This window comes from Anopheles funestus, unplaced genomic scaffold, assembly GCF_943734845.2.
Source record: "Anopheles funestus unplaced genomic scaffold, idAnoFuneDA-416_04 scaffold_26_ctg1, whole genome shotgun sequence".
Lineage (NCBI taxonomy): Eukaryota > Metazoa > Arthropoda > Insecta > Diptera > Culicidae > Anopheles > Anopheles funestus.
Window position 1 is genome coordinate 7,001 of NW_026045357.1, and position 60,948 is coordinate 67,948.

Genomic DNA, 60,948 nt, shown 5'->3' on the forward strand with positions numbered 1-60,948 from the left:
AAGACACATTAGCCAAGACACATTAGCCAAGACACATTAGCCAAGACACATTAGCCGAGACACCTTAGCCAAGACACCTTAGCCAAGACACATTAGCCAAGACACATAAGCCAAGACACATTAGCCAAGACACCTTAGCCAAGACACATTAGCCAAGACACATTAGCCAAGACACCTTAGCCAAGACACCTTAGCCAAGACACATTAGCCAAGACACATTAGCCAAGACACCTTAGCCAAGACACTTTAGCCAAGACACATTAGCCAAGACACATTAGCCAAGACACCTTAGCCAAGACACATTAGCCAAGACACATTAGCCAAGACACATTAGCCAAGACACCTTAGCCAAGACACCTTAGCCAAGACACCTTAGCCAAGACACCTTAGCCAAGACACATTAGCCGAGACACCTTAGCCAAGACACATTAGCCAAGACACCTTAGCCAAGACACCTTAGCCAAGACACATTAGCCAAGACACCTTAGCCAAGACACCTTAGCCAAGACACATTAGCCAAGACACCTTAGCCAAGACACCTTAGCCAAGACACTTTAGCCAAGACACATTAGCCAAGACACATTAGCCAAGACACCTTAGCCAAGACACATTAGCCAAGACACATTAGCCAAGACACATTAGCCAAGACACCTTAGCCAAGATACATTAGCCAAGACACCTTAGCCAAGACACATTAGCCAAGACACATTAGCCAAGACACCTTAGCCAAGACACATTAGCCAAGACACCTTAGCCAAGACACCTTAGCCAAGACACCTTAGCCAAGACACATTAGCCAAGACACCTTAGCCAAGACACCTTAGCCAAGACACATTAGCCAAGACACCTTAGCCGAGACACATTAGCCAAGACACATTAGCCAAGACACATTAGCCAAGACACATTAGCCAAGACACCTTAGCCAAGACACCTTAGCCAAGACACCTTAGCCAAGACACCTTAGCCAAGACACCATAGCCAAGACACATTAGCCAAGACACATTAGCCAAGACACATTAGCCAAGACACCTTAGCCAAGACACCTTAGCCAAGACACCTTAGCCAAGACACATTCGCCAAGACACATTAGCCAAGACACCTTAGCCAAGACACCTTAGCCAAGACACATTAGCCAAGACACCTTAGCCGAGACACATTAGCCAAGACACATTAGCCAAGACACATTAGCCAAGACACATTAGCCAAGACACATTAGCCAAGACACCTTAGCCAAGACACCTTAGCCAAGACACATTAGCCAAGACACCTTAGCCAAGACACCTTAGCCAAGACACATTAGCCAAGACACCTTAGCCAAGACACCTTAGCCAAGACACATTAGCCGAGACACATTAGCCAAGACACATTAGCCAAGACACATTAGCCAAGACACATTAGCCAAGACACCTTAGCCAAGACACATTAGCCAAGACACATTAGCCAAGACACCTTAGCCAAGACACCTTAGCAAAACACATTAGCCAAGACACCTTAGCCAAGACACCTTAGCCAAGACACATTAGCCGAGACACATTAGCCGAGACACATTAGCCAAGACACATTAGCCAAGACACATTAGCCAAGACACATTAGCCAAGACACATTAGCCAACACATTAGCCAAGACACATTAGCCAAGACACATTAGCCAAGACACATTAGCCAAGACACATTAGCCAAGACACATTAGCCAAGACACCTTAGCCAAGATACATTAGCCAAGACACCTTAGCCAAGACACATTAGCCAAGACACATTAGCCGAGACACCTTAGCCAAGACACATTAGCCAAGACACCTTAGCCAAGACACCTTAGCCAAGACACATTAGCCAAGACACCTTAGCCAAGACACCTTAGCCAAGACACATTAGCCAAGACACCTTAGCCAAGACACCTTAGCCAAGACACTTTAGCCAAGACACATTAGCCAAGACACATTAGCCAAGACACCTTAGCCAAGACACATTAGCCAAGACACATTAGCCAAGACACATTAGCCAAGACACCTTAGCCAAGACACATTAGCCAAGACACATTAGCCAAGACACATTAGCCAAGACACATTAGCCAAGACACCTTAGCCAAGACACTTTAGCCAAGACACCTTAGCCAAGACACCTTAGCCAAGACACATAAGCCAAGACACATTAGCCAAGACACATTAGCCAAGACACATTAGCCAAGACACATAAGCCAAGACACATAAGCCAAGACACATTAGCCAAGACACATTGGCCAAGACACATTAGCCAAGACACATTAGCCAAGACACATTAGCCAAGACACATTAGCCAAGACACATTAGCCGAGACACCTTAGCCAAGACACCTTAGCCAAGACACATTAGCCAAGACACATAAGCCAAGACACATTAGCCAAGACACCTTAGCCAAGACACATTAGCCAAGACACATTAGCCAAGACACCTTAGCCAAGACACCTTAGCCAAGACACATTAGCCAAGACACATTAGCCAAGACACCTTAGCCAAGACACTTTTGCCAAGACACATTAGCCAAGACACATTAGCCAAGACACCTTAGCCAAGACACATTAGCCAAGACACATTAGCCAAGACACATTAGCCAAGACACCTTAGCCAAGACACCTTAGCCAAGACACCTTAGCCAAGACACCTTAGCCAAGACACATTAGCCGAGACACCTTAGCCAAGACACATTAGCCAAGACACCTTAGCCAAGACACCTTAGCCAAGACACATTAGCCAAGACACCTTAGCCAAGACACCTTAGCCAAGACACATTAGCCAAGACACCTTAGCCAAGACACCTTAGCCAAGACACTTTAGCCAAGACACATTAGCCAAGACACATTAGCCAAGACACCTTAGCCAAGACACATTAGCCAAGACACATTAGCCAAGACACATTAGCCAAGACACCTTAGCCAAGATACATTAGCCAAGACACCTTAGCCAAGACACATTAGCCAAGACACATTAGCCAAGACACCTTAGCCAAGACAGATTAGCCAAGGCACCTTAGCCAAGACACCTTAGCCAAGACACCTTAGCCAAGACACATTAGCCAAGACACCTTAGCCAAGACACCTTAGCCAAGACACATTAGCCAAGACACCTTAGCCGAGACACATTAGCCAAGACACATTAGCCAAGACACATTAGCCAAGACACATTAGCCAAGACACCTTAGCCAAGACACCTTAGCCAAGACACCTTAGCCAAGACACCTTAGCCAAGACACCATAGCCAAGACACATTAGCCAAGACACATTAGCCAAGACACATTAGCCAAGACACCTTAGCCAAGACACCTTAGCCAAGACACCTTAGCCAAGACACATTAGCCAAGACACATTAGCCAAGACACCTTAGCCAAGACACCTTAGCCAAGACACATTAGCCAAGACACCTTAGCCGAGACACATTAGCCAAGACACATTAGCCAAGACACATTAGCCAAGACACATTAGCCAAGACACATTAGCCAAGACACCTTAGCCAAGACACCTTAGCCAAGACACATTAGCCAAGACACCTTAGCCAAGACACCTTAGCCAAGACACATTAGCCAAGACACCTTAGCCAAGACACCTTAGCCAAGACACATTAGCCGAGACACATTAGCCAAGACACATTAGCCAAGACACATTAACCAAGACACATTAGCCAAGACACCTTAGCCAAGACACATTAGCCAAGACACATTAGCCAAGACACCTTAGCCAAGACACCTTAGCAAAACACATTAGCCAAGACACCTTAGCCAAGACACCTTAGCCAAGACACATTAGCCGAGACACAATAGCCGAGACACATTAGCCAAGACACATTAGCCAAGACACATTAGCCAAGACACATTAGCCAAGACACATTAGCCAACACATTAGCCAAGACACATTAGCCAAGACACATTAGCCAAGACACATTAGCCAAGACACATTAGCCAAGACACATTAGCCAAGACACCTTAGCCAAGATACATTAGCCAAGACACCTTAGCCAAGACACATTAGCCAAGACACATTAGCCGAGACACCTTAGCCAAGACACATTAGCCAAGACACCTTAGCCAAGACACCTTAGCCAAGACACATTAGCCAAGACACCTTAGCCAAGACACCTTAGCCAAGACACATTAGCCAAGACACCTTAGCCAAGACACCTTAGCCAAGACACTTTAGCCAAGACACATTAGCCAAGACACATTAGCCAAGACACCTTAGCCAAGACACATTAGCCAAGACACATTAGCCAAGACACATTAGCCAAGACACCTTAGCCAAGATACATTAGCCAAGACACCTTAGCCAAGACACATTAGCCAAGACACATTAGCCAAGACACCTTAGCCAAGACACATTAGCCAAGACACCTTAGCCAAGACACCTTAGCCAAGACACCTTAGCCAAGACACATTAGCCAAGACACCTTAGCCAAGACACCTTAGCCAAGACACATTAGCCAAGACACCTTAGCCGAGACACATTAGCCAAGACACATTAGCCAAGACACATTAGCCAAGACACATTAGCCAAGACACCTTAGCCAAGACACCTTAGCCAAGACACCTTAGCCAAGACACCTTAGCCAAGACACCATAGCCAAGACACATTAGCCAAGACACATTAGCCAAGACACATTAGCCAAGACACATTAGCCAAGACACCTTAGCCAAGACACATTAGCCAAGACACCTTAGCCAAGACACATTAGCCAAGACACATTAGCCAAGACACCTTAGCCAAGACACATTAGCCGAGACACCTTAGCCAAGACACCTTAGCCAAGACACATTAGCCAAGACACATTAGCCAAGACACATTAGCCAAGACACCTTAGCCGAGACACATTAGCCGAGACACATTAGCCAAGACACATTAGCCAAGACACATTAGCCAAGACACATTAGCCAAGACACCTTAGCCAAGACACCTTAGCCAAGACACATTAGCCGAGACACATTAGCCAAGACACATTAGCCAAGACACATTAGCCAAGACACATTAGCCAAGACACCTTAGCCAAGACACATTAGCCAAGACACATTAGCCAAGACACCTTAGCCAAGACACCTTAGCAAAACACATTAGCCAAGACACCTTAGCCAAGACACCTTAGCCAAGACACATTAGCCAAGAAACCTTAGCCAAGACACCTTAGCCAAGACACATTAGCCGAGACACATTAGCCAAGACACATTAGCCAAGACACATTAGCCAAGACACATTAGCCAAGACACCTTAGCCAAGACACATTAGCCAAGACACATTAGCCAAGACACCTTAGCCAAGACACCTTAGCAAAACACATTAGCCAAGACACCTTAGCCAAGACACCTTAGCCAAGACACATTAGCCGAGACACATTAGCCGAGACACATTAGCCAAGACACATTAGCCAAGACACATTAGCCAAGACACATTAGCCAAGACACATTAGCCAACACATTAGCCAAGACACATTAGCCAAGACACCTTAGCCAAGACACATTAGCCAAGACACATTAGCCAAGACACCTTAGCCAAGACACCTTAGCCAAGACACATTAGCCAAGACACCTTAGCCAAGACACCTTAGCCAAGACACTTTAGCCAAGACACATTAGCCAAGACACATTAGCCAAGACACCTTAGCCAAGACACATTAGCCAAGACACCTTAGCCAAGACACATTAGCCAAGACACCTTAGCCGAGACACATTAGCCAAGACACATTAGCCGAGACACCTTAGCCAAGACACCTTAGCCAAGACACATTAGCCAAGACACATTAGCCAAGACACATTAGCCAAGACACCTTAGCCGAGACACATTAGCCGAGACACATTAGCCAAGACACATTAGCCAAGACACATTAGCCAAGACACATTAGCCAAGACACCTTAGCCAAGACACCTTAGCCAAGACACATTAGCCGAGACACATTAGCCAAGACACATTAGCCAAGACACATTAGCCAAGACACATTAGCCAAGACACCTTAGCCAAGACACATTAGCCAAGACACATTAGCCAAGACACCTTAGCCAAGACACCTTAGCAAAACACATTAGCCAAGACACCTTAGCCAAGACACCTTAGCCAAGACACATTAGCCGAGACACATTAGCCGAGACACATTAGCCAAGACACATTAGCCAAGACACATTAGCCAAGACACATTAGCCAAGACACATTAGCCAACACATTAGCCAAGACACATTAGCCAAGACACATTAGCCAAGACACATTAGCCGAGACACCTTAGCCAAGACACATTAGCCAAGACACCTTAGCCAAGACACCTTAGCCAAGACACATTAGCCAAGACACCTTAGCCAAGACACCTTAGCCAAGACACATTAGCCAAGACACCTTAGCCAAGACACCTTAGCCAAGACACTTTAGCCAAGACACATTAGCCAAGACACATTAGCCAAGACACCTTAGCCAAGACACATTAGCCAAGACACATTAGCCAAGACACATTAGCCAAGACACCTTAGCCAAGATACATTAGCCAAGACACCTTAGCCAAGACACCTTAGCCAAGACACCTTAGCCAAGACACATTAGCCAAGACACATTAGCCAAGACACCTTAGCCAAGACACCTTAGCCAAGACACATTAGCCAAGACACCTTAGCCGAGACACATTAGCCAAGACACATTAGCCAAGACACATTAGCCAAGACACATTAGCCAAGACACCTTAGCCAAGACACCTTAGCCAAGACACCTTAGCCAAGACACCTTAGCCAAGACACCATAGCCAAGACACATTAGCCAAGACACATTAGCCAAGACACATTAGCCAAGACACATTAGCCAAGACACATTAGCCAAGACACCTTAGCCAAGACACATTAGCCAAGACACCTTAGCCAAGACACATTAGCCAAGACACATTAGCCAAGACACCTTAGCCAAGACACATTAGCCGAGACACCTTAGCCAAGACACCTTAGCCAAGACACATTAGCCAAGACACATTAGCCAAGACACATTAGCCAAGACACCTTAGCCGAGACACATTAGCCGAGACACATTAGCCAAGACACATTAGCCAAGACACATTAGCCAAGACACATTAGCCAAGACACCTTAGCCAAGACACCTTAGCCAAGACACATTAGCCGAGACACATTAGCCAAGACACATTAGCCAAGACACATTAGCCAAGACACATTAGCCAAGACACCTTAGCCAAGACACATTAGCCAAGACACATTAGCCAAGACACCTTAGCCAAGACACCTTAGCAAAACACATTAGCCAAGACACCTTAGCCAAGACACCTTAGCCAAGACACATTAGCCGAGACACATTAGCCGAGACACATTAGCCAAGACACATTAGCCAAGACACATTAGCCAAGACACATTAGCCAAGACACATTAGCCAAGACACATTAGCCAAGACACATTAGCCAAGACACATTAGCCGAGACACATTAGCCAAGACACCTTAGCCAAGACACATTAGCCAAGACACATTAGCCAAGACACATTAGCCAAGACACCTTAGCCAAGACACATTAGCCAAGACACCTTAGCCAAGACACCTTAGCCAAGACACATTAGCCAAGACACATTAGCCAAGACACATTAGCCAAGACACCTTAGCCAAGACACCTTAGCCAAGACACCTTAGCCAAGACACCTTAGCCAAGACACCATAGCCAAGACACATTAGCCAAGACACATTAGCCAAGACACATTAGCCAAGACACATTAGCCAAGACACATTAGCCAAGACACCTTAGCCAAGACACATTAGCCAAGACACCTTAGCCAAGACACATTAGCCAAGACACATTAGCCAAGACACCTTAGCCAAGACACATTAGCCAAGACACCTTAGCCAAGACACCTTAGCCAAGACACATTAGCCAAGACACCTTAGCCAAGACACCTTAGCCAAGACACTTTAGCCAAGACACATTAGCCAAGACACATTAGCCAAGACACCTTAGCCAAGACACATTAGCCAAGACACATTAGCCAAGACACATTAGCCAAGACACCTTAGCCAAGATACATTAGCCAAGACACCTTAGCCAAGACACATTAGCCAAGACACATTAGCCAAGACACCTTAGCCAAGACACATTAGCCAAGACACCTTAGCCAAGACACCTTAGCCAAGACACCTTAGCCAAGACACATTAGCCAAGACACATTAGCCAAGACACCTTAGCCAAGACACCTTAGCCAAGACACATTAGCCAAGACACCTTAGCCGAGACACATTAGCCAAGACACATTAGCCAAGACACATTAGCCAAGACACATTAGCCAAGACACCTTAGCCAAGACACCTTAGCCAAGACACCTTAGCCAAGACACCTTAGCCAAGACACCATAGCCAAGACACATTAGCCAAGACACATTAGCCAAGACACATTAGCCAAGACACATTAGCCAAGACACATTAGCCAAGACACCTTAGCCAAGACACATTAGCCAAGACACCTTAGCCAAGACACATTAGCCAAGACACATTAGCCAAGACACCTTAGCCAAGACACATTAGCCGAGACACCTTAGCCAAGACACATTAGCCAAGACACATTAGCCAAGACACCTTAGCCAAGACACTTTAGCCAAGACACCTTAGCCAAGACACCTTAGCCAAGACACATTAGCCGAGACACATTAGCCAAGACACATTAGCCAAGACACATTAGCCAAGACACATTAGCCAAGACACATTAGCCAAGACACATTAGCCAAGACACATTAGCCAAGACACATTAGCCGAGACACATTAGCCAAGACACCTTAGCCAAGACACATTAGCCGAGACACATTAGCCAAGACACATTAGCCAAGACACATTAGCCAAGACACCTTAGCCAAGACACATTAGCCAAGACACCTTAGCCAAGACACCTTAGCCAAGACACATTAGCCAAGACACATTAGCCAAGACACATTAGCCAAGACACCTTAGCCAAGACACCTTAGCCAAGACACATTAGCCAAGACACATTAGCCAAGACACATTAGCCAAGACACCTTAGCCAAGACACATTAGCCAAGACACATTAGCCAAGACACATTAGCCAAGACACCTTAGCCAAGACACATTAGCCAAGACACCTTAGCCAAGACACATTAGCCAAGACACATTAGCCAAGACACCTTAGCCAAGACACATTAGCCAAGACACCTTAGCCAAGACACCTTAGCCAAGACACATTAGCCAAGACACCTTAGCCAAGACACCTTAGCCAAGACACTTTAGCCAAGACACATTAGCCAAGACACATTAGCCAAGACACCTTAGCCAAGACACATTAGCCAAGACACATTAGCCAAGACACATTAGCCAAGACACCTTAGCCAAGATACATTAGCCAAGACACCTTAGCCAAGACACATTAGCCAAGACACATTAGCCAAGACACCTTAGCCAAGACACATTAGCCAAGACACCTTAGCCAAGACACCTTAGCCAAGACACCTTAGCCAAGACACATTAGCCAAGACACATTAGCCAAGACACCTTAGCCAAGACACCTTAGCCAAGACACATTAGCCAAGACACCTTAGCCGAGACACATTAGCCAAGACACATTAGCCAAGACACATTAGCCAAGACACATTAGCCAAGACACCTTAGCCAAGACACCTTAGCCAAGACACCTTAGCCAAGACACCTTAGCCAAGACACCATAGCCAAGACACATTAGCCAAGACACATTAGCCAAGACACATTAGCCAAGACACATTAGCCAAGACACATTAGCCAAGACACCTTAGCCAAGACACATTAGCCAAGACACCTTAGCCAAGACACATTAGCCAAGACACATTAGCCAAGACACCTTAGCCAAGACACATTAGCCGAGACACCTTAGCCAAGACACATTAGCCAAGACACATTAGCCAAGACACCTTAGCCAAGGCACTTTAGCCAAGACACCTTAGCCAAGACACCTTAGCCAAGACACATTAGCCAAGACACATTAGCCAAGACACATTAGCCAAGACACATAAGCCAAGACACATAAGCCAAGACACATTAGCCAAGACACATTGGCCAAGACACATTAGCCAAGACACATTAGCCAAGACACATTAGCCAAGACACATTAGCCAAGACACATTAGCCGAGACACCTTAGCCAAGACACCTTAGCCAAGACACATTAGCCAAGACACATAAGCCAAGACACATTAGCCAAGACACCTTAGCCAAGACACATTAGCCAAGACACATTAGCCAAGACACCTTAGCCAAGACACCTTAGCCAAGACACATTAGCCAAGACACATTAGCCAAGACACCTTAGCCAAGACACATTAGCCAAGACACATTAGCCAAGACACATTAGCCAAGACACATTAGCCGAGACACCTTAGCCAAGACACATTAGCCAAGACACCTTAGCCAAGACACCTTAGCCAAGACACATTAGCCAAGACACCTTAGCCAAGACACCTTAGCCAAGACACATTAGCCAAGACACCTTAGCCAAGACACCTTAGCCAAGACACTTTAGCCAAGACACATTAGCCAAGACACATTAGCCAAGACACCTTAGCCAAGACACATTAGCCAAGACACATTAGCCAAGACACATTAGCCAAGACACCTTAGCCAAGATACATTAGCCAAGACACCTTAGCCAAGACACATTAGCCAAGACACATTAGCCAAGACACCTTAGCCAAGACACATTAGCCAAGACACCTTAGCCAAGACACCTTAGCCAAGACACCTTAGCCAAGACACATTAGCCAAGACACATTAGCCAAGACACCTTAGCCAAGACACCTTAGCCAAGACACATTAGCCAAGACACCTTAGCCGAGACACATTAGCCAAGACACATTAGCCAAGACACATTAGCCAAGACACATTAGCCAAGACACCTTAGCCAAGACACCTTAGCCAAGACACCTTAGCCAAGACACCTTAGCCAAGACACCATAGCCAAGACACATTAGCCAAGACACATTAGCCAAGACACATTAGCCAAGACACATTAGCCAAGACACATTAGCCAAGACACCTTAGCCAAGACACATTAGCCAAGACACCTTAGCCAAGACACATTAGCCAAGACACATTAGCCAAGACACCTTAGCCAAGACACATTAGCCGAGACACCTTAGCCAAGACACCTTAGCCAAGACACATTAGCCAAGACACATTAGCCAAGACACCTTAGCCAAGACACCTTAGCCGAGACACATTAGCCGAGACACATTAGCCAAGACACATTAGCCAAGACACATTAGCCAAGACACATTAGCCAAGACACCTTAGCCAAGACACCTTAGCCAAGACACATTAGCCGAGACACCTTAGCCAAGACACATTAGCCAAGACACATTAGCCAAGACACCTTAGCCAAGACACATTAGCCAAGACACATTAGCCAAGACACCTTAGCCAAGACACCTTAGCAAAACACATTAGCCAAGACACCTTAGCCAAGACACCTTAGCCAAGACACATTAGCCGAGACACATTAGCCGAGACACATTAGCCAAGACACATTAGCCAAGACACATTAGCCAAGACACATTAGCCAAGACACATTAGCCAAGACACATTAGCCAAGACACATTAGCCAAGACACATTAGCCGAGACACATTAGCCAAGACACCTTAGCCAAGACACATTAGCCAAGACACATTAGCCAAGACACATTAGCCAAGACACATTAGCCAAGACACCTTAGCCAAGACACATTAGCCGAGACACATTAGCCAAGACACATTAGCCAAGACACATTAGCCAAGACACATTAGCCAAGACACATTAGCCAAGACACATTGACCAAGACACATTAGCCAAGACACCTTAGCCAAGACACCTTAACCAAGACACATTAGCCGAGACACATTAGCCAAGACACCTTAGCCAAGACACATTAGCCAAGACACATTAGCCGAGACACATTAGCCAAGACACATTGACCAAGACACATTAGCCAAGACACCTTAGCCAAGACACATTAGCCGAGACACATTAGCCAAGACACATTAGCCAAGACACATTAGCCAAGACACATTAGCCAAGACACATTAGCCAAGACACATTGACCAAGACACATTAGCCAAGACACCTTAGCCAAGACACATTAGCCAAGACACATTAGCCAACAAATTAGCCAAGACACATTAGCCAAGACACATTGACCAAGACACATTAGCCAAGACACATTAGCCAAGACACCTTAGCCAAGACACATTAGCCGAGACACATTAGCCAAGACACATTAGCCAAGACACATTAGCCAAGACACATTAGCCAAGACACATTAGCCAAGACACATTGACCAAGACACATTAGCCAAGACAACTTAGCCAAGACACCTTAGCCAAGACACCTTAGCCAAGACACATTAGCCAACACATTAGCCAAGACACATTAGCCAAGACACCTTAGCCAAGACACATTAGCCGAGACACATTAGCCAAGACACATTAGCCAAGACACATTAGCCAAGACACATTAGCCAAGACACATTGACCAAGACACATTAGCCAAGACACCTTAGCCAAGACACCTTAGCCAAGACACATTAGCCGAGACACATTAGCCAACACATTAGCCAAGACACATTAGCCAAGACACATTAGCCAAGACACATTAGCCGAGACACATTAGCCAAGACACCTTAGCCAAGACAGCTTAGCCAAGACACATTAGCCAAGACACATTAGCCAAGACACATTAGCCGAGACACATTAGCCAAGACACATTAGCCAAGACACATTAGCCAAGACACATTAGCCAAGACACCTTAGCCAAGACACCTTAGCCAAGACACCTTAGCCAAGACACCTTAGCCAAGACACCATAGCCAAGACACATTAGCCAAGACACATTAGCCAAGACACATTAGCCAAGACACATTAGCCAAGACACATTAGCCAAGACACCTTAGCCAAGACACATTAGCCAACACATTAGCCAAGACACATTAGCCAAGACACATTGACCAAGACACATTAGCCAAGACACATTAGCCAAGACACTTTAGCCAAGACACATTAGCCGAGACACATTAGCCAATACATTAGCCAAGACACATTAGCCAAGACACATTAGCCAAGACACCTTAGCCAAGACACATTAGCCAAGACACCTTAGCCAAGACAGCTTAGCCAAGACACATTAGCCAAGACACATTAGCCAAGACACATTAGCCAAGACACATTAGCCAAGACACATTAGCCAAGACACATTGACCAAGACACATTAGCCAAGACACATTAGCCAAGACACATTAGCCAAGACACATTAGCCAAGACACATTAGCCAAGACACATTAGCCAAGACACATTAGCCAACACATTAGCCAAGACACATTGACCAAGACACATTAGCCAAGACACATTAGCCAAGACACTTTAGCCAAGACACATTAGCCGAGACACATTAGCCAACACATTAGCCAAGACACATTAGCCAAGACACATTAGCCAAGACACCTTAGCCAAGACACATTAGCCAAGACACCTTAGCCAAGACAGCTTAGCCAAGACACATTAGCCAAGACACATTAGCCAAGACACATTAGCCAAGACACATTAGCCAAGACACCTTAGCCAAGACACATTAGCCGAGACACATTAGCCAAGACACATTAGCCAAGACACATTAGCCAAGACACATTAGCCAAGACACATTAGCCAAGACACCTTAGCCAAGACACCTTAGCCAAGACACCTTAGCCAAGACACCTTAGCCAAGACACCTTAGCCAAGACACCTCAGCCAAGACACCTTAGCCAAGACACCTTAGCCAAGACACCTTTGCCAAGACACATTAGCCAACACATTAGCCAAGACACCTTAGCCAAGACACTTTAGCCAAGACACCTTAGCCAAGACACCTTAGCCAAGACACTTTAGCCAAGACACCTTAGCCAAGACACATTCGCCAAGACACCTTAGCCAAGACACATTAGCCAAGACACCTTAGCCAAGACACCTTAGCCAAGACACTTTAGCCAAGACACCTTAGCCAAGACACTTAAGCCGAGACACATTAGCCAAGACACATTAGCCAAGACACCTTAGCCAAGACACATTAGCCAAGACACCTTAGCCAAGACACCTTAGCCAAGACACCTTAGCCAAGACACCTTAGCCAAGACACTTTAGCCAAGACACATTAGCCAAGACACCTTAGCCAAGACACCTTAGCCAAGACACTTTAGCCAAGACACATTAGCCAAGACACATTAGCCAAGACACCTTAGCCAAGACACTTTAGCCAAGACACATTAGCCAAGACACATTAGCCGAGACACCTTAGCCAAGACACCTTAGCCAAGACACCTTAGCCGAGACAAATTAGCCAAGACACCTTAGCCAAGACACATTAGCCAAGACACCTTAGCCAAGACACATTAGCCAAGACACCTTAGCCAAGACACCTTAGCCAAGACACCTTAGCCAAGACACATTAGCCAAGACACCTTAGCCAAGACACATTAGCCAAGGCAAATTAGCCAAGACACATTAGCCAAGACACCTTAGCCAAGACACCTTAGCCAAGACACCTTAGCCAAGACACCTTAGCCAAGACACTTTAGCCAAGACACATTAGCCGAGACACATTAGCCGAGACACATTAGCGAAGACACCTTAGCCAAGACACATTAGCCAAGACACCTTAGCCAAGACACCTTAGCCAAGACACATTAGCCAAGACACTTTAGCCAAGACACATTAGCCAAGACACCTTAGCCAAGACACATTAGCCAAGACACCTTAGCCAAAACACATTAGCCAAGACACCGTAGCTAAGACACCTTAGCCAAGACACATTAGCCGAGACACCTTAGCCGAGACACCTTAGCCAAGACACCTTAGCCAAGACACCTTAGCCGAGACACATTAGCCAAGACACCTTAGCCAAGACACTTTAGCCAAGACACATTAGCCAAGACACATTAGCCAAGACACCTTAGCCGAGACACATTAGCCAAGACACCTTAGCCAAGACACATTAGCCAAGACACCTTAGCCAAGACACCTTAGCTAAGACACCTTAGCCAAGACACCTTAGCCAAGACACCTTAGCCAAGACACCTTAGCCAAGACACATTAGCCGAGACACATTAGCCAAGACACCTTTGCCAAGACACCTTAGCCAAGACACCTTAGCCAAGACACCTTAGCCAAGACACATTAGCCAAGACACCTTAGCCAAGACACCTTAGCCAAGCACCTTAGCCAAGACACCATAGCCAAGACACCTTAGCCAAGACACCTTAGCCAAGACACCTTAGCCAAGACACCTTAGCCAAGACACCTTAGCCGAGACACATTAGCCAAGACACCTTAGCCAAGACACTTTAGCCGAGACACATTAGCCAAGACACCTTAGCCAAGACACCTTAGCCAAGACACCTTAGCCAAGACACCTTAGCCGAGACTTATTAGCCAAGACACCTTAGCCAAGACACCTTAGCCAAGACACCTTAGCCAAGACACCTTAGCCAAGACACCTTAGCCAAGACACATTAGCCAAGACACATTAGTCAAGACACCTTAGCCAAGACACATTAGCCAAGACACCTTAGCCAAGACACCTTAGCCGAGACACATTAGCCAAGACACCTTAGCCAAGACACATTAGCCAAGACGCATTAGCCAAGACACCTTAGCCAAGACACCTTAGCCAAGACACCTTAGCCAAGACACCTTAGCCAAGACACTTTAGCCGAGACACATTAGCCAAGACACCTTAGCCAAGACACCTTAGCCAAGACACCTTTGCCAAGACACCTTAGCCAAGACACCTTAGCCAAGACACATTAGCCAAGACACCTTAGCCAAGACACCTTAGCCGAGACACATTAGCCAAGACACCTAAGCCAAGACACTTTAGCCAAGACATATTAGCCAAGACACCTTAGCCAAGACACCTTAGCCAAGACACTTTAGCCGAGACACATTAGCCAAGACACATAAGCCAAGACACCTTAGCCAAGACACCTTAGCCAAGACACATTAGCCAAGACACCTTAGCCAAGACACTTTAGCCAAGACACATTAGCCAAGACACCTTAGCCAAGACACCTTAGCCAAGACACTTTAGCCAAGACACATTAGCCAAGACACATTAGCCAAGACACCTTAGCCAAGACACTTTAGCCAAGACACATTAGCCAAGACACATTAGCCGAGACACCTTAGCCAAGACACCTTAGCCAAGACACCTTAGCCGAGACACATTAGCCAAGACACCTTAGCCAAGACACATTAGCCAAGACACCTTAGCCAAGACACATTAGCCAAGACACCTTAGCCAAGACACCTTAGCCAAGACACCTTAGCCAAGACACCTTAGCCAAGACACATTAGCCAAGACACCTTAGCCAAGACACATTAGCCAAGGCAAATTAGCCAAGACACATTAGCCAAGACACCTTAGCTAAGACACCTTAGCCAAGACACTTTAGCCAAGACACCTTAGCCAAGACACCTTAGCCAAGACACATTAGCCAAGACACCTTAGCCAAAACACATTAGCCAAGACACCTTAGCCAAGACACCTTAGCCAAGACACTTTAGCCAAGACACATTAGCCAAGACACATTAGCCGAGACACCTTAGCCAAGACACCTTAGCCAAGACACCTTAGCCAAGACACCTTAGCCAAGACACCTTAGCCAAGACACTTTAGCCAAGACACCTTAGCCAAGACACTTTAGCCGAGACACATTAGCCAAGACACATTAGCCAAGACACCTTAGCCAAGACACCTTAGCCAAGACACCTTAGCCAAGACACATAAGCCGAGACCCATTAGCCAAGACACCTTAGCCGAGACACCTTAGCCAAGACACCTTAGCCAAGACACCTTAGCCAAGACACATTAGCCAAGACACTTTAGCCAAGACACCTTAGCCAAGACACCTTAGCCAAAACACATTAGCCAAGACACCTTAGCCAAGACACCTTAGCCAAGACACTTTAGCCAAGACACATTAGCCAAGACACATTAGCCGAGACACCTTAGCCAAGACACCTTAGCCAAGACACCTTAGCCAAGACACCTTAGCCAAGACACCTTAGCCAAGACACCTTAGCCAAGACACCTTAGCCAAGACACTTTAGCCGAGACACATTAGCCAAGACACCTTAGCCAAGACACCGTAGCTAAGACACCTTAGCCAAGACACTTTAGCCAAGACACCTTAGCCAAGACACCTTAGCCAAGACACATTAGCCAAGACACCTTAGCCAAAACACATTAGCCAAGACACCTTAGCCAAGACACTTTAGCCAAGACACATTAGCCAAGACACATTAGCCGAGACACCTTAGCCAAGACACCTTAGCCAAGACACCTTAGCCAAGACACCTTAGCCAAGACACCTTAGCCAAGACACTTTAGCCAAGACACCTTAGCCAAGACACTTTAGCCAAGACACATTAGCCAAGACACATTAGCCAAGACACCTTAGCCAAGACACTTTAGCCAAGACACCTTAGCCAAGACACATTAGCCAAGACACCGTAGCTAAGACACCTTAGCCAAGACACATTAGCCGAGACACCTTAGCCAAGACACCTTAGCCGAGACACATTAGCCAAGACACCTTAGCCAAGACACTTTAGCCAAGACACCTTAGCCGTGACACATTAGCCAAGACACATTAGCCAAGACACCTTAGCCAAAACACATTTGCCAAGACACCTTAGCCAAGACACCTTAGCCAAGACACTTTAGCCAAGACACATTAGCCAAGACACATTAGCCGAGACACCTTAGCCAAGACACCTTAGCCAAGACACCTTAGCCAAGACACCTTAGCCAAGACACCTTAGCCAAGACACTTTAGCCAAGACACCTTAGCCAAGACACTTTAGCCGAGACACATTAGCCAAGACACATTAGCCAAGACACCTTAGCCAAGACACCTTAGCCAAGACACCTTAGCCAAGACACATAAGCCGAGACCCATTAGCCAAGACACATTAGCCAAGACACCTTAGCCAAGACACCTTAGCCAAGACACCTTAGCCAAGACACATTAGCCAAGACACTTTAGCCAAGACACATTAGCCAAGACACCTTAGCCAAAACACATTAGCCAAGACACCTTAGCCAAGACACCTTAGCCAAGACACTTTAGCCAAGACACATTAGCCAAGACACATTAGCCGAGACACCTTAGCCAAGACACCTTAGCCAAGACACCTTAGCCAAGACACCTTAGCCAAGACACTTTAGCCAAGACACATTAGCCAAGACACCTTAGCCAAGACACCTTAGCCAAGACACATTAGCCAAGACACATTAGCCAAGACACCTTAGCCAAGACACTTTAGCCGAGACACATTAGCCAAGACACATAAGCCAAGACACCTTAGCCAAGACACCTTAGCCAAGACACATTAGCCAAGACACATTAGCCAAGACACCTTAGCCAAGACACCTTAGCCAAGACACTTTAGCCAAGACACCTAAGCCAAGACACTTTAGCCGAGACACATTAGCCAAGACACATTAGCCAAGACACCTTAGCCAAGACACCTTAGCCAAGACACATTAGCCGAGACACATTAGCCAAGACACATTAGCCAAGACACCTTAGCCAAGACACCTTAGCCGAGACACATTAGCCAAGACACCTTAGCCAAGACACTTTAGCCAAGACGCATTAGCCAAGACACCTTAGCCAAGACACCTTAGCCAAGACACCTTAGCCAAGACACCTTAGCCGAGACACATTAGCCAAGACACATCAGCCAAGACACCTTAGCCAAGACACCTTTGCCAAGACACCTTAGCCAAGACACCTTAGCCAAGACACCTTAGCCAAGACACCTTAGCCAAGACACCTTAGCCAAGACACTTTAGCCGAGACACATTAGCCAAGACACCTTAGCCAAGACACCTTAGCCAAGACACCTTAGCCAAGACACCTTAGCCAAGACACCTTAGCCGAGACACGTTAGCCAAGACACCTTAGCCAAGACACCTTAGCCAAGACACCTTAGCCAAGACACCTTAGCCGAGACACATTAGCCAAGACACCTTAGCCGAGACACCTTAGCCAAGACACCTTAGCCAAGACACCTTAGCCAAGACACCTTAGCCAAGACACATAAGCCAAGACACCTTAGCCAAAACACATTAGCCAAGACACCTTAGCTAAGACACCTTAGCCAAGACACCTTAGCCAAGACACCTTAGCCAAGACACATTAGCCAAGACACCTTAGCCAAGACACTTTAACCAAGACACATTAGCCGAGACACATTAGCCAAGACACCTTAGCCAAGACACATTAGCCAAGACACTTTAGTCAAGACACCTTAGCCAAGACACCTTAGCCAAGACACTTTAACCAAGACACATTAGCCGAGACACATTAGCCAAGACACCTAAGCCAAGACACTTTAGCCAAGACACATTAGCCAAGACACCTTAGCCAAGACACCTTAGCCAAGACACATTAGCCAAGACACCTTAGCCAAGACACCTTAGCCGAGACACATTAGCCAAGACACCTAAGCCAAGACACTTTAGCCAAGACATATTAGCCAAGACACCTTAGCCAAGACACCTTAGCCAAGACACTTTAGCCGAGACACATTAGCCAAGACACATAAGCCAAGACACCTTAGCCAAGACACCTTAGCCAAGACACATTAGCCAAGACACATTAGCCAAGACACCTTAGCCAAGACACCTTAGCCAAGACACATTAGCCAAGACACCTTAGCCAAGAAACATTAGCCAAGACACATTAGCCAAGACACATTAGCCAAGACACCTTAGCCAAGACACCTTAGCCAAGACACATTAGCCAAGACACATTAGCCAAGACACCTTAGCCAAGACACTTTAGCCGAGACACCTAAGCCAAGACACATAAGCCAAGACACCTTAGCCAAGACACCTTAGCCAAGACACATTAGCCAAGACACATTAGCCGAGACACCTTAGCCAAGACACCTTAGCCAAGACACTTTAGCCAAGACACATTAGCCAAGACACATTAGCCGAGACACCTTAGCCAAGACACCTTAGCCAAGACACCTTAGCCAAGACACCTTAGCCAAGACACCTTAGCCAAGACACTTTAGCCAAGACACCTTAGCCAAGACACTTTAGCCAAGACACATTAGCCAAGACACATTAGCCAAGACACCTTAGCCAAGACACTTTAGCCAAGACACCTTAGCCAAGACACATTAGCCAAGACACCGTAGCTAAGACACCTTAGCCAAGACACATTAGCCGAGACACCTTAGCCAAGACACCTTAGCCGAGACACATTAGCCAAGACACCTTAGCCAAGACACTTTAGCCAAGACACCTTAGCCGTGACACATTAGCCAAGACACATTAGCCAAGACACCTTAGCCAAAACACATTTGCCAAGACACCTTAGCCAAGACACCTTAGCCAAGACACTTTAGCCAAGACACATTAGCCAAGACACATTAGCCGAGACACCTTAGCCAAGACACCTTAGCCAAGACACCTTAGCCAAGACACCTTAGCCAAGACACCTTAGCCAAGACACTTTAGCCAAGACACCTTAGCCAAGACACTTTAGCCGAGACACATTAGCCAAGACACATTAGCCAAGACACCTTAGCCAAGACACCTTAGCCAAGACACCTTAGCCAAGACACATAAGCCGAGACCCATTAGCCAAGACACATTAGCCAAGACACCTTAGCCAAGACACCTTAGCCAAGACACCTTAGCCAAGACACATTAGCCAAGACACTTTAGCCAAGACACATTAGCCAAGACACCTTAGCCAAAACACATTAGCCAAGACACCTTAGCCAAGACACCTTAGCCAAGACACTTTAGCCAAGACACATTAGCCAAGACACATTAGCCGAGACACCTTAGCCAAGACACCTTAGCCAAGACACCTTAGCCAAGACACCTTAGCCAAGACACTTTAGCCAAGACACATTAGCCAAGACACCTTAGCCAAGACACCTTAGCCAAGACACCTTAGCCGAGACACATTAGCCAAGACACCTTAGCCAAGACACTTTAGCCGAGACACATTAGCCAAGACACATAAGCCAAGACACATTAGCCAAGACACCTTAGCCAAGACACATTAGCCAAGACACATTAGCCAAGACACCTTAGCCAAGACACCTTAGCCAAGACACTTTAGCCAAGACACCTAAGCCAAGACACTTTAGCCGAGACACATTAGCCAAGACACATTAGCCAAGACACCTTAGCCAAGACACCTTAGCCAAGACACATTAGCCGAGACACATTAGCCAAGACACATTAGCCAAGACACCTTAGCCAAGACACCTTAGCCGAGACACATTAGCCAAGACACCTTAGCCAAGACACTTTAGCCAAGACGCATTAGCCAAGACACCTTAGCCAAGACACCTTAGCCAAGACACCTTAGCCAAGACACCTTAGCCGAGACACATTAGCCAAGACACATCAGCCAAGACACCTTAGCCAAGACACCTTTGCCAAGACACCTTAGCCAAGACACCTTAGCCAAGACACCTTAGCCAAGACACCTTAGCCAAGACACCTTAGCCAAGACACTTTAGCCGAGACACATTAGCCAAGACACCTTAGCCAAGACACCTTAGCCAAGACACCTTAGCCAAGACACCTTAGCCAAGACACCTTAGCCAAGACACCTTAGCCGAGACACATTAGCCAAGACACCTTAGCCAAGACACCTTAGCCAAGACACCTTAGCCAAGACACCTTAGCCGAGACACATTAGCCAAGACACCTTAGCCGAGACACCTTAGCCAAGACACCTTAGCCAAGACACCTTAGCCAAGACACCTTAGCCAAGACACATAAGCCAAGACACCTTAGCCAAAACACATTAGCCAAGACACCTTAGCTAAGACACCTTAGCCAAGACACCTTAGCCAAGACACCTTAGCCAAGACACATTAGCCAAGACACCTTAGCCAAGACACCTTAGCCAAGACACTTTAACCAAGACACATTAGCCGAGACACATTAGCCAAGACACCTTAGCCAAGACACATTAGCCAAGACACTTTAGTCAAGACACCTTAGCCAAGACACCTTAGCCAAGACACTTTAACCAAGACACATTAGCCGAGACACATTAGCCAAGACACCTAAGCCAAGACACTTTAGCCAAGACACATTAGCCAAGACACCTTAGCCAAGACACCTTAGCCAAGACACATTAGCCAAGACACCTTAGCCAAGACACCTTAGCCGAGACACATTAGCCAAGACACCTAAGCCAAGACACTTTAGCCAAGACATATTAGCCAAGACACCTTAGCCAAGACACCTTAGCCAAGACACTTTAGCCGAGACACATTAGCCAAGACACATAAGCCAAGACACCTTAGCCAAGACACCTTAGCCAAGACACATTAGCCAAGACACATTAGCCAAGACACCTTAGCCAAGACACCTTAGCCAAGACACATTAGCCAAGACACCTTAGCCAAGAAACATTAGCCAAGACACATTAGCCAAGACACATTAGCCAAGACACCTTAGCCAAGACACCTTAGCCAAGACACATTAGCCAAGACACATTAGCCAAGACACCTTAGCCAAGACACTTTAGCCGAGACACCTAAGCCAAGACACATAAGCCAAGACACCTTAGCCAAGACACCTTAGCCAAGACACATTAGCCAAGACACATTAGCCAAGACACCTTAGCCAAGACACCTTAGCCAAGACACTTTAGCCAAGACACCTTAGCCAAGACACTTTAGCCGAGACACATTAGCCAAGACACATTAGCCAAGACACCTTAGCCAAGACACCTTAGCCAAGACACATTAGCCGAGACACATTAGCCAAGACACATTAGCCAAGACACCTTAGCCAAGACACCTTAGCCGAGACACATTAGCCAAGACACCTTAGCCAAGACACTTTAGCCAAGACGCATTAGCCAAGACACCTTACCCAAGACACCTTAGCCAAGACACCTTAGCCAAGACACCTTAGCCAAGACACTTTAGCCGAGACACATTAGCCAAGACACCTTAGCCAAGACACCTTAGCCAAGACACCTTTGCCAAGACACCTTAGCCAAGACACCTTAGCCAAGACACATTAGCCAAGACACCTTAGCCAAGACACCTTAGCCAAGACACTTTAGCCGAGACACATTAGCCAAGACACCTTAGCCAAGACACCTTAGCCAAGACACCTTAGCCAAGACACCTTAGCCAAGACACCTTAGCCGAGACACATTAGCCAAGACACCTTAGCCAAGACACCTTAGCCAAGACACCTTAGCCAAGACACTTCAGCCAAGACACCTTAGCCAAGACACCTTAGCCAAGACACATTAGCCAAGACACCTTAGCCGAGACACATTAGCCAAGACACCTTAGCCGAGACACCTTAGCCAAGACACCTTAGCCAAGACACCTTAGCCAAGACACCTTAGCCAAGACACATAAGCCAAGACACCTTAGCCAAAACACATTAGCCAAGACACCTTAGCTAAGACACCTTAGCCAAGACACCTTAGCCAAGACACCTTAGCCAAGACACATTAGCCAAGACACCTTAGCCAAGACACCTTAGCCAAGACACTTTAACCAAGACACATTAGCCGAGACACCTTAGCCAAGACACCTTAGCCGAGACACATTAGCCAAGACACATCAGCCAAGACACCTTAGCCAAGACACCTTTGCTAAGACACCTTAGCCAAGACACCTTAGCCAAGACACATTAGCCAAGACACCTTAGCCAAGACACCTTAGCCAAGACACTTTAGCCGAGACACATTAGCCAAGACACCTTAGCCAAGACACCTTAGCCAAGACACCTTAGCCAAGACACCTTAGCCAAGACACCTTAGCCAAGACACCTTAGCCGAGACACATTAGCCAAGACACCTTAGCCAAGACACCTTAGCCAAGACACCTTAGCCAAGACACTTCAGCCAAGACACCTTAGCCAAGACACCTTAGCCAAGACACATTAGCCAAGACACCTTAGCCGAGACACATTAGCCAAGACACCTTAGCCGAGACACCTTAGCCAAGACACCTTAGCCAAGACACCTTAGCCAAGACACCTTAGCCAAGACACATAAGCCAAGACACCTTAGCCAAAACACATTAGCCAAGACACCTTAGCCAAGACACCTTAGCCAAGACACCTTAGCCAAGACACCTTAGCCAAGACACATTAGCCAAGACACCTTAGCCAAGACACCTTAGCCAAGACACTTTAACCAAGACACATTACCCGAGACACATTAGCCAAGACACCTTAGCCGAGACACATTAGCCAAGACACTTTAGTCAAGACACCTTAGCCAAGACACCTTAGCCAAGACACTTTAACCAAGACACATTAGCCGAGACACATTAGCCAAGACACCTAAGCCAAGACACTTTAGCCAAGACACATTAGCCAAGACACCTTAGCCAAGACACCTTAGCCAAGACACATTAGCCAAGACACCTTAGCCAAGACACCTTAGCCGAGACACATTAGCCAAGACACCTAAGCCAAGACACTTTAGCCAAGACATATTAGCCAAGACACCTTAGCCAAGACACCTTAGCCAAGACACTTTAGCCGAGACACATTAGCCAAGACACATAAGCCAAGACACCTTAGCCAAGACACCTTAGCCAAGACACATTAGCCAAGACACATTAGCCAAGACACCTTAGCCAAGACACCTTAGCCAAGACACATTAGCCAAGACACCTTAGCCAAGAAACATTAGCCAAGACACCTTAGCCAAGACACTTTAGCCAAGACACATTAGCCAAGACACCTTAGCCAAGACACCTTAGCCAAGACACCTTAGCCAAGACACCCTAGCCAAGACACATTAGCCAAGACACCTTAGCCAAGACACCTTAGATAAGACACCTTAGCCAAGACACCTTAGCCAAGACACCTTAGCCAAGACACCTTAGCCAAGACACCTTAGCCAAGACACCTTAGCCAAGACACATTAGCCAAGACACCTTAGCCAAGACACATTAGCCAAGACACCTTAGCCAAGACACCTTAGCCAAGACACATTAGCCAAGACACTTTAGCCGAGACACTTTAGCCAAGACACATTAGCCAAGACACCTTAGCCAAGACACATTAGCCAAGACACTTTAGCCAAGACACCTTAGTCAAGACACTTTAGCCAAGACACATTAGCCAAGACACCTTAGCCAAGACACCTTAGCCAAGACACTTTAGCCAAGACACATTAGCCGAGACACATTAGCCGAGACACATTAGCGAAGACACCTTAGCCAAGACACATTAGCCAAGACACCTTAGCCAAGACACATTAGCCAAGACACCTTAGCCAAGACACTTTAGCCAAGACACATTAGCCAAGACACCTTAGCCGAGACACATTAGCCAAGACACCTTAGCCAAGACACATTAGCCGAGACACATTAGCCAAGACACATTAGCCAAGACACCTTAGCCAAGACACCTTAGCCAAGACACATTAGCCAAGACACCTTAGCCAAGACACCTTAGATAAGACACCTTAGCCAAGACACCTTAGCCAAGACACTTTAGCCAAGACACCTTAGCCAAGACACCTTAGCCAAGACACATTAGCCAAGACACCTTAGCCAAGACACCTTAGCCAAGACACCTTAGCCAAGACACCTTAGCCAAGACACCTTAGCCGAGACACTTTAGCCAAGACACCTTAGCCAAGACACATTAGCCAAGACACTTTAGCCAAGACACCTTAGCCAAGACACTTTAGCCAAGACACATTAGCCAAGACACCTTAGCCAAGACACATTAGCCAAGACACCTTAGCCAAGACACTTAAGCCAAGACACTTTAGATAAGACACCTTAGCCAAGACACTTCAGCCAAGACACATTAGCCAAGACACCATAGCCAAGACACATTAGCCAAGACACCTTAGCCAAGACACCTTAGCCAAGACACATTAGCCAAGACACCTTAGCCAAGACACCTTAGATAAGACACCTTAGCCAAGACACCTTAGCCAAGACACTTTAGCCAAGACACCTTAGCCAAGACACCTTAGCCAAGACACTTTAGCCAAGACACCTTAGCCAAGACACATTCGCCAAGACACCTTAGCCAAGACACATTAGCCAAGACACCTTAGCCAAGACACCTTAGCCAAGACACTTTAACCAAGACACCTTAGCCAAGACACTTAAGCCGAGACACATTAGCCAAGACACATTAGCCAAGACACCTTAGCCAAGACACATTAGCCAAGACACCTTAGCCAAGACACCTTAGCCAAGACACCTTAGCCAAGACACTTTAGCCAAGACACATTAGCCAAGACACCTTAGCCAAGACACCTTAGCCAAGACACTTTAGCCAAGACACATTAGCCAAGACACATTAGCCAAGACACCTTAGCCAAGACACTTTAGCCAAGACACATTAGCCAAGACACATTAGCCGAGACACCTTAGCCAAGACACCTTAGCCAAGACACCTTAGCCGAGACACATTAGCCAAGACACCTTAGCCAAGACACCTTAGCCAAGACACCTTTGCCAAGACACATTAGCCAAGACACCTTAGCCAAGACACATTAGCCAAGGCACATTAGCCAAGACACATTAGCCAAGACACCTTAGCCAAGACACCTTAGCCAAGACACCTTAGCCAAGACACCTTAGCCAAGACACTTTAGCCAAGACACATTAGCCGAGACACATTAGCCGAGACACATTAGCGAAGACACCTTAGCCAAGACACATTAGCCAAGACACCTTAGCCAAGACACATTAGCCAAGACACCTTAGCCAAGACACTTTAGCCAAGACACATTAGCCAAGACACCTTAGCCGAGACACATTAGCCAAGACACCTTAGCCAAGACACCTTAGCCAAGACACATTAGCCAAGACACCTTAGCCAAGACACCTTAGCCAAGACACCTTAGCCAAGACACATTAGCCAAGACACCTTAGCCAAGACACCTTAGATAAGACACCTTAGCCAAGACACCTTAGCCAAGACACTTTAGCCAAGACACCTTAGCCAAGACACCTTAGCCAAGACACTTTAGCCAAGACACCTTAGCCAAGACACATTCGCCAAGACACCTTAGCCAAGACACTTAAGCCGAGACACATTAGCCAAGACACATTAGCCAAGACACCTTAGCCAAGACACATTAGCCAAGACACCTTAGCCAAGACACCTTAGCCAAGACACCTTAGCCAAGACACCTTAGCCAAGACACTTTAGCCAAGACACATTAGCCAAGACACCTTAGCCAAGACACCTTAGCCAAGACACTTTAGCCAAGACACATTAGCCAAGACACATTAGCCAAGACACCTTAGCCAAGACACTTTAGCCAAGACACATAAGCCAAGACACATTAGCCGAGACACCTTAGCCAAGACACCTTAGCCAAGACACCTTAGCCGAGACACATTAGCCAAGACACCTTAGCCAAGACACATTAGCCAAGACACCTTAGCCAAGACACATTAGCCAAGACACCTTAGCCAAGACACCTTAGCCAAGACACCTTAGCCAAGACACCTTAGCCAAGACACTTTAGCCAAGACACATTAGCCGAGACACATTAGCCGAGACACATTAGCGAAGACACCTTAGCCAAGACACATTAGCCAAGACACCTTAGCCAAGACACATTAGCCAAGACACCTTAGCCAAGACACTTTAGCCAAGACACATTAGCCAAGACACCTTAGCCGAGACACCTTAGCCAAGACACCTTAGCCAAGACACATTAGCCAAGACACCTTAGCCAAGACACATTAGCCAAGACACCTTAGCCAAGACACTTTAGCCAAGACACATTAGCCAAGACACCTTAGCCGAGACACATTAGCCAAGACACCTTAGCCAAGACACTTTAGCCAAACACATTAGCCAAGACACCTTAGCCAAGACACCTTAGCCAAGACACTTTAGCCAAGACACATTAGCCAAGACACATTAGCCGAGACACCTTAGCCAAGACACCTTAGCCAAGACACCTTAGCCAAGACACCTTAGCTAAGACACCTTAGCCAAGACACTTTAGCCAAGACACCTTAGCCAAGCCACTTTAGCCGAAACACATTATCCAAGACACATTAGCCAAAACACCTTAGCCAAGACACCTTAGCCAAGACACCTTAGCCAAGACACTTTAGCCAAGACACCTTAGCCAAGCCACTTTAGCCGAAACACATTAGCCAAGACACATTAGCCAAGACACCTTAGCCAAGACACCTTAGCCAAGACACCTTAGCCAAGACACCTTAGCCAAGACACATTAGCCAAGACACATTAGCCGAGACACCTTAGCCAAGACACCTTAGCCAAGACACCTTAGCCAAGACACCTTAGCCAAGACACTTTAGCCAAGACACATTAGCCAAGACACCTTAGCCAAGACACCTTAGCCAAGACACTTTAGCCAAGACACATTAGCCAAGACACATTAGCCGAGACACCTTAGCCAAGACACCTTAGCCAAGACACCTTAGCCAAGACACCTTAGCTTAGACACCTTAGCCAAGACACTTTAGCCAAGACACCTTAGCCAAGCCACTTTAGCCGAAACACATTAGCCAAGACACATTAGCCAAAACACTTTAGCCAAGACACCTTAGCCAAGACACCTTAGCCAAGACACTTTAGCCAAGACACCTTAGCCAAGCCACTTTAGCCGAAACACATTAGCCAAGACACATTAGCCAAGACACCTTAGCCAAGACACCTTAGCCAAGACACCTTAGCCAAGACACCTTAGCCAAGACACCTTAGCCAAGACACCTTAGCCAAGACACTTTAGCCAAGACACATTAGCCGAGACACATTAGCCGAGACACATTAGCGAAGACACCTTAGCCAAGACACATTAGCCAAGACACCTTAGCCAAGACACATTAGCCAAGACACCTTAGCCAAGACACTTTAGCCAAGACACATTAGCCAAGACACCTTAGCCGAGACACATTAGCCAAGACACCTTAGCCAAGACACTTTAGCCAAGACACATTAGCCAAGACACCTTAGCCAAGACACCTTAGCCAAGACACTTTAGCCAAGACACATTAGCCAAGACACATTAGCCGAGACACCTTAGCCAAGACACCTTAGCCAAGACACTTTAGCCAAGACACATTAGCCAAGACACATTAGCCGAGACACCTTAGCCAAGACACCTTAGCCAAGACACCTTAGCCAAGACACCTTAGCTAAGACACCTTAGCCAAGACACTTTAGCCAAGACACCTTAGCCAAGCCACTTTAGCCGAAACACATTAGCCAAGACACATTAGCCAAAACACCTTAGCCAAGACACCTTAGCCAAGACACCTTAGCCAAGACACTTTAGCCAAGACACCTTAGCCAAGCCACTTTAGCCGAAACACATTAGCCAAGACACATTAGCCAAGACACCTTAGCCAAGACACCTTAGCCAAGACACCTTAGCCAAGACACCTTAGCCAAGACACCTTAGCCAAGACACCTTAGCCAAGACACTTTAGCCAAGACACATTAGCCGAGACACATTAGCCGAGACACATTAGCGAAGACACCTTAGCCAAGACACATTAGCCAAGACACCTTAGCCAAGACACATTAGCCAAGACACCTTAGCCAAGACACTTTAGCCAAGACACATTAGCCAAGACACCTTAGCCGAGACACATTAGCCAAGACACCTTAGCCAAGACACTTTAGCCAAGACACCTTAGCCAAGACACCTTAGCCAAGACACCTTAGCAAAGACACTTTAGCCAAGACACATTAGCCAAGACACATTAGCCGAGACACCTTAGCCAAGACACCTTAGCCAAGACACCTTAGCCAAGACACCTTAGCTAAGACACCTTAGCCAAGACACTTTAGCCAAGACACCTTAGCCAAGCCACTTTAGCCGAAACACATTAGCCAAGACACATTAGCCAAAACACTTTAGCCAAGACACCTTAGCCAAGACACCTTAGCCAAGACAATTTAGCCAAGACACCTTAGCCAAGCCACTTTAGCCGAAACACATTAGCCAAGACACATTAGCCAAAACACCTTAGCCAAGACACCTTAGCCAAGACACCTTAGCCAAGACACTTTAGCCAAGACACCTTAGCCAAGACACTTTAGCCAAGACACCTTAGCCAAGACACCTTAGCCAAGACACCTTAGCCAAGACACTTTAGCCAAGACACCTTAGCCAAGACACCTTAGCCAAGACACATTAGCCAAGACACCTTAGCCAAAACACATTAGCCAAGACACCTTAGCTAAGACACCTTAGCCAAGACACATTAGCCGAGACACCTTAGCCAAGACACCTTAGCCAAGACACCTTAGCCAAGACACCTTAGCCGAGACACATTAGCCAAGACACCTTAGCCAAGACACTTTAGCCAAGACACATTAGCCAAGACACATTAGCCAAGACACCTTAGCCGAGACACATTAGCCAAGACACCTTAGCCAAGACACATTAGCCAAGACACCTTAGCCAAGACACCTTAGCTAAGACACCTTAGCCAAGACACCTTAGCCAAGACACCTTAGCCAAGACACCTTAGCCAAGACACATTAGCCGAGACACATTAGCCAAGACACCTTAGCCAAGACACCTTAGCCAAGACACATTAGCCAAGACACATTAGCCAAGACACCTTAGCCAAGACACCTTAGCCAAGACACCTTAGCCAAGCACCTTAGCCAAGACACCTTAGCCAAGACACCTTAGCCAAGACACCTTAGCCAAGACACCTTAGCCAAGACACCTTAGCCAAGACACCTTAGCCAAGACACCTTAGCCGAGACACATTAGCCAAGACACCTTAGCCAAGACACCTTAGCCAAGACACCTTAGCCAAGACACATTAGCAAAGAGACCTTAGCCAAGACACCTTAGCCAAGACACCTTAGCCGAGACACATTAGCCAAGACACCTTAGCCAAGACACTTTAGCCAAGACACCTTAGCCAAGACACCTTAGCCAAGACACATTAGCCAAGACACCTTAGCCAAAACACCTTAGCCAAGACACCTTAGCCAAGACACCTTAGCCAAGACACATTAGCCAAGACACCTTAGCCAAGACACTTTAGCCGAGACACATTAGCCAAGACACCTTAGCCAAGACACCTTAGCCAAGACACATTAGCCAAGACACATTAGCCAAGACACCTTAGCCAAGACACCTCAGCCGAGACACATTAGCCAAGACACCTTACCCAAGACACCTTAGCCAAGACACCTTAGCCAAGACACTTTAGCCGAGACACATTAGCCAAGACACCTTAGCCAAGACACCTTAGCCAAGACACCTTAGCCAAGACACATTAGCCAAGACACCTTAGCCAAGACACATTAGCCAAGACACCTTACCCAAGACACATTAGCCAAGACAAATTAGCCAAGACACATTAGCCAATACACATTAGCCAAGACACATTAGCCGAGACACATTAGCCGAGACACCTTAGCCAAGACACCTTAGCCAAGACACCTTAGCCAAGACACATTAGCCAAGACACCTTAGCCAAGACACCTTAGCCAAGACACCTTAGCCAAGACACCTTAGCCAAGACACATTAGCCAAGACAAATTAGCCAAGACACCTTAGCCAAGACACATTAGCCAAGACACATTAGCCAAGACACATTAGCCAAGACACATAAGCCAAGACACCTTAGCCAAGACAAATAAGCCAAGACACATTAGCCAAGACACATTAGCCAAGACACCTTAGCCAAGACACATTAGCCAAGACACATTAGCCGAGACACATTAGCCAAGACACCTTAGCCAAGACACATTAGCCAAGACACCTAAGCCAAGACACCTTAGCCAAGACACATTAGCCAAGACACTTTAGCCAAGACACCTTAGCCAAGACACATTAGCCAAGACACATTAGCCAAGACACATTAGCCAAGACACCTTAGCCAAGACACTTTAGCCAAGACACTTTAGCCAGGACACCTTAGCCAAGACACATTAGCCAAGACACATTAGCCAAGACACTTTAGCCAACACACCTTAGCCAAGACACATTAGCCAAGACACATTAGCCAAGACACCTTAGCCAAGACACTTTAGCCAAGACACATTAGCCAAGACACATCAGCCAAGACACCTTAGCCAAGACACCTTAGCCAAGACACTTTAGCCAAGACACCTTAGCCAAGACACTTTAGCCAAGACACCTTAGCCAAGACACATTAGCCAAGACACATTAGCCAAGACACATTAGCCGAGACACCTAAGCCAAGACACATTAGCCAACACACATTAGCCAAGAAACCTTAGCCAAGACACATTAGCCAAGACACATTAGCCAAGACACCTTAGTCAAGACACATTAGCCAAGACACCTTAGCCAAGACACATTAGCCAAGACACATTAGCCAAGACACATTAGCCAAGACACCTTAGCCAAGACACATAAGCCAAGACACATTAAACAAGACACCTTAGCCAAGACACTTTAGCCAAGACACCTTAGCCAAGACACATTAGCCAAGACGCATTAGCCAAGACACCTTAGCCAAGACACATTAGCCAAGACACATCAGCCAAGACACCTTAGCCAAGACACATTAGCCAAGACACCTTAGCCAAGACACCTTAGCCAAGACTCTTTTGCCAAGACACCTTAGCCAAGACACATTAGCCAAGACACATTAGCCAAGACACATTAGCCAAGACACCTTAGCCAAGACACTTTAGCGAAGACACTTTAGCCAAGACACCTTAGCCAAGACACATTAGCCAAGACACATTAGCCAAGACACCTTAGCCAAGGCACATTAGCAAAGACAGATCAGCCAAGACACCTTAGCCAAGACACATTAGCCAAGACACCTTAGCCAAGACACCTTAGCCAAGACACCTTAGCCAAGACACCTTAGCCAAGACACCTTAACCAAGACACATTAGCCAAGACACCTTAGCCAAGACACATTAGCCAAGACACCTTAGCCGAGACACATTAGCCAAGACACTTTAGCCAAGACACCTCAGCCGAGACACATTAGCCAAGACACATTAGCCAAGACACATTAGCCAAGATACCTTAGCCAAGACACTTTAGCCAAGACACCTTAGCCAAGACACCTTAGCCAAGACACATTAGCCAAGACTCTTTAGCCAAGACACATTAGCCAAGACACATTAGCCAAGACACATTAGCCAAGACACCTTAGCCAAGACACATTAGCCAAGACACATAAGCCAAGACACCTAAGCCAAGACACCTTAGCCAAGACACCTTAGCAAAGACACATTAGCCAAGACACATTAGCCAAGACACCTTAGCCAAGACACATTAGCCGAGACACATTAGCCAAGACACCTTAGCCAAGACACTTTAGCTAAGACACCTTAGCCAAGACACATTAGCCAAGACACATTAGCCAAGACACCTTAGCCAAGACACATTAGCCAAGACACATTCGCCGACCCACCTTAGCCAAGACACTTTAGCCAAGACACCTTAGCCGAGACACCTTAGCCAAGACACTTTAGCCAAGACACCTTAGCCAAGACACCTTAGCCAAGACACCTTAGCCAAGACACCTTAGCCAAGACACATTAGCTAAGACACATTAGCCAAGACACCTTAGCCAAGACACATTAGCCAAGACACCTTAGCCAAGATACTTTAGCCAAGACACCTTAGCCGAGACACCACAGCCAAGACACATTAGCCAAGACACATTAGCCAAGACACCTTAGCAAAAACACATTAGCCAAGACACATTAGCCAAGACACCTGTTGAGATTTATCTGAATTAATTAAAATTAAGTTGAAATATTTCACGGATATTTACATGCAATATAGACCTTAGCTAAAAACTGCACTAGAGGAGTAATTATGACTACCGATCGAGGGCAATGATTAATGAACTATTAGGATTAGGAAATGAACTCGATGTAAATGAACTTAAGGACAAATGAATACACAGTAGCTAACCGATCATCGCGCGCGTTACACGTATTAAAAGGAATCCGGAAAGATTTTGCGAAAGAAACAATCTCGCACGACTGGTTTCGTGAGGTTTCTCACATTTTTGGTCCTTCGAACCGGATAGATACGGATTAGTGTGTGAATTGTTTCTTTCTTCGCTCTGCATCAAGAGCATCAGTATATTCGGTACGCTCCGCATCACGAGCAAGGTGCAAATCATCTTACGCGCCATTCCGAATTCGCGCGTGAAAGTTCATTCGCCCTACGGAAAGGGCAACGGTCGAAATTGCGCCATCGTTCAAATTTGTGTCATCGTGTTTTTCGGTCCTTTTTGGTCGTAGTTATTTTTCATGAATCATCAGTCAGTGAAAGTGACTAAAATGGACAAAAAGATCAAAACTGCCCAGCATCAAAAACTAATCGCGTTGGAGAACATTAAATCGCTGGAGCGGTTTACACAGGCGTTCAGCAGCGACGATGCAAGCCAAATTCCGGAGGCTTTGAAGGGGCTGGAGCAGTACAAGCAGGAGTTTTTCACCGCAGTGGCGAAACTGGAGGAATGCGACGACAGCAGTGAAGCGATACAATCCTGTATCAACGACAGGATCGATATGGAAGAACGGTGCCGGCGGCTAAAATCATTTCTCAGAGAGAACCAACGGAAGGACGCCAACCCGCTAAACGAATCCACTCTTTTGGCAAATTCAACGCTTGCGTTTGGACGGCCAAACGCACCCAATCTTCGGTTGCCAAAAATCGAACTACCGACGTTCGATGGGGATTCAACAAAGTGGTTGTCATTCCGCGATCGTTTTGTCGCTATGATCGACGCTTCACCCGACTTACCACACATTGCAAAACTACAATATTTGCTTTCTTCGTTGAAGGGCGACGCAGCGGTGCCCTTTGAACATGTGGCTTTGACTACCGAGAACTACGCTGTGACGTGGGCGTCACTTCTTAAACGTTACGACAATACACGGATGCTGATTCGCGATTATTGGCGGAAGCTTCATTTCCTTCCGGGAATAGAAGCAGAAAGTGTCGACGGTTTGACATCGTTGGTGGATGAATTCACGCGGCATGTGAATGGATTGGTGAAACTACAAGAACCAGTCGATTCGTGGGACACACCTCTGTCCAACATGCTTCTAATGAAGATGGACAACGAAACCATCTTAGCGTGGGAAAAACACTCCGTGCAGTTTAAAAGGGATAAGTACCGTGAGCTGATTGAATTCCTGCAGGATCGTGTTCAAATATTGAAATCGAGTAAGAGCTTTGCATGCGCAAAGATTGCACCGACCAAGGTGGCCGGCGCACATCGTCTTCCTGCATCACGGAAGTCGATCACGAGCGCAGCTGCAATGCAGAAGAACGCACCCATTTCCACTTCACCACAACTACAGAGATGTCCGTTGCAGTGTCCGGAACCTCATCTACTACGCAATTGTCCGGAATTCATCAACAAGGAGATACAACAACGACGTGACATCGTCAAAACAAAAGGTCTATGTTGGAACTGCCTCAGCAACTCACACCAAGTGAAATCGTGTAGATCAGACTACTCGTGCCGATCATGCCGTGAACGTCATCATAGCCTACTTCATCACGCTTCTCATTCATCCGTAACTGTTCAACCGAAAGTTACTTTGGCGGCTCAATCCGACGATGAAATGGTGTTTCTCGAGACGGCAATGGTTTACATCGTAGACGATTATGGAGTTAAGCACGAGGCTAGAGCGCTTCTTGATTCGGGATCGATGTTAAACTTTATATCGGAATCATTGGCTCAGAAACTCCTCACCCCTCGTACGAAGGTGAATGTGTGCGTTACTGGCATCGGGTCAGCAAGGCAGCAGGTGAAAGGTTCAATCACCGCTAGTGTTCGATCTAAGGACCTACACTTCACCACACCGATGGAGTTTTTCATCCTTGACACACCAATCGCAGCCATTCCTACCAAACCGGTAGACGTTTCTTCATGGGATATGCCGAACGTGACCCTCGCTGATCCCACTTATCACGTTCCTGGTAAGGTGGATCTCATCATCGGCAGTGATCCATTCTGGGAGGTTCATACTGGACGTAAGCGATCATTAGGCGCAGGCAAGCCGTGGCTAGTGGAGACCCGATTTGGATGGGCTGTTTCCGGAAATACAGTGCAGTCATCACCAGCTCCACGTGTATGTCATGTTGCAACGAGCGAATGTCCTTTGGAGGCAATCATGACACGTTTCTGGGAGATCGAAACCATCTCCGATGAGCCCGCTCTATCTGTGGAAGAAGACATCTGTGAGAATCATTTCATCGCTAATACAACTCGGGATGGTTCAGGAAGGTATGTCGTTAGCTTGCCACACAAGTCTAATCCCAATATCATTTTAGGAGCCTCAAGGCAGATAGCAGATCGTCGTTTGCTAGCGGTGGAACGGCGACTGAAGGCTAATCCTGAAATGAGGGAAGCATATTCGTCATTCATGCGAGAGTATGAACATTTGGGACACATGATAAGGCTCGAGGAGCCAATTGATGAATCATGTCCACATTACTACCTACCGCACCATGCTGTTGTAAAAGAATCCAGCACATCGACAAAGGTTCGTGTAGTATTCGATGCTTCGTGTAAGACGACGTCAGGTTATTCCTTAAACGATTCCCTGCTGGTTGGACCTGTCGTTCAGCAAGATCTGTACACTATCATGCTTCGATTTCGGTTACACGCTATTGCGCTCACAGCTGACGTTGAAAAGATGTACCGTCAAATCCGACATCACCCTGCAGATAAAAACTTTCTTCGAATTCGGTACAGAAAGGATCCGTCAGAACCAATAGCAACCTACGAATTACAAACCGTAACGTATGGTACCGCATCTGCGCCATTCTTAGCCACACGGACATTGAAGCAAATTGCATACGATCATCAGGAACAGTATCCTCGAGCAGTCGTTCCGGTGCTTCGAGATTTTTACGTTGATGATCTGTTGACGGGGACAGATGAGATATCAGACGCGATCGAGATGCAGAAACAAATCTCATCCATGTTGCAGTCAGTTGGGTTTGCGCTGAAAAAGTGGGCATCGAACAATCCTAAGGCGCTTCACGGGATCCCTCAGGAGGATTTGGCATTGCAAACATGCCATGAATGGAACAAATCGCAATTTGTGTCCACTTTGGGACTGATCTGGGAGCCAGCAGCAGACGTTATTCGGTTTCGCATCGAACTACCGCCTTCTGCATCAGTGTTAACAAAGCGCTTGGTTTTATCGTATATCGCTAAAATATTCGACATCCTCGGAGTACTCGGCCCAACGATAGTTATTGCCAAACTATTTATGCAGCAGTTGTGGTCGCTTAAGGAAAATGGTGTTGCACTGGGTTGGGACAGTGAGCTACCATTGCATCTTCAACAAGAGTGGAACAGGTTTCACTCATCGCTACATTCTCTTCGTGAGTTGCACATTCCACGGTTCATATCGCTTCCAAATGCAACTACCACCCAATTGCATGTCTTCGCGGATGCTTCTCAAGCAGCATACGGAGCATGTTGCTATTTTCGGGCAGAAAATCATCACGGGATTTCTGTGAACCTGTTGACCGCAAAGTCAAAGGTTGTTTCACTAGCTAACACTCACTCGATCGCCAGACTCGAGCTCTGCGCTGCACGATTGGCCATACAATTGGTTAAGAGAATCAGTACGTCACTCAATACTCCCATCATCATCTTCTGTTGGACTGATTCGATGACGGTGTTATATTGGCTAAAGTCACCTCCACGTCGCTGGAAGCCATTTGTCGCCAACAGAGTGGCACAAATCCAACAGGAAACTCGGATCAAATGCTGGAGACACGTTCCTGGGGTGGACAATCCAGCAGATGATATATCTCGTGGGCTGCTTCCAGACAAGCTACTATCTTCTCATCGCTGGTGGCATGGGCCACATTGGTTAAGTAGCAAGGAGGCAGATTGGCCACATAACCCTACCACAGAAGAAATCGTTTGCAATGACGAGGAGAGAGCTACACAATTGGTTGCTGCAACATCTACAACGAACGATTTTGGCAGCAAATATTTCGCACGGTTTTCTGGCTACCTGAAACTTCTTCGAACGACGGCCTACGCCTTGCGCTATCTTCGATGCTTAAAGGATAGCGTATCTTCGGTAACAGCAGTTAGCAGAAAAAATACAACAGTTGCAGAACTTATCGCATTGATCTCAGCACTATCCAAGGATGAACTACATCGCGCTGAGATGTGCTTGTGTAAACTTGCGCAACAAGATTCGTTTCCGGAGGATCTTCATGCGATAAGGAGTGGTAACGAGATACCACGACACTCACGGCTAAAATGGTTGTCACCTTTCGTTGATCATGATGGAATCTTGCGTGTTGGTGGCCGGCTTCAAAACGCGCAGATTACAGACGCCACGAAACATCCGATTGTGCTGTCGTCGAAACACCCGCTCGCATCATTACTGGTTTGTTGGTATCATCGCAAACTGTTGCATGCTGGACCGCAACTTTTGCTAGCTTCACTTCGTCAACGATTTTGGATAATCGGAGGCCGCAGTTTAGTGAAGTCTATTTTTCATCGATGGTTCTGTTGTCAGTGTTTGTAGCCATACCGCACTGATATGGGTATGGATCCGAAGCCTCTAGAAGGATAATATAGGCACTCCATACCCTACTCCGACTCAATACGTCCCCGTCGTACAGAATGGTAACATATCTCTCCAAATATCTGAGCTTGGGTATACGGGGAAACCCAACCCCTTGGGAAGATGGGGTATATGGCTAAATTGAGCGGAGGGGGACAGCCAGCGTCTGTTCTTCATGTTAGGGGCGGCTGGATGTCCCTTCTGTCCTGGCACCCTACGGGACTTTAAACAGCTAGGTTGCGTAGGCCCTCCGACGAGACAGGGGGTTGTGGGAGAGGCCTTGCAAGCCACCCCCAATATAATTGCAACGGAAAGTAATCAAGAAATTTCGAATCGGATCAACAGATACAGACCCACGCACCGAAACAAGGACAACGATTGGAAACTCGGGACATGGAACTGCAGATCCCTCACAGCACCCGGAAGTACCCGCATTCTTTCGGACGAGGTGAGGGCCCGCGGCTTCGGTATAGTAGCACTTCAGGAGGTGCGCTGGAAAGGAGTTATGGAGCGCCCCTACCGCAGTGATTGCATGATCTACCAGAGCGGTGGTGAAAAGCATGAACTCGGTACAGCGTTCCTGGTCATAGGTGCGATGCGAAAGAGGGTAATCGGTTGGTGGCCGATCAACGAACGGATGTGCAGGTTGAGGGTTCGTGGAAGGTTCTTCAACCTGAGCATTATTAACGTGCATAGTCCGCACCTTGGAAGCACCGATGACGATAAGGAGCTATTTTATACGCAGCTGGAGAGGGAGTACGACCGCTGCCCACAACACGACGTCAAGATCGTCATCGGAGACTTTAACGCTCAGGTCGGACGGGAGGAGGCATACAAACCCATGATAGGTAGTTTCAGCGCCCACCAGCTGACAAACGACAATGGGCTCCGCCTAATAAACTTCGCCTCCTCCAAGCACATGACCATTCGCAGCACCTTCTTCCAGCACGCACCACGCTTTAGCTACACCTGGAGATCACCACAGCAGACATATTCCCAGATTGACCACGTTCTCATCGATGGAAGGCACTTCTCGGATATTATCGACGTACGTACGTACAGGGGAGCAAACGTCGACTCAGACCATTTCCTGGTTATGGTTAAGTTACGCCAGAAACTGTGCGCAGCCAATAAGCTGCGCTATCAGCCCACCCCAAGGCTCGACATAGATCGGTTGCGGCAAGCTGATGTGGCGAGGGACTTCGCGACCACGCTAGGGGAAGCGTTGCCGGAGGACACCACCTTCGAGGCGATGTCCCTCAATGATCATTGGCGTATGATGGAACAAGCCATCAGCAGCACGGCCGATCGAACTATTGGCCGCGTAACACGTAACCGGAGGAAGGAATGGTTTGATGATGAGTGCAGGCAAGCACTATCCGAGAAGAACGCAGCGCGTACTCGCATGCTCCAGCGCGAGACCAGGCAGAACGTGGAAGACTACAGACGACTGAGAAGGCAGCAGACCCGACTCTTCCAGGACAAGAAGCGCAGCTTCGAAGAGTCGGATGAGCAACTTATGCAGCAGCTATCCCAGTCGGGGGAAACTCGTAAGTTCTACAGGATGCTGAATGCGGCACGAGGCGGTTTTACTCCCATAACCGCTATGTGCCGCAACGAGGAGGGAGATATCCTGTCGGACGAGCGAGAGGTGATCGACAGGTGGAAGTGCTACTTCGACAGGCACCTGAACGGAGCAGATGCAGGGGAGACCTCTGCAGGAAGCAGAGGAGAGCAGTATTGCGACAGCCAGCAGGATGACGAAGTGCCCCCGCCATCCTTGGACGAAGTCATCAGTGCCATCAAACAGCTGAAACGTAACAAGTCAGCTGGCAGCGATGGGCTGGTGGCAGAATTGTTCAAGATGGGCCCGGAGAGGCTTGCCGCGCTTATGCATCGGCTGATCGTAAGGATTTGGGACCAGGAAGAACTACCGGACGAGTGGAAGCTGGGTGTCATACACCCAGTGTACAAAAAGGGCGACAGACTGGACTGTGCTAACTTCCGAGCCATCACAGTCCTGAATGCTGCCTACAAGATCCTGTCCCGAATACTCTTCTGCAGACTTGCGCCCTTTGCCACAGATTTCGTCGGAAGCTACCAAGCTGGATTTGTTGGAGGCAAATCGACCACCGACCAGATCTTTACTCTACGGCAGATCCTCCAGAAGTGCCGAGAGCATCAGATCCCTACGCACCACCTGTTCATTGACTTTAAGGCGGCCTACGACACCATAGATCGGACCGAACTATGGAACACCATGCAGCAGTACGGATTCCCTGGGAAGCTGGTACGGCTGTTGAAGGCCACGATGGATGGGGTGCAGTGCAAGGTGAGAGTATCGAACATGCTGTCGGAATCGTTCGAATCTCACCGGGGTCTAAGGCAAGGGGACGGACTCTCCTGTTTGCTGTTTAACATCGCTCTGGAAGGTGTCATGCGAAGCGCGGGCTTCGACATCCGGGGCACGATTTTCACCCGTTCTCTCCAATTCCTCGGCTTCGCGGATGACATCGACATCATCGGACGGACATCTGCGGCGGTGTGCGACGCGTACACCCGACTGAAACGCGAGGCCGACAGAATTGGATTGAGGATCAATGCGACGAAGACAAAGTACCTGCTTGCCGGAGGCTCTGACCGTGATAGAGCCCGACTCGGGAGCAGAGTATCAGTTGACGGCGACGATCTCGAGGTGGTAGAGGAGTTCTGCTACCTTGGTACGATCGTAACTTCGGACAACAACATGAGCAACGAAATCCGAAGGCGCATTGTTCAGGGAAATCGTGCCTACTACGGGCTCCACAAACTCCTGCGATCCAGAAGGCTCCAGCAACACACGAAATGCACGATATATCGCACACTGATACGTCCGGTAGTCCTCTACGGGTACGAGTCCTGGACTCTGCTAACGGAGGATGCCAATGCACTCGCTATTTTCGAACGGCGGGTGCTAAGGACTATCTTTGGCGGTGTGTGCGAGCAGGGCGTGTGGAGAAGGAGAATGAACCACGAGCTAGCTGAGCTGTTTGGCGGTGCAGATATCCTGACGGTGGTCAAAGCCGGAAGGATACGATGGCTGGGGCACGTGATGAGGATGCCGGACTCATGCCCCACCAGGAAGGTGCTCGTCAACGATCCGTTCGGCACGAGGCGGAGAGGAGCACAGCGAGCTCGTTGGCTGGATCAGGTGGAGTCAAACCTGTCGGAGATCGGATGCAGCCGTGGATGGAGGACTGCAGCACTGGACCGAGTTTCCTGGAAACGGATTGGCGACCAGGCCATGTCTACGCGACGTGCTCGACCATGAGCAGGCCAGAAAAGAAGAAGAAGATTTTTCATCGATGCCACAGGTGTTTCAAGAGTAAACCTTCGTTGGTGAGACAAGCTGCCGCCGATTTGCCTACATCTAGAGTGTCACCGACAAGGCCGTTTGCGGTGTGCGGGGTTGATTATTGCGGACCCGTAATGATCAAGTCAGCCATCCGCAATCGAAGCGCAACCAAAGCATAAATCGCGATCTTCGTATGCTTTTCGACGAGAGCGGTGCACATAGAATTGGTCAACGATCTAACCACTTTTGCATTTTTAGCCGCACTACGACGATTCATCGCTCGCAGAGGTCTGGTTACGGAAATTCACTCCGACAACGCGACTACATTTAAGGGGGCTGCACACGAGCTGCATCGTCTGTACCAGATGCTGAAGTGCAGGAACACGGAACGGGCGGAAATTTTCAATTGGTGCGCGATCAACGAAATCCGGTGGAAGTTCATTCCGCCACGGGCGCCTCATTTCGGTGGACTGTGGGAGGCGGCGGTACGGTCCGCAAAACATCACATTATACGGACGATTGGGACGGCGAGCCTCACCCAAGAAGGCTGGTTGACATTGTTGGCCCAGGTTGAGCAATGTCTTAATTCTCGACCATTAGTTCCGTTATCGAGCGAGCCCACTGATACGGAACCGTTGACACCGGGTCATTTCTTAGTAGGGTCAAACATGTTAGCACCACCACAGGTTGATTGTACAAACACTCCGTCAAATCGGTTGAAAGAATACGAACTCGTTCAAAAACACCTTCAGTGTATATGGGCACGGTGGTACCCAGAATATTTGCAACAGCTACAGGCCCGTGCAAAGCATATTTCATCAAAACCGGTAGATCTGAAAGAGGGACAACTAGTTATTATCAAGGAAGACAACACACCACCTACCTTATGGCCAATGGGCAGAATAACGAAATTACACCCAGGGAGAGATAATACGGTTCGAGTTGTCACTTTGAGAACAGGTGCAGGGAAGGAAATAGTACGTGCAGCAGCTAGATTAGCTATTCTTCCGAATCCAGATATTTTTGAAGATAATTAGCCACAAGGGATCGATCGGTTTCGATCAAAACAAAACAAACAAAACAAAACAAGTGTCATACACATACACATACACATACACTTCACTTGGCATGAGATCACATTGATGGCGATCCCACATGATAGGTTTAGAGCAGTGAATTGCATGTTATCATTATAGATAAGCCAATATTGAACTTCTTAGATTAGTTAAAGAAATACTTTCTTTGGTGGCCGGAATGTTGAGATTTATCTAAATTAATTAAAATTAAGTTGAAATATTTCACGGATATTTACATGCAATATAGACCTTAGCTAAAAACTGCACTAGAGGAGTAATTATGACAACCGATCGAGGGCAATGATTAATGAACTATTAGGATTAGGAAATGAACTCGATGTAAATGAACTTAAGGACAAATGAATACACAGTAGCTAACCGATCATCGCGCGCGTTACACGTATTAAAAGGAATCCGGAAAGATTTTGCGAAAGAAACAATCTCGCACGACTGGTTTCGTGAGGTTTCTCACAACACCTTAGTCAAGACACATTAGCCAAGACACATTAGCCAAGACACCATAGCCAAGACACTTTAGCCAAGACACCTTAGCCAAGACACATTAGCCAAGACACATTAGCCAAGACACCTTAGCCAAGACACCTTAGCCAAGACACATTAGCCAAGACACCTTAGCCAAGACACATTAGCCAAGACACCTTAGCCAAGACACATTAGCCAAGACACATTAGCCAAGACACATTAGCCAAGACACATTAGCCAAGACACATTAGCCAAGACACCTTAGCCAAGACACATTAGCCAAGACACATTAGCCAAGACACATTAGCCAAGACACCATAGCCAAGACACTTTAGCCAAGACACCTTAGCCAAGACACATTAGCCAAGACACCTTAGCCAAGACACCTTAGTCAAGACACATTAGCCAAGACACATTAGCCAAGACACCATAGCCAAGACACTTTAGCCAAGACACCTTAGCCAAGACACATTAGCCAAGACACATTAGCCAAGACACATTAGCCAAGACACCTTAGCCAAGACACATTAGCCAAGACACATTAGCCAAGACACCTTAGCCAAGACACATTAGCCAAGACACATCAGCCAAGACACCTTAGCCAAGACACATTAGCCAAGACACCTTAGCCAAGACACCTTAGCCAAGACTCTTTAGCCAAGACACCTTAGCCAAGACACATTAGCCAAGACACATTAGCCAAGACACATTAGCCAAGACACCTTAGCCAAGACACTTTAGCCAAGACACCTTAGCCAAGACACCTTAGCCAAGACACTTTAGCCAAGACACATTAGCCAAGACACATTAGCCAAGACACATTAGCCAAGACACATTAGCCAAGACACCTTAGCCAAGACACCTTAGCCAAGACACATTAGCCAAGACACCTTAGCCAAGACACATTAGCCAAGACACATCAGCCAAGACACCTTAGCCAAGACACATTAGCCAAGATACCTTAGCGAAGACACATTAGCCAAGACACATAAGCCGACCCACCTTAGCCAAGACACCTTAGCCAAGACACATTAGCCAAGACACATTAGCCAAGACACCTTAGCCAAGACATCTTAGCCAAGACACATAAGCCAAGACACATTAGCCAAGACACCTTAGTCAAGACACATTAGCCAAGACACATTAGCCAAAACACCTTAGCCAAGACACTTTAGCCAAGACACCTTAGCCAAGACACATAAGCCAAGACACATTAGCCAAGACACCTTAGCCAAGACACATAAGCCGAGACACCTTAGCCAAGACACATTAGCCAAGACACATTAGCCAAGACACCTTAGCCAAGACACCTTAGCCAAGACACATTAGCCAAGACACCTTAGCCAAGACACCTTAGCCAAGACACATTAGCCAAGACACATTAAACAAGACACCTTAGCCAAGACACATTAGCCAAGACACATTAGCCAAGACACCTTAGCCAAGACACCTTAGCCAAGACACCTTAGCCAAGACTCTTTAGCCAAGACACCTTAGCCAAGACACCTTAGCCAAGACACATTAGCCAAGACACATTAGCCAAGACACCTTAGCCAAGACACATTAGCCAAGACACCTTAGCCAAGACACCTTAGCCAAGACTCTTTAGCCAAGACACCTTAGCCAAGACACATTAGCCAAGACACATTAGCCAAGACACATTAGCCAAGACACCTTAGCCAAGACACATTAGCCAAGACACATTAGCCAAGACACCTTAGCCAAGACACATTAGCCAAGACACATCAGCCAAGACACCTTAGCCAAGACACATTAGCCAAGACACCTTAGCCAAGACACCTTAGCCAAGACTCTTTAGCCAAGACACCTTAGCCAAGACACATTAGCCAAGACACATTAGCCAAGACACATTAGCCAAGACACCTTAGCCAAGACACTTTAGCCAAGACACCTTAGCCAAGACACCTTAGCCAAGACACTTTAGCCAAGACACATTAGCCAAGACACATTAGCCAAGACACATTAGCCAAGACACCTTAGCCAAGACACATTAGCCAAGACACATTAGCCAAGACACCAAAGCCAAGACACCTTAGCCAAGACACCTTAGCAAAGACACATTAGCCAAGACACATTAGCCAAGACACCTTAGCCAAGACACATTAGCCAAGACATCTTAGCCAAGACACCTTAGCCAAGACACCTTAGCCAAGACACAATAGCCAAGACACATTAGCCAAGACACCTTAGCCAAGACACCTTAGCCAAGACACTTTAGCAAAGACACCTTAGCCAAGACACATTAGCCAAGACACCTTAGCCAAGACACCTTAGCCAAGACACTTTAGCCAAGACACATTAGCCAAGACACCTTAGCCAAGACACATTAGCCGAGACACATTAGCCAAGACACCTTAGCCAAGACACCTTAGCCAAGACACATTAGCCAAGACACATTAGCCAAGACACATTAGCCAAGACACCTTAGCCAAGACACCTTAGCCAAGACACCTTAGCCAAGACACCTTAGCCAAGACACTTTAGCCAAGACACCTTAGCCAAGACACATTAGCCAAGACACATTAGCCAAGACACATTAGCCAAGACACCTTAGCCAAGAAACCTTAGCCTAGACACCTTAGCCAAGACACCTTAGCCAAGGCACTTTAGCCAAGACACATTAGCCAAGACACCTTAGCCAAGACACATTAGCCAAGACACATTAGCCAAGACACCTAAGCCAAGACACCGTAGCCAAGACACCTTAGCAAAGACACATTAGCCAAGGCACATTAGCCAAGACACCTTAGCCAAGACACATTAGCCGAGACACATTAGCCAAGACACCTTAGCCAAGGCACCTTAGCCAAGACACATTAGCCAAGACACATTAGCCAAGACACCTTAGCCAAGACACCTTAGCCAAGACACATTAGCCAAGACACATTCGCCGACCCACCTTAGCCAAGACACCTTAGCCAAGACTCTTTAGCCAAGACACCTTAGCCAAGACTCTTTAGCCAAGACACCTTAGCCAAGACACATTAGCCTAGACACATTAGCCAAGACACCTTAGCCAAGACACCTTAGCCAAGACACATTAGCCAAGACACCTTAGCCAAGACACCTTAGCCAAGACACTTTAGCCAAGACACATTAGTTGCGACACATTAGCCAAGACACATTAGCCAAGACACCTTAGCCAAGACACATTAGCAGAGACACATTAGCCGAGACACATTAGCCAAGACACCTAAGCCAAGACACATTGGCCAAGACACATTAGCCAAGACACATTAGCCAAGACACCTTAGCATAGACACTTAAGCCAAGACACATAAGCCAAGTCACATTCGCCGACCCACCTTAGCCAAGAAACCTTAGCCAAGACACATTAGCCAAGACACATTAGCCAAGACACCTTAGCCAAGACACTTTAGCCAAGACACCTTACCCAAGACACATAAGATAAGACACATTCGCCCACCCACCTTAGCCAAGACACATTAGCCAAGACACATTAGCCAAGACACATTAGCCAAGACACCTTAGCCAAGACACCTTAGTCAACACAATTGCCATGACACATTAGCCAAGACACCTAAGCCAAGACACTTTAGCCAAGACACCTTAGCCAAGACACATAAGCCAAGACACATTAGCCAAGACCCCTTAGCAAAGACACATTAGCCAAGACACATTAGCCAAGACACCTTAGCCAAGACACATTAGCCAAGACACATTAGCCAAGACACCTTAGCCAAGACACCTTAGCAAAGACACATTAGCCAAGACACATTAGCCAAGGCACCTTAGCCAAGACACATTAGCCAAGACACATTAGCCAAGACACATTAGCCAAGACACATTAGCCAAGACACCTTAGCCAAGACACATTAGCCAAGACACCTTAGCCAAGACACATTAGCCAAGACACATTAGCCAAGACACCTTAGCCAAGACACCTTAGCCAAGACACATTAGCCAAGACACATTCGCCGACCCACCTTAGCCAAGACACCTTAGCAAAGACACATTAGCCAAGACACATTAGCCAAGACACTTTAGCCAAGACACATTAGCCAAGACACATAAGCCAAGACACCTTAGCCAAGACACCTTAGCAAAGACACATTAGCCAAGACACATTAGCCAAGACAAATTAGCCAAGACAAATTAGCCAAGACACCTTAGCCAAGACACATAAGTCAAGACACATTAGCCAAGACCCCTTAGCAAAGACACATTAGCCAAGACACATTAGCCAAGACACCTTAGCCAAGACACATTAGCCAAGACACATTAGCCAAGACACCTTAGCCAAGACACCTTAGCAAAGACACATTAGCCAAGACACATTAGCCAAGGCACCTTAGCCAAGACAAATTAGCCAAGACACATTAGCCAAGACACCTTAGCCAAGACACATAAGTCAAGACACATTAGCCAAGACCCCTTAGCAAAGACACCTTAGCCAAGACACATTCGCCGACCCACCTTAGCCGAGACACATTAGCCAAGACACCTTAGCCAAGACACCTTAGCCAAGAAACTTTAGCCAAGACACATTAGCCGAGGCACATTAGCCAAGACACATTAGCCAAGACACATTAGCCAAGATACATTAGCCGAGACACATTAGCCAAGACACCTTAGCCAAGACACCTTAGCCAAGACACATTAGCCGAGACACATTAGCCAAGACACATAAGCCAAGACACTTAAGCCAAGATACATTAGCCGAGACACATTAGCCAAGACACATTAGCCAAGACACCTTAGCCGAGACACATTAGCCAAGACACCTTAGCCAAGACACATTAGCCGAGACACATTAGCCAAGACACCTTAGCCAAGACACTTTAGCCAAGACACATTAGCCAAGACACATTAGCCTAGACACCTTAGCCAAGACACATTAGCCGAGACACATAAGCCAAGACACCTTAGCCAAGACACCTTAGCCAAGACACATTAGCCGAGACACATTAGCCAAGACACCTTAGCCAAGACACCTTAGCCAAGACACCTTAGCCAAGACACCTTAGCCAAGACACTTCAGCCAAGACACATTAGCCAAGACACATTAGCCAAGACACATTAGCCGAGACACATTAGCCGAGACAACTTAGCCAAGACACATTAGCCAAGACACCTTAGCCAAGACACATTAGCCAAGACACCTTAGCCAAGACACCTTAGCCAAGACACATTAGCCAAGACACTTTAGCCAAGACACCTTAGCCAAGACACCTTAGCCAAGACACATAAGCTAAGACACCTTAGCCAAGACACCTTAGTAAAGACACATTAGCCAAGACACCTAAGCCAAGACACATTAGCCAAGACACATTAGCCAAGACACTTTAGCCAAGACACATTAGCCAAGACACCTTAGCCAAGACACATTAGCCAAGACACTTAAGCCAAGACACATTAGCCGAGACACATTAGCCAAGACACATTAGCCAAGACACCTAAGCCGAGACACATTAGCCAAGACACCTTAGCCAAGACACATTAGCCAAGACACATTAGCCAAGACACCTTAGCCAAGACACATTAGCCAAGACAGCTTAGCCAAGACACATTAGCCAAAACACTTTAGCCAAGACACCTTAGCCAAGACACATTAGCCAAGACACATTAGCCAAGACACATTAGCCAAGACACCTTAGCCAAGACACCTTAGCCAAGACACATTAGCCAAGACACTTTAGCCAAGACACCTTAGCCAAGACACCTTAGCCAAGACACATTAGCCAAGACACCTTAGCCAAGACACATTAGCCGAGATACATTAGCCAAGACACATTAGCCAAGACACATTAGCCGATACACATTAGCCAAGACACCTTAGCCAAGACACCTTAGCCAAGACACTTCAGCCAAGACACCTTAGCCTAGACACCTTAGCCAAGACTCATTAGCCAAGACACATTAGCCAAGGCACTTTAGCCAAGACACATTAGCCAAGACACATTAGCCAAGACACATTAGCCAAGACACATTAGCCAAGACACCTTAGCCAAGACACATTAGCCGAGACACTTTAGCCAAGACACATTAGCCAAGACACATTAGCCGAGACACATTAGCCAAGAAACTTTAGCCAAGACACATTAGCCGAGGCACATTAGCCAAGACACATTAGCCAAGACACATTAGCCAAGATACATTAGCCGAGACACATTAGCCAAGACACATTAGCCAAGACACATTAGCCGAGACACATTAGCCAAGAAACTTTAGCCAAGACACATTAGCCGAGACACCTTAGCCAAGACACATTAGCCGAGACACATAAGCCAAGACACCTTAGCCAAGACACCTTAGCCGAGACACCTTAGCCAAGACACTTTAGCCGATACACATTAGCCAAGACTGCTTAGCCAAGACACATTAGCCAAGACACTTTAGCCAAGACACCTTAGCCAAGACACATTAGCCAAGACACATTAGCCAAGACACATTAGCCAAGACACCTTAGCCAAGACATCTTAGCCAAGACACATTAGCCGAGACACATTAGCCAAGACACATTAGCCAAGACACCTTAGCCGAGACACATTAGCCAAGACACCTTAGCCAAGACACATTAGCCGAGACACATTAGCCAAGACACCTTAGCCAAGACACTTTAGCCAAGACACATTAGCCAAGACACATTAGCCGAGACACCTTAGCCAAGACACATTAGCCGAGACACATTAGCCAAGATACATTAGCCGAGACACATTAGCCAAGACACCTTAGCCAAGACACCTTAGCCAAGACACATTAGCCAAGACACTTTAGCCAAGACACCTTAGCCAAGACACATTAGCCGAGACACATTAGCCAAGAAACTTTAGCCAAGACACCTTAGCCAAGACACTTTAGCCAAGACACATTAGCCAAGACACATTAGCCAAGATACATTAGCCGAGACACATTAGCCAAGACACCTTAGAAAAGACACCTTAGCCAAGACACATTAGCCGAGACACATTAGCCGAGACACCTTAGCCAAGACACATTAGCCGAGACACATAAGCCAAGACACCTTAGCCAAGACACCTTAGCCAAGACACATTAGCCAAGACACATTAGCCAAGACACATTATCCAAGACACCTTAGCCAAGACACCTTAGCCAAGACACATTAGCCAAGACACTTTAGCCAAGACACATTAGCCAAGACACATTAGCCAAGACACATTAGCCAAGACACCTTAGCCAAGACACATTAGCCGAGACACATTAGCCAAGACACATTAGCCAAGACACATTAGCCGATACACATTAGCCAAGACACCTTAGCCAAGACACCTTAGCCAAGACACTTTAGCCGATACACATTAGCCAAGACAGCTTAGCCAAGACACATTAGCCAAGACACTTTAGCCAAGACACATTAGCCAAGACACCTTAGCCAAGACATCTTAGCCAAGACACATTAGCCAAGACACATAAGCCGAGACACATTAGCCAAGACACCTTAGCCAAGACACTTTAGCCAAGACACATTAGCCAAGACACATTAGCCGAGACACCTTAGCCAAGACACATTAGCCGAGACACATTAGCCAAGACACATTAGCCGAGACACATTAGCCAAGACACCTTAGCCAAGACACCTTAGCCAAGACACATTAGCCGAGACACATTAGCCAAGACACATAAGCCAAGACACTTAAGCCAAGACACATTAGCCGAGACACATTAGCCAAGACACATTAGCCAAGACACTTTAGCCGAGACACATTAGCCAAGACACCTTAGCCAAGACACATTAGCCGAGACACATTAGCCAAGACACCTTAGCCAAGACACATTAGCCAAGACACCTTAGCCAAGACACATTAGCCAAGACACCTTAGCCAAGACACCTTAGCCAAGACACATTAGCCGAGACACATTAGCCAAGAAACTTTAGCCAAGACACATTAGCCGAGGCACATTAGCCAAGACACATTAGCCAAGACACATTAGCCAAGATACATTAGCCGAGACACATTAGCCAAGACACATTAGCCAAGACACATTAGCCGAGACACATTAGCCAAGAAACTTTAGCCAAGACACATTAGCCGAGACACCTTAGCCAAGACACATTAGCCGAGACACATAAGCCAAGACACCTTAGCCAAGACACCTTAGCCGAGACACCTTAGCCAAGACACTTTAGCCGATACACATTAGCCAAGACTGCTTAGCCAAGACACATTAGCCAAGACACTTTAGCCAAGACACATTAGCCGAGACACATTAGCCAAGACACCTTAGCCAAGACACATTAGCCGAGACACATTAGCCAAGACACCTTAGCCAAGACACTTTAGCCAAGACACATTAGCCAAGACACATTAGCCGAGACACCTTAGCCAAGACACATTAGCCGAGACACATTAGCCAAGATACATAAGCCAAGACACCTTAGCCAAGACACATTAGCCGAGACACATTAGCCAAGAAACTTTAGCCAAGACACCTTAGCCAAGACACTTTAGCCAAGACACATTAGCCAAGACACATTAGCCAAGATACATTAGCCCAGACACATTAGCCAAGACACCTTAGAAAAGACACCTTAGCCAAGACACATTAGCCAAGACACCTTAGCCAAGACACATTAGCCAAGATACATTAGCCCAGACACATTAGCCAAGACACCTTAGAAAAGACACCTTAGCCAAGACACATTAGCCAAGACACCTTAGCCAAGACACTTTAGCCAAGACACATTAGCCAAGACACATTAGCCAAGACACCTTAGCCAAGACACTTTAGCCAAGACACATTAGCCAAGACACATTAGCCGAGACACCTTAGCCAAGACACATAAGCCGAGACACATTAGCCAAGATACATAAGCCAAGACACCTTAGCCAAGACACATTAGCCGAGACACATTAGCCAAGAAACTTTAGCCAAGACACCTTAGCCAAGACACTTTAGCCAAGACACATTAGCCAAGACACATTAGCCAAGATACATTAGCCCAGACACATTAGCCAAGACACCTTAGAAAAGACACCTTAGCCAAGACACATTAGCCAAGACACCTTAGCCAAGACACTTTAGCCAAGACACATTAGCCAAGACACATTAGCCGAGACACCTTAGCCAAGACACATTAGCCAAGACACCTTAGCCGAGACACATTAGCCAAGACACCTTAGCCAAGACACATTAGCCGAGACACATTAGCCAAGACACCTTAGCCAAGACACATTAGCCAAGACACCTTAGCCAAGACACATTAGCCAAGACACCTTAGCCAAGACACCTTAGCCAAGACACATTAGCCGAGACACATTAGCCAAGAAACTTTAGCCAAGACACATTAGCCGAGGCACATTAGCCAAGACACATTAGCCAAGACACATTAGCCAAGATACATTAGCCGAGACACATTAGCCAAGACACATTAGCCAAGACACATTAGCCGAGACACATTAGCCAAGAAACTTTAGCCAAGACACATTAGCCGAGACACCTTAGCCAAGACACATTAGCCGAGACACATAAGCCAAGACACCTTAGCCAAGACACCTTAGCCGAGACACCTTAGCCAAGACACTTTAGCCGATACACATTAGCCAAGACTGCTTAGCCAAGACACATTAGCCAAGACACTTTAGCCAAGACACATTAGCCGAGACACATTAGCCAAGACACCTTAGCCAAGACACATTAGCCGAGACACATTAGCCAAGACACCTTAGCCAAGACACTTTAGCCAAGACACATTAGCCAAGACACATTAGCCGAGACACCTTAGCCAAGACACATTAGCCGAGACACATCAGCCAAGATACATAAGCCAAGACACCTTAGCCAAGACACATTAGCCGAGACACATTAGCCAAGAAACTTTAGCCAAGACACCTTAGCCAAGACACTTTAGCCAAGACACATTAGCCAAGACACATTAGCCAAGATACATTAGCCCAGACACATTAGCCAAGACACCTTAGAAAAGACACCTAAGCCAAGACACATTAGCCAAGACACCTTAGCCAAGACACATTAGCCAAGATACATTAGCCCAGACACATTAGCCAAGACACCTTAGAAAAGACACCTTAGCCAAGACACATTAGCCAAGACACCTTAGCCAAGACACTTTAGCCAAGACACATTAGCCAAGACACATTAGCCAAGACACCTTAGCCAAGACACTTTAGCCAAGACACATTAGCCAAGACACATTAGCCGAGACACCTTAGCCAAGACACATTAGCCGAGACACATTAGCCAAGATACATAAGCCAAGACACCTTAGCCAAGACACATTAGCCGAGACACATTAGCCAAGAAACTTTAGCCAAGACACCTTAGCCAAGACACTTTAGCCAAGACACATTAGCCAAGACACATTAGCCAAGATACATTAGCCCAGACACATTAGCCAAGACACCTTAGAAAAGACACCTTAGCCAAGACACATTAGCCAAGACACCTTAGCCAAGACACTTTAGCCAAGACACATTAGCCAAGACACATTAGCCGAGACACCTTAGCCAAGACACATTAGCCAAGACACATTAGCCGAGACACATAAGCCAAGACACCTTAGCCAAGACACCTTAGCCAAGACACATTAGCCAAGACACATTAGCCAAGACACATTATCCAAGACACATTAGCCGAGACACATTAGCCAAGACACATAAGCCAAGACACTTAAGCCAAGACACATTAGCCGAGACACATTAGCCAAGACACATTAGCCAAGACACCTTAGCCGAGACACATTAGTCAAGACACCTCAGCCAAGACACATTAGCCGAGACACATTAGCCAAGACACCTTAGCCAAGACACATTAGCCAAGACACATTAGCCAAGACACCTTAGCCAAGACACATTAGCCAAGACACATTAGCCAAGACACATAAGCCAAGACACCTTAGCCAAGACACCTTAGCCAAGACACATTAGCCAAGACACATTAGCCAAGATACATTAGCCGAGACACATTAGCCAAGACACCTTAGCCGAGACACTTTAGCCAAGACACATTAGCCGAGACACATTAGCCAAGACACATAAGCCAAGACACTTAAGCCAAGACACATTAGCCGAGACACATTAGCCAAGACACATTAGCCAAGACACCTTAGCCGAGACACATTAGCCAAGACACCTTAGCCAAGACACATTAGCCAAGACACCTTAGCCGAGACACATTGACCAAGACACCTTAGCCAAGACACCTTAGCCAAGACACCTTAGCCAAGACACCTTAGCCGAGACACATTAGCCAAGACACCTTAGCCAAGACACCTTAGCCGAGACACAATAGCCAAGACACCTTAGCCAAGACACATTAGCCAAGACACCTTAGCCAAGACACATTAGCCGAGACACATTAGCCAAGACACCTTAGCCAAGACACATTAGCCAAGACACATTAGCCGAGACACATTAGCCAAGACACATAAGCCAAGACACTTAAGCCAAGACACATTAGCCGAGACACATTAGCCAAGACACATTAGCCAAGACACCTTAGCCGAGACACAATAGCCAAGACACCTTAGCCAAGACACATTAGCCAAGACACCTTAGCCAAGACACATTAGCCAAGACACCTTAGCCAAGACACCTTAGCCAAGACACATTAGCCGAGACACATTAGCCAAGAAACTTTAGCCAAGACACATTAGCCGAGGCACATTAGCCAAGACACATTAGCCAAGACACATTAGCCAAGATACATTAGCCGAGACACATTAGCCAAGACACATTAGCCAAGACACATTAGCCGAGACACATTAGCCAAGAAACTTTAGCCAAGACACATTAGCCGAGACACCTTAGCCAAGACACATTAGCCGAGACACATAAGCCAAGACACCTTAGCCAAGACACCTTAGCCGAGACACCTTAGCCAAGACACTTTAGCCGATACACATTAGAAAAGACTGCTTAGCCAAGACACATTAGCCAAGACACTTTAGCCAAGACACATTAGCCGAGACACATTAGCCAAGACACCTTAGCCAAGACACATTAGCCGAGACACATTAGCCAAGACACCTTAGCCAAGACACTTTAGCCAAGACACATTAGCCAAGACACATTAGCCGAGACACCTTAGCCAAGACACATTAGCCGAGACACATTAGCCAAGATACATAAGCCAAGACACCTTAGCCAAGACACATTAGCCGAGACACATTAGCCAAGAAACTTTAGCCAAGACACCTTAGCCAAGACACTTTAGCCAAGACACATTAGCCAAGACACATTAGCCAAGATACATTAGCCCAGACACATTAGCCAAGACACCTTAGAAAAGACACCTTAGCCAAGACACATTAGCCAAGACACCTTAGCCAAGACACTTTAGCCAAGACACATTAGCCAAGACACATTAGCCGAGACACCTTAGCCAAGACACATTAGCCAAGACACCTTAGCCGAGACACATTAGCCAAGACACCTTAGCCAAGACACATTAGCCGAGACACATTAGCCAAGACACCTTAGCCAAGACACATTAGCCAAGACACCTTAGCCAAGACACATTAGCCAAGACACCTTAGCCAAGACACCTTAGCCAAGACACATTAGCCGAGACACATTAGCCAAGAAACTTTAGCCAAGACACATTAGCCGAGGCACATTAGCCAAGACACATTAGCCAAGACACATTAGCCAAGATACATAAGCCGAGACACATTAGCCAAGACACATTAGCCAAGACACATTAGCCGAGACACATTAGCCAAGAAACTTTAGCCAAGACACATTAGCCGAGACACCTTAGCCAAGACACATTAGCCGAGACACATAAGCCAAGACACCTTAGCCAAGACACCTTAGCCGAGACACCTTAGCCAAGACACTTTAGCCGATACACATTAGCCAAGACTGCTTAGCCAAGACACATTAGCCAAGACACTTTAGCCAAGACACATTAGCCGAGACACATTAGCCAAGACACCTTAGCCAAGACACATTAGCCGAGACACATTAGCCAAGACACCTTAGCCAAGACACTTTAGCCAAGACACATTAGCCAAGACACATTAGCCGAGACACCTTAGCCAAGACACATTAGCCGAGACACATTAGCCAAGATACATAAGCCAAGACACCTTAGCCAAAACACATTAGCCGAGACACATTAGCCAAGAAACTTTAGCCAAGACACCTTAGCCAAGACACTTTAGCCAAGACACATTAGCCAAGACACATTAGCCAAGATACATTAGCCCAGACACATTAGCCAAGACACCTTAGAAAAGACACCTTAGCCAAGACACATTAGCCAAGACACCTTAGCCAAGACACATTAGCCAAGATACATTAGCCCAGACACATTAGCCAAGACACCTTAGAAAAGACACCTTAGCCAAGACACATTAGCCAAGACACCTTAGCCAAGACACTTTAGCCAAGACACATTAGCCAAGACACATTAGCCAAGAAACCTTAGCCAAGACACTTTAGCCAAGACACATTAGCCAAGACACATTAGCCGAGACACCTTAGCCAAGACACATTAGCCGAGACACATTAGCCAAGATACATAAGCCAAGACACCTAAGCCAAGACACATTAGCCGAGACACATTAGCCAAGAAACTTTAGCCAAGACACCTTAGCCAAGACACTTTAGCCAAGACACATTAGCCAAGACACATTAGCCAAGATACATTAGCCCAGACACATTAGCCAAGACACCTTAGAAAAGACACCTTAGCCAAGACACATTAGCCAAGACACCTTAGCCAAGACACTTTAGCCAAGACACATTAGCCAAGACACATTAGCCGAGACACCTTAGCCAAGACACATTAGCCAAGACACATTAGCCGAGACACATAAGCCAAGACACCTTAGCCAAGACACCTTAGCCAAGACACATTAGCCAAGACACATTAGCCAAGACACATTATCCAAGACACATTAGCCGAGACACATTAGCCAAGACACATAAGCCAAGACACTTAAGCCAAGACACATTAGCCGAGACACATTAGCCAAGACACATTAGCCAAGACACCTTAGCCGAGACACATTAGCCAAGACACTTTAGCCAAGACACATTAGCCGAGACACATTAGCCAAGACACCTTAGCCAAGACACATTAGCCAAGACACATTAGCCAAGACACCTTAGCCAAGACACATTAGCCAAGACACATTAGCCAAGACACATAAGCCAAGACACCTTAGCCAAGACACCTTAGCCAAGACACATTAGCCAAGACACATTAGCCAAGATACATTAGCCGAGACACATTAGCCAAGACACCTTAGCCGAGACACCTTAGCCAAGACACATTAGCCGAGACACATTAGCCAAGACACATAAGCCAAGACACTTAAGCCAAGACACATTAGCCGAGACACATTAGCCAAGACACATTAGCCAAGACACCTTAGCCGAGACACATTAGCCAAGACACCTTAGCCAAGACACATTAGCCAAGACACCTTAGCCGAGACACATTGACCAAGACACCTTAGCCAAGACACCTTAGCCAAGACACCTTAGCCAAGACACCTTAGCCGAGACACATTAGCCAAGACACCTTAGCCAAGACACCTTAGCCGAGACACAATAGCCAAGACACCTTAGCCAAGACACATTAGCCAAGACACCTTAGCCAAGACACTTTAGCCAAGACACATTAGCCAAGACACCTTAGCCAAGACACTTTAGCCAAGACACCTTAGCCAAGACACCTTAGCCAAGACACCTTAGCCGAGACACATAAGCCAAGACACCTTAGCCGAGACACATTAGCCAAGACACTTTAGCCAAGACACCTTAGCCAAGACACCTTAGCCAAGACACCTTAGCCGAGACACCTTAGCCAAGACACCTTAGCCATGACACCTTAGCCAAGACACATTAGCCAAGACACATTAGCCAAGACACATTAGCCGAGACATATTAGCCAAGACACCTTAGCCAAGACACCTTAGCCGAGACACATTAGCCAAGACACCTTAGCCGAGACACATTAGCCAAGACACCTTAGCCAAGACACCTTAGCCAAGACACCTTAGCCGAGACACATTAGCCAAGACACCTTAGCCAAGACACATTAGCCGAGACACATTAACCAAGACACCTTAGCCAAGACACCTTAGCCGAGACACATTAGCCAAGACACCTTAGCCAAGACACCTTAGCCAAGACACCTTAGCCGAGACACATTAGCCAAGACACTTTAGCCAAGACACATTAGCCAAGACACCTTAGCCAAGACACCTTAGCCAAGACACCTTAGCCAAGACACCTTAGCCAAGACACCTTAGCCAAGACACCTTAGCCAAGACACATTAGCCAAGACACCTTAGCCGAGACACATTAGCCAAGACACCTTAGCCAAGACACCTTTGCCGAGACACATTAGCCAAGACACCTTAGCCAAGACACCTTAGCCAAGACACCTTAGCCAAGACACTTTAGCCAAGACACATTAGCCAAAACACCTTAGCCAAGACACCTCAGCCAAGACACATTAGCCAAGACACCTTAGCCAAGACACATTAGCCAAGACACCTTAGCCAAGACACATTAGCCAAGACACCTTAGCCAAAACACATTAGCCAAGACACCTTAGCCGAGACACCTTAGCCAAGACACCTTAGCCGAGACACATTAGCTAAGACACCTTAGCCAAGACACCTTAGCCGAGACACATTAGCCAAGACACCTTAGCCAAGACACCTTAGCCAAGACACCTTAGCCAAGACACCTTAGCCAAGACACCTTAGCCAAGACACATTAGCCAAGACACCTTAGCCGAGACGCATTAGCCAAGACACCTTAGCCAAGACACCTTAGCCGAGACACATTAGCCAAGACACCTTAGCCAAGACACATTAGCCAAGACACCTTAGCCAAGACACTTTAGCCAAGACACATTAGCCAAGACACCTTAGCCAAGACACCTTAGCCGAGACATATTAGCCAAGACACATTAGCCAAGACACCTTAGCCAAGACACCTTAGCCAAGACACATTAGCCAAGACACTTTAGCCAAGACACCTTAGCCAAGACACCTTAGCCGAGACACCTTAGCCAAGACACATTAGCCAAGACACCTTAGCCAAGACACCTTAGCCAAGACATATTAGCCAAGACACATTAGCCAAGACACCTTAGCCAAGACACCTTAGCCAAGACACCTTAGCCAAGACACTTAAGCCGAGACACCTTAGCCAAGACACATTAGCCAAGACACATTAGCCAAGACACATTAGCCGAGACACATTAGCCAAGACACATTAGCCAAGACACCTTAGCCAAGACACCTTAGCCGAGACATATTAGCCAAGACACATTAGCCAAGACACCTTAGCCAAGACACCTTAGCCAAGACACCTTAGCCAAGACACTTAAGCCGAGACACCTTAGCCAAGACACCTTAGCCAAGACATCTAAGCCAAGACACATTAGCCGAGACACATTAGCCAAGACACATTAGCCAAGACACCTTAGCCGAGACACATTAGCCAAGACACCTTAGCCAAGACACATTAGCCGAGACACATTAGCCAAGACACCTTAGCCAAGACACTTTAGCCAATACACATTAGCCAAGACACATTAGCCGAGACACCTTAGCCAAGACACATTAGCCGAGACACATTAGCCAAGATACATTAGCCAAGACACCTTAGCCAAGACACATTAGCCGAGACACATTAGCAAAGAAACTTAAGCCAAGACACCTTAGCCAAGACACTTTAGCCAAGACACATTAGCCAAGACACATTAGCCAAGATACATTAGCCCAGACACATTAGCCAAGACACCTTAGAAAAGACACCTTAGCCAAGACACATTAGCCGAGACACATTAGCCGAGACACCTTAGCCAAGACACATTAGCCGAGACACATAAGCCAAGACACCTTAGCCAAGACACCTTAGCCAAGACACATTAGCCAAGACACATTAGCCAAGACACATTATCCAAGACACCTTAGCCAAGACACCTTAGCCAAGACACATTAGCCAAGACACTTTAGCCAAGACACATTTGCCAAGACACATTAGCCAAGACACATTAGCCAAGACACCTTAGCGAAGACACATTAGCCGAGACACATTAGCCAAGACACATTAGCCAAGACACATTAGCCGATACACATTAGCCAAGACACCTTAGCCAAGACACCTTAGCCAAGACACTTTAGCCGATACACATTAGCCAAGACACTTTAGCCAAGACACATTAGCCAAGACACATTAGCCAAGATACATTAGCCGAGACACATTAGCCAAGACACCTTAGAAAAGACACCTTAGCCAAGACACATTAGCCGAGACACATTAGCCGAGACACCTTAGCCAAGACACATTAGCCGAGACACATAAGCCAAGACACCTTAGCCAAGACACCTTAGCCAAGACACATTAGCCAAGACACATTAGCCAAGACACATTATCCAAGACACCTTAGCCAAGACACCTTAGCCAAGACACATTAGCCAAGACACTTTAGCCAAGACACATTTGCCAAGACACATTAGCCAAGACACATTAGCCAAGACACCTTAGCCAAGACACATTAGCCGAGACACATTAGCCAAGA

General features: G+C 46.9%; 1 protein-coding gene and 1 long non-coding RNA gene across 2 annotated transcripts; one reads left to right on the forward strand and one right to left on the reverse strand.

The window, feature by feature from the left end:
* Window positions 1–6,177: 6,177 nt before the first annotated feature.
* Window positions 6,178–34,202, reverse strand: LOC125774540 (uncharacterized). Its single transcript, XR_007421026.1, has 5 exons — window positions 33,462–34,202; window positions 32,216–32,523; window positions 30,830–31,165; window positions 30,033–30,354; window positions 6,178–8,547 (listed from the first exon to the last, which is right to left on the reverse strand). It is a non-coding gene; the product is annotated as an uncharacterized LOC125774540 (long non-coding RNA).
* Window positions 34,203–34,260: 58 nt separating this feature from the next.
* On the forward strand, window positions 34,261–38,499 carry LOC125774537 (uncharacterized). The gene has a single exon (XM_049444675.1). The coding sequence runs from the start codon at window positions 34,261–34,263 to the stop codon at window positions 38,497–38,499; it is 4,239 nt and encodes a 1,412-aa protein (XP_049300632.1).
* Window positions 38,500–60,948: the final 22,449 nt, after the last annotated feature.

Coding starts and splice junctions, on each gene's coding strand:
- LOC125774537 (XM_049444675.1), top strand. CDS start 34,261: ATGGACAAAAAGATCAAAACTGCCCAGCATCAAAAACTAATCGCGTTG.